This window comes from Gymnodraco acuticeps, unplaced genomic scaffold (assembly GCF_902827175.1).
Source record: "Gymnodraco acuticeps unplaced genomic scaffold, fGymAcu1.1, whole genome shotgun sequence".
NCBI lineage: Eukaryota > Metazoa > Chordata > Actinopteri > Perciformes > Bathydraconidae > Gymnodraco > Gymnodraco acuticeps.
In genome coordinates this window covers 966,259-1,038,347 of record NW_022990021.1, presented here as the reverse complement: position 1 = coordinate 1,038,347, position 72,089 = coordinate 966,259, and the positions used below count along the sequence as shown (strand labels likewise).

The window sequence follows — 72,089 nt, the reverse complement described above, 5'->3', positions numbered from 1 at the left end:
GTACAACTGAGTGAGTCCACTGACGGAGAGGAGGAGAAACCTTTTCTCTACTCGATCTGCCAGCTCGCTGGAGGTGACCAGTGGGAGTGAGGAGCTTGAAGACAGAAAGAGAGTGATCAAATAGACGCTCCGGCTTTCTGAGGAAAACAATACAAGGCAGCCTCCTGCTGTGATTCAGTGCTGTGAGGGAGGAACGCATTTCAATTGACGATCTGAAGTTATTACTCAATTAGCCTAGTATGTTGAATTTATGATTCAATGAATGCTAGAGTCATGATTTGGTGTACTATACTGAATATATTGATGTGAACACAGAACACATCTGCTGACATAGATGATTTCTTTACATTGAAAATGATCAGTCTCTCTTATTGGTGGCCACTGTCCATTATTTGCAAGATTGATAAATGTCATAACTTCAGTCAGAAATATGTAAATAACTACCATTCAATGAGTTCCACTGAGGTGAACCTGATTGAAAGTGATGATAAAGAATATTTATTGATAATCTTTTGAGACTTACTATGTGGATTACTATTTGGTGTAAAAGATCTAATCAAAATGAAGTTAGGAGGACTGTTGACGACTACAGAGCATCACTGCTGTCCTATTTCAGCTAAATCAGTCTTAGCCTGTTGTCAATAAACATTATGAATACATTTAAGCTTTATAGGTTAATACAAATCAAATGTATGTCCACATCATTGTTAAGTGATGAGACAAAAATAAATAAATGTCAGGCAAACTGTGTGGACACAACAAATATTCCATGAAAACCTTTTTAACATAGTTGAAAAAAAATCACATCAAAATGACTTTTTGTCACTACTGAGTCAATGCAGCTGCTGTTTGCATCTCAAATTCAACTAAGAAGTGTTTTGTTTGTTGTGTTTGATAAAACATCATTCAAAATGCAAGCCAGTGTAGCATGTAATAATGTTACACTGAGCTATGCACGCCCTCCTGGTTTAATATGCTTTTGCATAGGCAACTGTTTTTATGACTTTTCAGACAGTGCCAAAACACATTTATCATTCTGCTGTCAGGAGATTTAAATTCAAAGTAAGTGTGTTAGGGAGAGTTGGTGTTCATTAAAGTGTTTTATGTCTGTTGCTGTCACAATTTACTGACTTTTATTGCGGCATCACGAAAAAGTTAAGAGCACAAGCGACAGAGACATCATTTTGAGTATCGCTACTTTGAGTGCTAATGAAATCCTTACAGGATGATGAGAGGGACAGCAGCAGATGTTTTAGGTCTCTGACACCGTGTAAGATACAGCTAACACCTACTTAAACATAACTTTTAATTTATTGCCACCACACAGTGTCAGTCATGCAAATTACTCAATGTTGCCCCATCGCTTTACTGTTGAAAAAACAGACATAAAATAACGTGGCATCCATTGAAAATACATTTAATTACGAATTGTCATTTGGAATGTAAATATCCCACCCTACAATATGTTTTTCTCAGCAGAGCCATCCATCCTCAGTCTTAGGAGGGCCTGATGATTACATTGATTTCACTTGACTCGCTGCAGTATTCCCAATCCAGTTTAGTAATATCCTTCTCGCTAACAAGCCTCCCTTTTTGCAGAGCTCATCATATAACACTTCACTGCACACTCCAGCAGCTCTGAGCAGATAAAGGGAACATAACCAACAATGAAGGCGGTGATTAGCACACTGTGTAAGTCCATATTTAGCAGAGTTTTTTTTAATGCTAGTGAGGAAATCAGGGCTGTTAGCATGTCAGTGGGTGTTGGGCTGGCAGGGGGTCAGAAACACCTCGCTGCAGGCCACACACTTGACATCACAAACATCCAAAACACACTTGACATTACCTCCGTTATCTTGGTGTTAAAATGACATCAAGGGTGACCTTGTGCCAGCTTATCAAAGACAATCACCTCTATGCTGAGAAGCTACACGCACCCGAGAAGAAAACAGATGAGGGAGAAGGATTTGAGCCCCCCAACGGACAATGAGGAACAAGTCCAGGCATGTTTTGCGAGCACCCCACTGCCATCCCATCAGTGGCATGATGTGCAGCATGAATCCACAGACTGTTGAGGGTTTGCACTCTTTCTACAGGCCAGCAGCTGCCTCGTGCAGCTGCCTGGGGATGCAGCTAGTGATAGCTCCAACAGAACTGGTCAAAAAAGCACACCACGAAATCAGAACAGGTGAAAAAGAAAAGGCCACAAAGAGGCTTGCTGCACAAATGCATTCATAGTCCATAACTGGAAGCATGCTGTCCTTCCAAATGACAGTTTCTTGTTAAGCATTCATACATGGATCACTGAATGGGCCTACCGGGGGTCAGAGGGCTCTTAGGTCAGAGCATCTGGGTTTGAATGCTTTTGTTATGCTTTTTTAAATGTTTTTTTTTATTTGTAACCTTTGGATTGACTATTATTGTCTATATTTTATTGGAAAGATAAATCAAATGACCAATAAGGCACACAAAACAACTAGAAAGACCCGTGAAACAAGAATAAAGAAACAAAAATCGACGACAAAACGACTACAGTCACGCAAAATGACAACCAAGAGGCCCAAAATGATCACAAAGGGAAACAAAAAACACAAAGTCCACTAAAAAGTCACAGAACTAAAAACAGAGCATAATAGATTATTAGAAAGCACTCATCTACAAAGACACACAAGTCAAGCTATAAAGTGACCTCAAAGACACAAAAAACGACTTGGTAGCAGTAAAACACAGAAACGCCAATGACTTGAACGATGGCTGTAGTCATTGTGTGTCTCTTTCAGATGGGGGTCGCGCTCCTATAGGACGGGAGGGCGCCTTTAGATTGCTGTGCCCAAGGGCCAATAGTGTCATTATCTGTCAATGACAGGATGGACAATGAAGCCCTTTAATTCATGAGCCTGAACCCTCCTTTGTACAGTACTCAGTAAGTATCAATCAATATAAACTTTAAAATAAAACTTTAACAAGACACACAGGCAAAGGAGCCAGTGTGTCTTAAAACCTTCTCTTATGTACATCTATAGCTTGTAAGTTGGCCTAGTGCCTCAAAATTAAAGAGCTTAGAGAGAAATTCAGCTTCATATAAAAAGTGCTCAGTCCACATAGGCTCCTAAAACGCAGAGGAGCAAGAACAATTCCTTTGATTTCCAATGCATTGAGAGGGTATTGGTCAGAGATAAGTGAGGTGCTTCTGTACAGTTTACAGACTGGTCTGAATATAACAAATAACTGATCAAAAAGGAAGAAGCACAGCTTGATATTCACATGGAGTTCACATAGGCAAAAGCAGATGCTGAAGAGTTATGGTGTGCTCAACAAAAATGTAAACGTGTTGTAATCCTAGTACATCTAAGAGGGATGTCTATGTGATTTGTATCTCTAGGCAAGAAAGTGCAACTATTCCTTTAACAGCTCAAAATGTGTATTTTCAGCAGAATGAGTCATTGCTTGTCTTGAATTGTAAGAAAAAGCCATAACGGTGTTGTTATTTTCATTTGATCTGACACACTGATTTCATTATGTCACACCACATGTGACTCTTGGGTGACAAACATAATGGAGGATTATCTCTTTTGGTGCGAAACAAAATCGTTTTTTCTCAAGAGGGAAAGCAGAGGAGGAAATCAGAAACACATTTCTCCCTGAAAATGAAAAAATCTAAAACGGGTAACTTTTTCCATCCAGTTACCTGTACTGTACGAGGCAAAGATTCCATACAGCTAATGCATATGAATCAGTGTGTGGTTTAAGTGGGAGAAAACTGGAAGTATAGGCACCATGGTTTCTGCTGCAGTGGTTAATGGAGGAACAATGGACTGCATTCTCCACTCTCCTTCTCTCCTTCTTGTCTTTTTATAGACGCCTTTCTTTCTTTTTAATGTCTCCTTGCCTTTCCATTTGACATGGGTTTAAACCGAGCCATATCATTAGGGAGTCAAGAGCATCTCTGTTGTGCCTGTGAGGTTTCCCCTCTCGGTTATATAATGATCTTCCCGTAGGCCTCTCCTGGTGTTGGCGGCGCTCCCTGCCTGCTAACCCGGCCCAGTTTGGCCCGGCTCCAGTCCAAACAGAACACACTTTGTCCTCGACTCTTTTTTTGGTACCAGCTGTTCATGCACGACTCCAGCAGCTGACTCCTTTGTTTTACTTACAGTCGGCTTTTTCTTCTTACATCACTTTCTTTCTTTTTTTTCCGACAGTTTGATCTGCTTTCAGGCCTTGCTGTTCCCTCTCTTTCTGTTTCTCTCTTTTTGTCTCATTTCTATTGACATTTTTTCCAGCTCTAGCCTCAAGCTCCTTTCCCCCCCCCCCCCCCCCACTGTCTGCAGAAGTGGCTGTTAGAGCCTGTGATGTATGAGGGCAGCTGACGCCCACCTGCTTCCCAGCAGTCAGTCTGGAGGGTGTTTCTAAGCTCCACCATTGGCTATTGGCTATTCACTGGCCTCTACGTATGAATCAATACCAACTGTCACACCTGTCGCAGCGTTTGGTAAACACTGGCCATGCTAACTGCAGCTAAACCATTAGTAAAAATGAATAATGATGAAATAATTGTATTTTTCTACCACTGCCAACAATGTGCCGTGATTGGTTATTATTTTCCAACTTCCTGATAGCCTACTAAAGCTTGAGTAAGTCGTATTTTATTGAGAAAAGACAGCTGTGTCATTAGCAATGATTTACAGCCCCAGTAAGTGCTTTGAAACGGTAAAAATCATAAAGGAAGGAAATTGAGAGCCACGGAAAGGCGATTCTGCAATAATCTCTCTCTTTGTCGGCAGGATCTTCCTCCAATGCTATCTCAACTTTTCACAGGTAAAACAAAAGCTGGTGACCTTCTCCTCTTTGGGAATAAATGACTGATGAGTGGTCTTTATAATGCCTCCATTGAAACTATTCTATCATTTACAATGTTTCTGTCTCACATAGACCGCCAATAAAGGGGAAGCCTTTAATCTGGGTTGGTGGAACAGGTGAGAAAGTCGTCGAATATCTGCAAAAAAGAAGAATAGAATCAATTAAACCATTAAGGAGCACTTTTGCAGGGAACAATACAGAATTAGAGTCGGCTTTTTAGTAGCTGTCAGCACTCTTTCCATTTCCAAGAGAGACGGATTCAAAGGAACAGGACAATATCAACACTGCAGTCAGATGTAACCCGGATCATAACTTCTTTATTGCTTCCATACAGGTATCAGGTACTCACAGGGGTAATTGAGCTGAAGGGTATTGATTTGATGTCCAGGCTAAATGTGGGTTGGAGGTGAATAGCTGTGTTACGTGACAGGTTTACGTGCCGCTGATAAATAAAGTGTTGAATTTTATGTAGTACATCTGTCCGATCAGGATGGTTGCTACTATCTCTCTATAACAGCTCAATGTGTTCCATTGATTTGTGCTTAAGGCGTCTCTCCACAGTGTGTTGTACATTTTGATTGAAATGTGCTTCATGCTGGTTTCTTTGCTGGTACTATTTACTCTGAGCCTTTATGAGATTTTACAGATGGTTTTGGTTCAAACATAGCACAATTGTAGGACTCTTAGATGCTCATGAACAAAGCAAACAGTCTGGCAGATTACCATAAAATGTGCTAGTCTGACAACATTGCATGATAAAATGTGAAATTATTCCTTGAAAAAAAGATTTAACTAGGAGGAGTAATTAATCAAATGAATCATTAGCGGAAAGTGTATTTGCATTTTTCATGTTAAACGCCATAAAGTATATGTTCATGTTTCTACTGGCCCATTATTATTATGAATGCATTAGTGGCCTTGTGCATACATTAGTTTAGCATTTGGCTTATATATATGGTGGAGTTGGTTGGATGTAAAAAGTCTTCCCATGTGCATGTTACCAAGATGCTTAACTTGATCTGTGAAATATCAACATGTTCAAGTTGTTATTTTTAGCATGCTAGCATGACAACAACTATTGCAACTATGATTTACATCCACATTAGCGACATGGCTTTTGGTCCGCATCTCTGATACAACATATCGTAACAACTTTGGGATAGATGCCATCAAATTTGTACAGACATTCATGGTCAACAGAGGAACAATTCCACAAAATGTGTTCCCTAAGCTTCAACTAAGCTTCACTTTGGCTTCTGTTTGCTGTACACATGTATTTTAATTTACTACTAGGCTAAACTCATGTCCTTAAAGGATTTATAGTTTTGTGCTTAGAAAAAGAATTAAATAATTGTCTGTGTTTGAGGACGTTGCTATGGGTAATCTGTTTAATATTTGTCTGACTTAAACTTTCTGTTGCTGCATTTGCTTTCGCCTCCTGCCTCTGTTCTAACTGCATCCACATTTCTTGTTGACAACTGTGCTATGCCGGGTTTCCATCACACTGTTCCTGCTGTCACATTATGCAACTTCTTTTGTTTCAGAGCCTGTTAAACAGTTGCTCTATTTGCGCAGGGTACACTGTGAAATGACCAAACACACAAACAACATTACATCTGTGCGGGAGAGATAGATGCCACTTATCAGTAAAAGAGATTAGAGTGAAAAGGAAACTCAAACACTAACACCCTCTGCTTTGTGACTCATTATTACCAACATGTTCCACTAATGGCAACCTCTGGCCTTTGCTGTCTGTTTGAACGAGACGTCTTCGCCCCCCCCCCCCCCCCCCCCTCGTCTCACTCAACGGCACTACTTAGAGAGTGATGAAGAAATGGCTTCTTCCTGATATGCACCTTGACAGGATGAGTGTATAAACATGTGGTTAGAGTGTGTGTGAGTGTGTATTCTACAAAAGTCTATGCTCAGCTGCCTGTGGGGAGAATTTGCTGTGTAATTACAGAGGAGAGAGCGAGAGATAGGAACAAAATAGAAAGCTGAGAGGAATGTGCTGATTAATGGGCGATCGAAGGCAGCGTCCCTAAGCAGCCCGCCTCATTACCGCTCAGTCTGACCCAACGCTGCCTTCATTAGGCCTTAAAACAGCCTGTTAAAATACTGCCTGTGTGAGGTATCCTCATTAAAGCCACAGATGATAACCAAACAAAAGCCACATTCCCTTTTGTCGGTTCAGACCACTGTGCTTCAGCCAAAAAACGCTTTGTGTTTAGAAATGGGGTTGTCTTTCACCACTGTTATTTAATTTCATAACCATTTGGTTGGAACATTCAACATTCAACTTAAAATCAGTTAACTTAGGTGCAGATTTCCCACATTTTCCTTTGGATTTCTGCAACTTAAAAGAAAACCAATCAATATTTGTATATTACCATATGAACGCAAACATAAAAAGGTGACATTTTTTGCTCCCAGCAAGCAGCTTTTTTCTTCAAAAACACTCAAACCACAGTTGCCTGGTCTGCATCAAACAGCAGACAGAAACAGTTATGAGCCAGCACAGACAAGCTGGTGAACATATTGAAGCATTTAATAGCGAGACAGACATTTCCCTCAGAAGTTACTGTATAGCAGGGGTGGGGAACCTCCGGCCCCCGGGCCGTATACGGCCCGCGAGACCATTTGGTACGGCCCTCGAGGTAATTTATAAACACACGCAAAAAAGAAAATCTAGACCGCAAAAAAATTAAACAAGCGAGTGCCTGTTTTTCCTGGCCAAGGTCAGGGTCCTTGAACACATCACGAGCCTAACGTGTCATCACGTGGTATATGTCTCGTCTGACAGGGGTGCAGTTCTGCTGGAGAGCAGCAGAACGCGGCTCCGGCACTTCAGAAATTGCAGTACCCCCATAAGGAGCCGTACACATGCCGCAGTTTCTGCGTGTCTGTGTCTTTAGTTGTAAGCAGTAAGCACAGTGGCGATCTGTTCATCTTTCACACTGATCATACAGTCAATAACTTTGTTGTTATTAGCATCTTGTTAGCTAGCTATGCTAACGAATATAAGAAGCTTTTTCTACAACCAGTGAGGTAAAGGCACATCTTTATATGATCATTATAGTTATAAAAAAATAAGATAATAAAGTAAACAGGTATAAAATACTATATGACAGTAAAAAAACAAGTTGTTATTAATAAACAAGAATACAAAGGGGAGTGATTTGTAACATATCCATAAAGACAAAGACATCTGCTTACAGTTCTGTTTCATCTGGGTGTTGAGAGATGTATCCATAGATCTCCAAATGTTGCTCTCAAAGTGCACCGATTGATGCTTTTAACTTCAACATTTTAAAAACAAATCTCCCGGGGGGAGTATGCCCCCCGGACCCCACTAGAGGAGGTTAGGTCCCCCCCCTGTCCCCCCCCTTGGTCCATGTTCACATGGACCAAGCCCCCAGGAAGTGCGCCGGAGTCTGATGAGAATATTCGTTGTGGCCAAACGGCGGTACTACACTTCCTTTAGGTTGCTGGGCCCGGAAACACTTTTTCCCATTGACTTACATTGGGAAAGAGCGGTCTGTAACTCGTTGGATAATTTTTTTTTAAACTAAATAAACAACCCAGTATGAACACTTGTATAGCCCTTATTAAAAACATTCGTTCCTCAAGTTGTAAAAATGTGCTAATAACGTTATTCTGAGAGTACATTTCCCTCTGCATTATGAACGCGCATCTAACCCACGGGACCGCGCCGCCCGGCACGTTCATGTTACGTGTTCAGTACTACATGAGTTTATCTTTACCCATGGATGCACAATAAGAACGGACCCATATCGCCTTACTGCATGCCTTACTGCCATCCCACGGTGCTGTAATAATGGATATATTGCACATGTTTGCTGTAATTCATCATTTGTAAAATATTATACTACATGGGCTGTATGATTAAATATTGTACCGTAAATGTTGTATTAAATAAAGTTAATATTACCGACGTTAGATTAACGTCCCTGTAGCTTATTATTGCACTAATAAGCATATTGCACTGTGTATATATATATATACGGTGCAATAACTCTTTCATGTTAAATGAAGCTCTGTTGCTTGGATATCACTAGATCCTGTTACAGCGTAATATAAGTACATAACGATTGATGTGTACATTAGCATAATGACTAGCTAGCCGCTAGCTGCTAACTGCCGCCTCGTTAATATCAAATCCATCATAATAACATGCATTACCATGCTGTCATGAACGCACGGTGCTGTTACGTGTACGCAAATTGACGTGCTTGATGTGAACGAGCATTTTGGTTAAAGCTGCGCATGCGCTATGAGCGCACATACGGGTACTTCTCAGGCATGCCGGGTAATCTGTGACGTTTCACTCTCTCAAAAGTTGGGCCATTTTATCATCATGCGCTAATGAGCAACTCTCATAGGAATGAATGAGGCCCCGCCTCCCACGCTGTATCCAGTTCTTATTATACATCCATGACATGGACAGGAAACTAAATACATTTGCACACATCTTGTGTCCATATCTTTCTGTTGTGGTGGTCATGCCACAACCGTGCACGTGCATGCATGCGCGAGTCATGGTAAAATATCTGGATTAAGAGGTTGCTTTTTCTTTGCACAGAATGAAAGAAAGGCCAAATGAATGAGCTGTGATTTTAGTGCTTTTAAGCAGAGGTCAATAATGTGTACGGCCCTCGGAGGATGTTGTAAAAATTGAAATGGCCCTTGAGAGGAAAAAGGTTCCCCACCCCTGCTGTATAGAGACCAAGGACAATCTCCTTGGCTGACAAAAAGCAGTCCAAGTGCCAAAGACTGCAGATCTTCCAATGGCCACTTGAGGCATATTCAAGAGCAAGTCCATCACCACTTCCCCAAAATGGTTCATCTTTCCACCAGAAATAAAGGTGTTTACAGCCTGGTAGAACAGACTCTTTCGCTAATGTTCGCTGTTCATAACTGTACGTGGAGGGATTTGTATATAACTCACATGTTAAAGGAGAAGGCTTACAGTTATGAACCAATACCAATAGATTTATAGGCAGACGTGTAGAGTGATTACACTTTTGAAGAGTTCAATAAGGTGATAAAGGAGCAGAGATCAAAATGACTTTTTTATTGGTGTCTCAGCATTATCATTAGCAATGATTTCACATAGCAGCAGCTACATGCTCTGCTTAGTCATGACTTCCACACCGTCACTTACTGGATATCTGAAAGCAATAATAGTGATTAATGATTGAGGTTCAAGTGTCATTATGGCTGAAGATGATCCTAATTCATCTGTCGTAAATCTCTCCTGGGGTTCATCTGTACATCTTAATGGATCATATTTGCAGTGGTGTGGAAAATGACAACAAGAGAAAACTCCAGTGAGACAATTTAGTGCAAAAATGGGCTGGGTGTGGGGGCTTTCTCAATCAAACTGGGATTGTGTCTATTGCAGTATTATATAATTCATTTAGCTTTTTGCATTTGAAAAGGGTCATTGCCTCTTTAGTTCCTTAAGTGATGATACAGCTACTGGGTTTGAAGCATCGTCACAGAGCCTCTACTTTATTATTCTCTGTTTGAGATCATCATTTAAGTCCCTAAAATGTACAAATCTGTGACTGGGCTGCCGTTTGTGCTGCCGTCAGGTCACATCAACCGTTTGATCAATCGGTGCTGTCTGGAGGATATATCGCCGTGGTAACAGAGTCGGCCATGCTGGACAGTAGAAGGGAAAGACTGACTCATCACGCTCAATAAAACAAAGAGCAAACAACGTGCGTCAGGGACGGATGTGCCGCAGCTATAAATGTCAAAAGCATCATTTCCAAGGGAGCAAGGCGCTGGAATCACAACAGAGCTCTCCAGGTGGGATGTTATGACAGAGAATAAGATACAGCCGTGTGACCTCGGGAGTATTTTCCATACATGAACAAATATGTTTTACATTCACATCAGGTAGATTCAAATTAGTTTGTGAATGCTCAAGGATTTATGTGCTGGAACAACTTCAAAACAAAATGTTGTGATTGAGATTTAGCCCATTCAAGGGGAACTCCCTCAATTTGACACAACAGGTCTTGGGGAGTACTCTATACTTAAAAATGTCTATAAAGTTGACTCTGACACACTGCCTCCAGGTTATGTACCTTGGGTTGGGCTGACATTTGAAAATGAGAGTCAGACCTGGCAGAGGGAGTCAAAAGAAAGCTAACCAGATCCCCAGACCAAGCTACATTAGCTGCCACTAACATGCCCAACAATCATCTAATCAAATAAAGGAAACAACATGGATGGTCAGTGGAGCTGGGGAGCCCGGGTGACGTAGCAGAGCAGACAGATGTCGGCTGGTGACCTGAGACTGCATTCATATGTCCCTTAAAGGTCCCCTATTATACTGTCTTTCATCAATATATTATAGATCTCAGATATATACAAAACATGTCTCTGAAGTGTGTGGCTCGAAATACCAATCAGATCGTGCATTGTAGCATCCCATAATCCCCTCTGTTTCAGCCCTGTTTCAAAAGTGCTGATTCTCTGTCTTTTACTTTAGATGAAAATAAGGAGCCACTCCCCACGCCCCTCTGAGAGATATTTGGTTAAAATGAACACAATGGTGCGCTAGGAGGAGATTCAGGGGGTTACCTTGGTTGGTGATTGGCTAATCGTTACACAGGCAAATAAATCGTTATGACATCATAAAGTGGCCAAAATCTGATCAGCTCATTTTCAGACAGGTTTTTATATAAATGGATCAGGACAAAAAGTGAGCTAATATTTGTTCGTGAAACTTTCAGAATCTCTTAACACAGAGGGGACACATGTTTATTTATAAAAGACATGAAAAAGTGGATTTTTCATAATAGGTGACCTTCAAAGCAGCCACGCACCTAATTTTGCTGAACTTAAAGCCTTGATATAGCCTATTTTTAAAGTTATACAAAAAATCCTCCAAATGGGGCGAAGCCTGCGAGCTAGTTCAGGCAGTCAACTCGAGCACTCATACATAACGCCCCTTGCCACTCTACAACCAACCAAACAGAGTCTGCTTATTATGCCGCTCTATTTAACCTGCCAGATCTCTCTCTATGCATTGCTTGCTGCTGCTATTGCTGCAGCTACTTCCACGTTGCTACTGCTTGTCTGCCCCACCACCACCCCAGCTTCCACCTGTAGGCTCGGGGGGTTAGTTATTCATTGTGCTATGTATATCTGTGGAGTGATGAGGCCTGAGCCTAGTCACCAAACTCAAACTATATGCTGCTTCTAATAAACATGTTAAAGAAACACGTGAGTTTTCTGACTGAAGTACAGTTATCATGAACACAGGATTTAGAGAGACATAAACGGTTCATTTGAGTCAGCATTAACTGGCCATTCAAGGATTTGCAGTTCATATATAAACTTCTATACATGGACTTGTACTTACAGTAATACAATCATTACTATGTTTTGACATGAGTATGTTAAAGCATGACTCAACTGTGCCTTTTTTAAAAATTTCAAATAACTTATTTACTGTAAAGTGGCATTAGAGTTTTGGGAAATTGAAATGTTGACATGTGTTTTTTAACAACATAAGGTCACTCATTTCCCCGCAGTGGCCCACAGTCAACCTCAATCATAGGTTTCTGTATCAGAGACATTTCCAGTATTATAATTAGGTCTTGAAAACAATGAAAGTCTCTTTCTGTGGGAGGTTGCTGCCAGTGGGTGTAAAAAAAGTTCCCTTGTTTGTTTTGAAATAGAAGACATTTCAAGAATCAAATGCTATTGCAGTGGTTCAAAGGTGATATATGAAGGAGCTGCTTGTTTGATAGTCTTTTTACTGTTCGTCTGTTCTGCATAAAAAGTAAGTGACTGCAATACCTTTAAAAACAACACTTGGTTTAACAGCTAGGACTGTAACTCAGGGATAATAACTGTCTAACAACTTTGTAGGGTTATTTTTTGCTGAATAAAATTGCTTTAAAGTGCCCCTATTATATTTAAATCGAAAAATAAAAGTTCTTCTATAACAAAATGTTAACTGCTGTTTATAAAAGTTACACATGTTTGTTTGGGGTGAGGGTGGGAGGGGAGATTATGCTGTTAGGTCTCCCTTGCTATTCAGTAGATAGTGCATATTAACAACAATGATGTTACTGCCTGTCAGTGAATAATATTGTGTTTCAGATAAAAATGATTAAAACACAAGCATCCCTCACAGATGTTGTGTTTCTCTTTTGGTTACGGTAGATAGAGGGAGCTGCTCTCCACGAGTTACTGACTCTAAACTTCTAAATGTGACAGTTGGGTGACATTTCATAAAACGGCTCTTCTTTATGAGGGTCAGTGTTCCAGTCACACAGTTATATGCAGCTTAATCTGTGCTAAACTATCTTTTTTGGAGTACAGCAGAAATGTCACACTGTGTTTGTTTAAGATCAATCCTTTTATCCCGGGTATTACATTAACCTTCTTCCTGTTACATTTTTAATGACAGGAGATTGGAGGGGTCAGACGCAGTTCTTCTACGTCCTTTCCTGTTTCTACATGTATTGGCTTTATTTGATTTGAGAATGGTTCAAATGAATGCTCTGTGCTCCAAATGGCCATCTGCTCTAACCTTGTTTCATCGACCATAAACAGGCCGGCTCCATCAGTGAAAAAAAAAGGTCTTGGCCAAATATTTGCTGCTCTTCGACCCCATTGGGTTTAGTGTGTTCTCTGTTTGCATTTCAATGACCCACGGTCAGTGTCAGAACGATGGCACGTGTGTCCCTGACGGGCTGTCCCCTGATAAGACGCCAGCAAAAGAGAAAGGGACCGAGGGCCTTGTGGGATAAGAGCAGGGTGAAGGATGGAGCAAATGCAGACCGGCTGCTGGTTCACACACACACACACGCACACACACACACACACACACACACACACACACACACACACACACACACACACACACACACACACACACACACACACACACACACACACACACACACACACACACACACACACCACACACACACACACACACACACACACACACACACACACACACACACACACACACACACACACACACACACACACACACACACACACACACACACCGCTCTGGTATCAATCTCCTCACACACATCATACACCCTGCTGAAGTCTTGTGTTTCCCATTTTCGAATAATATCCTCACTGGAGTGTCAAGAAAATGCATCGGGGAGCAATTGTTATTCATTGCTTTATTATCTGAACGGCACTTGTCGATTAAGTAACACCTCCCACTGCACGTCTCCTCCGTGAAGCATGCCTTTAATCCCCAAGCCTCCTAATTATTGCTCATGCAAATCACAGATCAGGGCTTAGCCAAATATTTGAGAGAAAGAGAGGGTGTGAGAGGATACAGGAATGCAGGAGTGTGTGTATAAACTGTAAATGTATAGCACTTTTAAAATCGCAGCAGATTTGGAATTAGCTGAGGAGGACGGGATTGTGCGGATTAGGCGGAGAGATTTTACCAAACGCAGACTCCTATGTGTAATTCATTTTGGCGTCCTTGAAATTGCTACTGTGAGAAACTCAGCAGCTGCAACAGCAGCACTGAGAGTCCTCAAAAAGGCAAAATCCAGCCCCCCTACAACCACCCACACAACCACCACCACGTTTCTGTGAAGCATTATTGCATGAAAGCCGTTGGGGGTGTGAAGGCAATGGTTTGGGTTTTTGTGCATTTTGCAGCTCCTAAAAATATTTGAGCCTTTGTGGGGAATAGATGACATATCGCACAGTGTAATGCCTCTAAATGTGCACCCCCTAATCCTGTGAGTGTGTTAAAGGGTTGGTCCACCCAAATCACAGAAAGACATACGTTCCTACACTGAGTTGTATCCAGACCTATGATCCAGACACATAGACAATGCTTCTGAGATGGCTGCTGCCGCCTCATTTTGATGAAGGAAAAGAAAACTTCCCTTTGTGGCAATCATTGATTCGTGCATCAATCACTCCTCTCTCATTTCCTGTTATCCATCCACTGTTGCTGTCAAATAAAGGATATTTTATTTTCTAGGAACAATATCTTGGTAACCCTCGATCATCCGCAAACTTCACTGGGGACTGTTTTCATCTGGAACCATCATCAACCAAAGGGCCAGTAGATTATCCCAAGTAACCAGGACACTGTTTCTTGAGAAGCTGCAGTAGAGTTCTTATGTTGTCATTACCCAGGGCGGGCAGCACCACAAACTCAATTGAATTCACTTTTATTGCATTTGGGTTTCATAAGAATTCTGAGAAGGCAGGGATCTAAAAACATCAGAAAATAAAGTGAGTAAAAATGAAGCCATGGGAGTTAGCTTAGCCAAGACATATTCCAGCACAAATCTATTAAACCACAACATAGCCAGCTTTTGGCAGTACAAACCTTTTTTGAAGGTTTATTAGTGAGCTTTTGGGTTGCTGATATGGAATTGTATTAACCTTTTATACAAGTTTCTCACTGTCTCCAGTATTTATGCTAAGCTAATCAGCTACTGGCTAAAGCTACTGGCTAAAGCTACACACAACATAGCTTAGCGTGACCAGACGTCCCCGTTTTCCGGGGACAGTCCCCGTTTGTATTGGCCTGTCCCCGGTTGAAACTGTCCCCGGAAATGTCCCCGTTTTTTAATATACGTTAAAAACACATAGCAAGGTGAAATAAAACGTTTCATGTCAGGAAACACTGGGTAAACAGACTGTGGTCAAGCCAGCCCCCACTTCGAAAAACACAGTCAAAAGCACGTTGTATTGCGGTGCGCGAATATCCTATGGATTACGGTAGAGGCCTGTAAAAACTGCCTTCAAAATAAAAGCGTTTACTCGGTCAATAACAAATATACCTAAAAAACACACCAAACATATTCGTATACTGGAGCTTAAATTAAGAAATATGTACTATATAATGTAATCAATAATAATTTAAAACAAACTACGTATAACTACCACATTATAACTGAGTGAATGTAAAATGTAAGTATACAGTTATGAAGACATATCTGACATTTCCACTGGGTGACTAATTTCAATTGATGTTGACACCATCTCACAACACTCCTAAAATAACATTACTTTCTGAAGCACAATTTAAAATGTATGCTGTTTAAAATCTCAAATTAGATCTATTGTCCATCTATATATTGATTATTATTTAATGGAAACCGTCCATAGTCAAAGAGTCATTCGAAGTCAATCAAATACTTATTTCACTTCAGGGTGATAGCAGGACCATCTAGTCAATCAGAGAAAATCAGGACAATCTAATGTAGAGTTTCAAAATAAAATACTTTTGAAATCTCATATATGGGCTATCGTCCTTCTGTTTTTATACAAGAATAAATAAAAAACTGTCAAATGATCAAAGACTTATGTCACTCCAGGGTGATAGCAGGACACCCCATCTAGTCACTCAGAGATAATCTGGACAATCTGATGTACAGTTTCAAAATAAAAGACCTTTGAAGTCTCATATATGAGCTATCTTCCTTCTGTTTGTATCCAACAGTTAACATTTTCGAATTACATTAAACCAGAATTGTCCCCCTTTTTTCTTTAACAGTGAAGACAATTGGATATGTTAATGATATATTGACCGCAAAACTCAAAATGTCCCCGGTTTTCATTTTGAAAATCTGGTCACCTTAACATGGCTATACATTAAGTTCAACCAACTCTTAGCAAGAAAGTTATTGAGAGGTATTTCCAAAAGTGTCAAACTATTCCTTTAAGTAGAATAGCAGATCAACTAACCTTTTAAAGGGCTAATGGACCCCATGCCCTTTGTGTCATTGGAGTGCAAAATGTGGACTTTCTGTATAGCCCACAAGAGAGCCAGAAGCAGCGTCTGAATTATAGAAGACAGCGTCAGTGTCCAACATAAAGGTTAGCAGCACAGGCAGCACTTATACACAGCTCAGGGAGTCAGGTGCTCATGAAACTGTAACATTAACTCATAAAACATCATTGCACAGTTACAAGATAAACACTGTTATGCTCCTCGCCAAGGCCACTTAGTGAAAACAAATTACAGGCATTTTTCCACCATCATTGCCTGGAAAAGCAACAGAGAACGATTCTGCCACAAGTTACATCTTTAAAAACACATATGGATAATAAAGTGCAGCATTTTAGGTATCATCAACAAGGTCTCCACTGCTGCATCTGTGAAGGGGATCATTAAGTTTCCATCTGCTGCCAATAATTAAATAAAAAACACAGCTGAGAAAACCAATCTGTTATGTGTAAATTCAAAGCTACCTGTCCTCTCTACACTGCAGGGCGGTCGAGATGTCTACTCGAATTGACCCAACCCACTACAGCATGCAGCACAGCGTACAGTAAGAGGATTATATCCCCAATCCCCTAATGTCACTGTAAAGCCACAGAGGCCTTAGCTCAGGGTTAAACCCCCCTAAAAGCCCTCCTCACCTCTCAGTCTGAATGGTGACGCTCAACACTCAACGCTCATCAGGATCTGGCAATCAGTTCACAAGTTCAAACCCCCCTCCCCTCCAGGCAGGTGATGACAGGAGCTTCTGCACATGCTCAGATGCTTCCTTCATTCTTTGGCTGTTTGAGTGGCATCACAAATGACACACAGGAAACAAAAGGGCCATATGTTGTGAGCATAGGTGCCATATAAAGCCATTAAGCCATTTGTGCTTTGATGAAGAGGGCTCCTGTTTGGGCTCGGGAGGGAGTTAAAGTAGAAAGCAGTTTGGAAATGGCCATTTTGTCATTGCCACCAACCAGGGGCCAAAGCTGAAACTGGTTCCCAACTGTAGCTTCCCTGACTGTTGTCAACACCATAACACGAGTGGAAAATGCTGCAGTGCTGCAGTCTGACATCAAAGAAAGAATGAGAAAGATGTACACTCTTAACTTAATCCTTCACTTCCTGCACTTCTTAGGATTTACATTTCAGTAAGACTTAGCGTTTCTAACATTGGTTAAGACGTCAACCTATTATTTTGTAGGAAAGTAGAAGAAGCATATCTGTTGAATTGAACTGCTGGATAGTGTGTCCTTGATATCGTTATAAAAATAATCGAAATAAAGCTCTACGAGAAGAAAAATCACTGTTGTGTTTGAACTTGTTACAACTAATAGACATATAAAAAGTCATTCTAGTTGGCTAACCAACGTCCTATAGCTTCCTGTATTGCAGACCAGCTATATTCCCCTACAGTCCACTCAAACACAGATGGCCCTTGAGAATGACGTCTGCCAGGTGATGAAGGTTTGCAACTCAGCGTTTGGTTGAGGTTAAGTGAAGGCTATTGTGCTTTGGGCCCCAGTGCCTGACTCTTACCTTGGATTAAGTCCCTCCATTAGTTAATCGCCCTCTCACTAAACCTCCTAAACCTGGCACTCGAACAATAGCAAACATCTCACACAATCAATCAGCCTTTTACAATGCGATTGTTTGGACAGATCACTGTGCCTGGTGTCGTATTATTCATATGGGCCATAAAATGTGTCATCTCTGCTGTGGCATATGCTGAGTTTTATCTGTTCCATCTTGCAACCACATGGCATACATTTTAATCAAATTACTAAACACATTTCCCCTGCTGGCATGATGTCTTTATTGTCATTAAAAGGCTTTGTTGCTTTGATGTCTGACACTGTATTGCTCAGCAGGCAGTAAATGTCCAAACCTGGCGGGAACACGGTTGCGTAGGCCTAGATAAGAGTTTCTGTTCTTGCTGTAGTACTGCATCATTCAACTACCCATTGTGACATTTCAGTTCAAGCGATGGGTCACTCTGACCAGATCTGGTGGGTACACAAATCAAGGGGAAAGAAGATTATAAAAAAAGACATCAAAACAGTATGAGGTCATCATATTTGGCAACGATTGATTGATTTCCCTTTGAAGCATGTCAGATTTGGTGGTCTACTTGACCCTGGTCCAACCTCTGTCCCACACGTCAATACCTTTGCAGTAAATAGTGAAGATGAAGCAATGATTGAAGAAAGAAATGTATACAACTATAAAAAAAATGCTAATTGACTGCAGCAATTCCTGACAGTATGCTCCGCAGTTAAATTCAACCGAGCACTGTTTCTGCTGTGCAAAGGTGAGAGAGAAAAAAGAAAAAGGCAGGGGAGAGTGTTAACTATCTTCTGTAGAGCCATTCATAGTCGTGCTACCGCTGGAAACGCTGGTGAGGAATTCAGGGAATGCAACTTCTCGGCAAAGATCAAACGGGTTGAACATTAACTGGGCTGAACTCTTCAGCTCTCCAGTGCTGCTCCCAGGGACTGCCTCTTGAGTTCAAGAGTCCCGCAGGAGCGCTGTTGAATGCTCAGTGTCAATAACAGGTACGTCACATGGAGCGCTAACACATGAAGCATCCCCTTTCTCTGGCCCCACACACACAAACCAGTAGGTGATGATACACACCTGCCGCTGCCACTATGAGGCAGGAGTGGGGGTGACTTTCAGAATGATAAACACAAACAAACTAAGTGAGCACATGCACGTTACTTCCGAGGAAAGTCAAATATTTCTGTGAAGGATTTACTTAAGCAGAGCACTAAATATGGAAGCATATCTCCCACTTATCTAAACTTTTGTAATAACTGAGTATGTCTTGTGTAAGAGCAGTTGTCATCTCTTAACCAAGGTGACAACTGCTCTTCAAATGAACACTGCTCTGACACATGCAGAAGTTGAAGCCTGCAGGGGTTTGTCTTTGTGGGAACATTTACATAAACCTTACTAGGTGCAGCAGTAACTAGGAACTGTCAGCGCGGCCTGCAAATAAGTGGGCTTAGATATAAATCACCAAGATAAGGGACCATAAATAAGTGAGCTTTGTACTAAAATGCCCCCAGTCCTTTCAGTGCACTTTCTCAACACTGTTATGTAGCAATCTGATTAGTTGATGAGCAAATTCGATTAAGTCCGGTTACACTCAATCAACTGCAGGCCACATTAGGAAGGAATAAAAGAAAGGGAGCAGTGGATTGATCAGAGAAAAAGATGAACACATCCAGCACGCCTAATACAGCTGAGGAGGGATTAGTGTCAAATGCTACAACTATTGTACATACAGTATCTCTTTGCAGAGGCCTTGGCTGCATTCCCAGGTAGTAAGCAGCTACTACTGAGCAGGGCTTTGGGCGGGTGCCATGTTTTGACAGTGAGGGATGGGGACATCCATGCAGCAGCTGTGGGGCTCTGTCACAGGGCAGGAATAGGAGGTAAGAGGGTTCATGGGCGACGCTGCGGTGGAGGCGCCCTCTCTTATAAGAGACTCATCCCGCTTCCTGCGGGAGGCTCGGACAGATTTATGATCCGGCAAATGAAATTAAAGCAGGATGTTCTGAGAAACAAGGAACTTGGGTGTGGACATATCTGCATGTGTCCGCTACTTTGTCAACACCTCTCTACACAGATTTAAAGCTTAAATCTGGGTGTCCTCGCATTTTTTTCAACTAGCAAGAAGTTATTACATGTTTTGTAAACATTTCACTGTCACTGTTTCACTGCCACACTGTAGCACTACTTCATATCTCTGTGTGTGATCATGCTAATTCTAACGGTTCCCGTCCTACGAGAACTTTAGAGGCAATTTCGACACCATTTTCTTTTGCCCTGTTGGCTTTACTGTTTGTTTGCTTTAGACAAAGTTATGTCATTTATTTGAACAATACTGTATTTGTGTTGCTTATTTAAACTAACTTGAACAAAAACTGCTTTGGTTTCATGTTATCTATTGGCTTTAAAGATATGAAGACACTCCAAACTAAAGCAATTTAGCATATTGACAGCAAATCCAGGTCATTGACACATAATAATGAATGTAGCAAAATGTACAATATCTCAATGTTTCGACCAGCTGAGAAGTATGTAATGAGGGCTAATATAATTTTTGCCAATATACATACATTCACACATACCATTTCAAACACATACACATTAAGAATTTAAAAGTGTGAATTATACCCTTTTTCTTTTTAAACGGGTGGACATTTCTTGTCAATTTTGGAAGCGAGTGTAATTGAACATGACATAATAAATTGGAAGATCTGTTTTTATATCGGTAAAATGTGTATGTATTCAAACATAATCCCATTGGCTGAACAGACAATCAGTCCCTGCTGCTTTACTCTGCACACAGATCAAAGGCTCCGACAACACCTTCAGTGGCACACTGGGACAGCACTCACATGAATATTTGACAACCCATCAAAGACATGCGAACAGAGTGAAATGCAAAAGAGGTTACTCATAATTATCAGGGGCCCTTTTCTTAACCCTCATTTGACAGGCTTTTTATGAACCTTAAAGGGCCCTTTTGCCCTGAGCTCCTGTTAATTACTGACCCTGGTTTTGTGTGTATGTCAATCTTTTTTTATTAATTTCTTAACTTGCAGTTAATCAGTTAACTGCTGATGGTCTCAGAGCGGCTGGTTACATTATGCTGATATGTAAAGGATTTTACTCGCTGTGTACTTTGAACGGTCTCTGTGACTCTGGGGAGGGAAGGGGCCCGTTTGAACGGTCTCTGTGACTCTGGGGAGGGAAGGGGCCCGTTTGAACGGTCTCTGGGGAGGGAAGGGGCCCGTTTGAACGGTCTCTGGGGAGGGAAGGGGCCCGTTTGGAACCTCAGAATGGATAGGACATTTGTAGTGTTGCAGTTGTTTTGCTCCTTTCTAACAATTGTACGTCTTTTTGCTTGTTTTGCGTCCGTTTGTGGACATTGTGGGTCTATTAGTGCTTTATTGTGTTTTTTTGTGGTTGTTTTGTGTCATGTGTAGCCATAAGTCATCTCTTTTCATGTGTTTTGTTTCTTTTGACTTTGCTTCTCTTTTTCGTCATTTTTCAAATAGATCTTTTAATGGGGTTTATTTGTTTCTTTGGGCTATCGTTTTGTTGTCATTTTGCATTTCATTGTATATTTTTCTGGTTGTTTGGATCCGTTTTCATTTTGAGCCTCACTATGGTCGTTTTGAGTATTATTGTTTTCATTTTGAGTCTCTTTTTGGTATTTTGTAGTCTTCTTCAATTTCATTTGGAGTCTCTTTGTGGACGTTTTGAGTCTATTTGTAGTCTCTTTGTAATCGTCTTAAGTCTCTTTGTTATCATTTTAAATGTCTTTGTCGTCGTTTGATGGAAACATTTTTACTGAAATAGTCCCTTAATGAAAAGCCTCTGTTCCGGAGGCCCTAAGCCTGTGCCCATTAGGCAGACACTACACTATTCATGCCAAGAATATGCTAACTGACGTCTACTTACAGAAAAACTGTAACATGAATGATGTTGGAGGGTCAAGTTTGTGGAGAGTGCAGGTCAGGGCTCAGCTGAGTTAACCCTTAGCCCCAAACCATGAGTTGTTGAGTTATTTCAGTCCAAACTTTGTAATGAGATGCATACTTGTGTGCACGGCAGAGACACAGAGGGCCCTTCATGTACACAGCATCGTAGAATCTCATCCTCTGTGAACTAACACAGCCAGCCATTCACTTTCTGTGACACTGCAGCACATGATCCTCACACCCACAGCCGTCCTAATCAGCCTATTTCTGAACGTGGTGGCACATAAAAAAGACATTTCATCTCGCGGCTTTGACTGCGCACAAAGACGATAATTGATTTATTCAGTTTAAATAATATAAGCTTCTTCATGAGGTCAAAGGCGTAATTCCCCCAGAGTCATCACTGTGGACGCAGTCATTTACTGAGTGTTGAATCATCAAATGTTCTCTCTACTTGACCTTTCCCTGCTTCTGCATTCAATCAGTTGATAGTAAACGAAGTGAATTAATTTCAGACACCGTGGGATCGCACTCTGTGACCTCTTCACTTTTTTTTAGGGATGAGCTGTCATTTGTGAATGCACATGATTCTATGCTGCTTCTCGAGGACTATATTCATCCTCAAAAACAGGCGCTATATTAGATGGGAGATGCCTAAATGCCACTGCGCTGAAAATTACAAGCTTTGATCCAATTGTGGTTTCTGTGTGTGAGAGTTTGAGCTGTTTGCCAGCTCGAGCGTCACATGATATCTGCCCATCAGATCACTAACCAACACAGTGGGTGGATGATGGAGCTGCTTTTCTCTATATTTGTTGTCTCCACGATGTCTGAGACTCCACAAGTGAATGCCTTATTGAATAAAATGGATAGATTAATGTGGCTCTACATACTATTAAATCAGGAAGTCCTGTTTTGTAATGCTCCATGAAGAGCACCTCTTATTTGTTATCAACGTTGTCTATCTATAGATTACATGCTGTCTGGATCAGAACGACCTACTCAGACAAGAAGCATCACAGACATTTCTTGAGACGAATCTGCATGTGTGAGCTGGAAACCCCACATGGCCTAGAATATTTTTGCGCTACGGTTTTCCAAATGTCAGAACATAACATGGTAAACTCCTTTTTTTATGCCACAGGAACATTGCCTAATTTTGCATTCTTAAACAGTGGAGTCTAGAGAAAGATTGTTGATAATGAATTTTAACTTCAGTTTTACTGTCCCTCACTTTCATTGTCTTTCTCTACATACATGGACTTTCCCCTCTCCTGAACCCTCCCACATATTATTCTAAATAATCTGCAAATGATAATAAAAGGCATTTAATAAGGCAGGTCTAAACACGTCTGAAAACAGATGTTATTTTAGGTCCTTTTTTAGCTGTATATCATTGCCTTCATCAGCAGATGGATAATAAGGTAATCGAGAAGTATTTATACATAAGTAAATGTAATCATTAAAACGTAATAAATAGAGTTATGAGTATTTTTTTTTTACAATTGCATTACAATCTCACTTATTGACTTGTTGCCCACAATTACCACTGGGTATGAAGGTTTAAACGCAAATAAGTTAACACCATATTTTAGTTTTAAAAAGTGCTAGATAAAGTAGTTATACATTCTTTACACAAAAGAAGTGAACATGCACTTTGCCATCAACTACATTTTACAATAATGTTACAGTTTAAATACTGCTGCCCTAACGAGGTCCACAAAGCAAAATACTTTTCTGTTCGTCTATGAACTCTATCCTCCCCGAGTTAGCTTCAAAAGCTTCAGTCATTAATAATTCTGATTTAGGAACAGGTCTGCTTAATATTTGCAATTCTGATAACCAATGCTTGCAGGAGAGGACATAAGGTGGAAACGGGTAGATGGGGTCTAGGGGGGGGGGGGGTGGAAGGGGTCTGCTTCTGCTGCTTTTCCCAAATTATGTTTCAAAGTGCTGACACCCTCTGGGGCACTGAGGCCACATGGGAGTTAATGAAATACCCCTACAAATAAATTATTCTCGAACAAATTGGTCTGTGTGTTTTGATGATGCATATTTCATGTCCCTCTCTTCATTTATTAGGTTAATCCTGTATATTAATCCCTGGCTCATTATATTAGCCTACATAGAAAATATAGAAGCTTTGTTGAGTCTATAAGAAGTAAACATGCATCTCATGCAAAGAGGAAACTGCAGTTTTAATTTAGATCCAGGCTACAAAGAACATGCTCTACATTCTGTGAATACGTGACACCTATCGTTCCTAGAAGTGTCAGACGGGTGATAAAACATGTAAGGACTGTGGCAAGTCACACACACACACACACAACACAACACACACACACACACACACACACACACACACACACACACACACACACACACACACACACACACACACACACACACACACACCACACACACACACACACACACACACACACACACACACACACACACACACACACACACACACACGATACTCATTTTTAAAGTTGCAAAGAAAAGTGGTTTACCACATTATATTTAGAATATGCACACTGACTTCCTTAAAAAACGTACATGACGCAATTTCCTATGCTGTTGAGCAATTTTAAATGTTAAAGCGTGAGTGTGTAGTATCTTATATAAACAAAGATAAGTGGCAGTTGGTGTGTTTAAGTCTGAATGCTGCTTTTCTGGTTTCAAATGTCTGTTTTCTGCATTTCAAATTCCAATCAGCTGTAAAAGTGGTGTCAAAAAGCACCTCTGAGGGATGTTAGTTTGCTTAACCGACATTCACACACCCTTACCGGCTGATTCATTCCCAAGGAGAGACCCAGGAGGGGGGGGAAGAGAAACAGTGACACCCACTACCACAAACCCAGCAGGTAAACACACAGGCGAGATGTGCCATCCTCTCACAGGCCGTTATGTTAGCCCTTAACAACAACACACTCTACTATAAACACTCAGGAGAACAAAATGATTCAGTGCCAGAAACGTGATCACTCTGTCTCTCCCTGTTCTCATGGCCCTGTCTAAATGTCAGCATCTGTGTAAACGCTAAGGCAATTCACTTGTCAGATCCCTGCTGTGAGCGTGGAAAGAGCAGAAGATGAGTGAATCACTCTTGGTGCAATCTTTTGGATCATCTGCTACTGCCACCTCAGATCTAAGTTAGTGTTACAGATAATAAATGTGTGGGGTTCTGAAGAGATATCTGAATGTACAGTTCTGCTATGGAAACGGCTGCTTAATTTAAAAGAACAGTCTTGAGTCAGACGTGACAAAAAAAAAAAGAAATCTTCCCCCTACAGCGCAGTACACAGGTTCATTGAGGTTAATGGTTTAGAGTGTGAGCACACTTTGCTAAGCAGAAGTGAGAGCCTTGCTGACCCGGGGGGGCCCCATCGCAGACAGTATAATTTCTAAACAGCCCCTTTCGAAAAGCAGTTTTCACTACCAGTAAATATGCATAAAGAGAGTGCCAACTTCCCCTAACAATGACTCAGAGTGAAGGTGTTGAACAAAATAGATTTAGTTAAACTGACATTTTCAATACCTATATGGCTGTACAATTTCCACACACATTGACTGAAGCATATTTTCTCTGGAAGCCAAAAATACCTTGTGGAGTTTGATGTGGCAGCTCTGTGTGACTGTTTGAAGTGACTTTCTTTATGTGCAGGATGTGAAATGAGTTTAATGTACACAGACATCTTGTCAAAATGCAACCAGTTTGATTCATTTTAGAAAAACAACGGCATACATGCAAATGTATCAGAATCAGGGAAATGAAAGAGACATTTATCAGGAAGTCTATGCAGTTGCTTTAAGGTGTTTTATTGATTTACAAAATAATCAAATAACATCTTAAGGGCATGAAGATATTACATATGCAATACAATCCTGTCAACCCTGCATACAAAAGGGTAATCACAACCAGGTAAACACTGCATAGGCTTTAAAGTAAATTAAAGTAAGCACATTTGAGAACAATAAATGGATACATGTGGGGAATTTATAGAAATACAGAGACAAGTAAAAGTGAAACAGGTCCTAGCAAAAATGCTACACATAACTGGAGCTAACATTAGTCACAGAACTCACAGCGCAGGCTAACACACAGTAGCTAACATTGCAAGCTACATTGTCTGTACAGTCATTAAATACACAATAAACACCTTGAAGCAAAACACTTTTTACACCCTTTCTATGTCACAAAACTTTACAGTAGAGATCAAATGATGGCAAAGTAGGGAGGTGCGATGTAAGGAAGGAGCTATACTGACTCCCTCATTGTACGCCCCTGGTCCAAACTAGCGTCACGGCTAGTGTTAGCCCACCCAACATATATCTAAATACTTACCACCATTGAGGGCTTGTTTTCAGCAGATTACCAGTTATTATAGGGCTTTAGATTACTATTTGTAGCTACTTTGTCAGCACTGATATAATCAGATAAAAATGAAGCCAAATCTATTATTTGGGACCCTGCCATGTGTTTCCCTTTAAAGCATGGAAAAACACACATTGCGAACGTCAGGAAAATCTTTATTTAAATGTTTGCTAACAGAGGCACACTGACTGACAGTGTTCTGGAATAAATCCAATCAATACTTTGTCATACATCCACATTAAGATTCAACACAAGTGAACAGCTCAGCAGTCTGTGTATTTCAGCGGCAGGAGTGAGCAGGCCTCACAAATGGAGTCTTTTGATGTATTGCGTTGGAAATGCAGAGCGCTTTAAGTCTATACAATGTGTGACAGCTCTGTATACTGTGGCTTGTTCAGCAGTATAGGGTGCGCTCGCTGCATTAAATTCACTTTCAGTTGTATCATCGTTATTTGTGAGTGCGAGCCAAGCCTTTGATTAAAGACCGCTGTTTAAATTGACGCTGGAGCTTTATAGCCTTTTACTGTGCCTTACAGTACTGAATGTTATTTTAAGAAATCTTTTCAACCCAAACAAAGTGATGGGTTGAAATAAAAATAAAAGTGCCTGGCTGGGTATGGAGATCGGTGGAGCGTAATTCCTGGAGAGTGCTTTCCCATGTGTGGGCGGGCAGATCAGTTGGACAGGAGCAAGTAGCAGCCTGTGCCGGTGTTTGACTTAGGAGAGGGCATACTTTTGAACACACTCATGCCAAGTTACAGGCACTCAGAGACCTCCCACTGCTGGCTCACTTCTTTTTTTCTTCTTCACCAAGCCTGGGAACTCAGGGCTCGTCGCTCACCTGCAGCATGTCGGAACACTTTTTAATCTACAGGCTCTCCGCTCCAGGGAGTTATGGGAAGTAGCGAGATCTGAGCAATATGGAAAAAGAAGATCAATGAGATAATCTGCAGTGAGGGCGGCTGTATAATATTACTTGAAGGGGAGATAAGAAAATGCAGGCACATACAAACATGCACGTGTACATCATAGTGTAGTCGACATGGATCAGATCGTTCAGATAAAGGGATTAAATGACTGGCTGTCTGAGCAGTTACCTAATTGAAGATTTGCTGAAGAAGACTTAGGAATGCTTAGTGGGCCTTTTCTATTTTTATCTCAACACACCCTCACTGACCGATAGTAGTAAACATACTGCAATAGAGTCACAGCGAGTGTATTACTGACATAAATTCCATGAAGTAAGTCTGTTTTACCCTCTAAAATCTATGGAGTCACATGTAGGCCTAATACTGACGCAAAACTTTAAACACATAGCTATTCGCAAGAGAAAATGTCAGTGGTTAAAGAAAATATCTAGCCTATGCATGAGCTGTATTTGCAGTTTTACATACATTCTGCACAGAAAAGGTGAAATAGTTTTGCCTCTGTGTTCATGCATGTGCATTTTACGAGCTGCAAGTTATCCGCGGGCTCAGTGTCAGAGGTGCTGTCATGAGTTCACAGAGTGCACATTTGTGAATGAAGCTCCATTCCATTTATGGTGCTGGTGGGGCTGTCAAGACAAGTGGAACTTAGCGTGTTACTTCTATGGTTTCCTCTCTTCAGTTTCAGCTGTTATCTCTGCTAGTCAATGAATGGTAAAACCGAGCTCACTACAGCACATGTTGGAATGCTGTAATCATGATTCAGCCGCTCTTTGTGATAAAGCAAGCACGTATTTTATTAATGTAAATATTCAGTTATTTGTGCTTCAATTAAATTGTTGCCCTGCAGTCTGGGATATCAATGAGTGAGTGTTCAACATTGTTTGATTTCAACTCTCCTTATCTTTAACAGTTCATGTTAGCGGTGATTCATAAAGCTTTTGTGGACACTTGCGAAACTTTCCTGTTAACAAATAAAACTTTTACTTTTATGACTCTACAGGCTGTTGAAGGGTGCCGCCCTAAAACTGTGATCAGGACCGTTTATCACCATTTCCTGATTCATTTGAAGACTGGAGGCATTATAATCAGTATATGAGTCATGGTTTCAGGTAGCTTGTGTTTCTCATGTTATAATTGTTTTACAGTTGAGTCAGAGGATTGCTTTTCTTTTGTTTAACACATAAAAAACTCTGCAGCTTGTTTGAAAACACTCAGACACTTCCAGATTCCTCAGAGACACTTCTGTCCAACTGGAACAATAAACAATCTCTAGTATCAACAATAAAGACTTTCATTCATCAGACTTTCTATGACTTCTTTAGCCGAAAAAAAGATGACAACTTGCTCATTAATGTAGGCAATCCATATTAATGTTATTTAAATATTCACATGTTCCATACACATTTAAAAACACTGGGTAAAAAAGGAACTGCGCGGTCAACAGCATTATTGTTGCGTTACTGGTTAGAAAAAACAACCCTTTTGTTTGGTGGTTGTCGACTCATGGATAACTTAAACTTACATTGGTGCTACACTAGGTAACTTTAAGTTCAGTGATTTGAATTGTTTAAAACAAGTGATTTTCAATCAGAAGTCCAACTGCTGCACACAAGATGTGTCCTACATCACACTGGAAGTCCATTCTCAGTGTGATGTATGTGACCCAGAAGTTTCAGGTTGCAGGTTGGAACATGATTTGCCATTTGAGACGTCACAAATCATGCTCACGCATACTTGTGTAAAAGTCAGATTAAAGGTGAGCACTGCCTCTTCAGCAGACAAATATACTAAAGTGTAGCATTCAAAATATGATTTGTTCCAGCACTGTAGAAATGATAACTAATCATTTGGACATGAGAAGCACAAACTGGGCTTTTCAGAGGTTGGTGACGACTCTGGAGCCACGCTGGATTTGAATGCAGGTGAGAAGTCACACCTGATCTCTGCAGCCAGGATTGAGGCTGGAGGTGCGAATTAGCCCGCTTGTTTCTCACCTCTTGGTGTAAAACGCAAACAATGCGGCCGCTGCCAAGTGAGAGTGAGGGATTTAGCAAGTGGAAGATTGTTGAATGGGAGCGAGCAGACCGCTGGCGCTGGTGAACAAACAGAACAGCCACATCAAAGGGAGGGGCGTGAACCCAGCCCGGACCCCGACGATGAGGTCAGACGTTGGGACATTTTCCTACACTGAAAAGCTGGGACGATGGTGATTGTAAAGGGAATTATTATAATGCAAGTTATTTCTTTTAATAAATTGTTCCATGGAATATTTATCATTGGCTTGTTGGACTTTATACTGATTTAAAACAGAGGCTTTTTACCCAATTTGTTTGATTTGAATGATTCGACATCGCTTCGCTTCAAAAGGGTCACAAGTCAAAAAAAGGGGTGAAAGTAAATCAAAACAATAACTTTTCTTTTAATGATAATGTCCTTTGTTATTGGCTATCCTTAAACGTTTCAGAGCAAGTGAAAATAGAGAATGTCAAGCAAGGTTAAACTGACATTTAACAGGTTTACTGGGCTGTAAAGAATCACAGCACATTGTGAAGCGACTCCCAAGCCAAATTAAAACCAGAGATAAAACACAGGAAAAATAGACAAATATGGACTTTACTTAAATTAAAAAACAATTCAAACTTTGGCGGAAAATTGTGCATTCATGAAGGACTTATCACTCCAAGTATGTGATGCTGATTGAGGACTTTAAACCACACGTTTTGGGGGATTTCCCTTTTAGTATCACATTTCACATAGTGTGTGATAGATAATCAAAGTTATGATGTGACACTTTACAGAGATGAATGATAAACGTATTGTTTGTGTGTGTTAAATGGTCCTGTATAGGATTTAGTGGCACAGTGGTGGGAAACTCAGTCAGCCTTAACTGATCGGGGAGTAAGGGTTGACATTTTTTCTTTGTTTTCTGGTTGGGCATTACTGGTTCATTTATTACCTGAAGTCATGTAGTAATTCTGCTTGGGATGTGAAGCATGACAGCGCGTTCCTGTACCTATGGAAGTAAAGGGTGTGGGAGTTGACGGAGATTTATTTTAATGAGGTTTGAGTTTGTTTAACCTTCTCACTCTCTTCACATACAACCCTGGCGTCACATGAAAGTGAGCAAAAGAGAAAATCAGACAGCTTGACCTGGCACAGTCAAAAGAGTGATATTATGAGTTTGTGAATGTTAAGGGGGGTTAAAGAGTTTAAAAAGTGACGGTGGCAGAAGGGGATCCAGTCCAGTGAGCATGACTAACCACTTAGCTGACCACATACAAATGTTTCTGTGTGGCTAACAGAAGGGAGAGGGAAGTATGTAAAGTCCAGGACATAAACCAACTGGAAGTGGCACACAGTCACAAGACTATTTGCCCTCGAGCAAGGCACTTGCCTACTTAAGCTGCTGCCAGAATAATGTAGTGTGTGTTTAAAGGAACAGTTTTTGGGATATACTCTTGACAATACTTGAAAAAAAAGAAGACCAACACCACTTTACAGAACATATGAAGCTAGCTGGTAGATGATTAGCTTAGCTTAGCATAGAGACTACAAACAGGTGGAAACAGCTGGCCTGGCACTTTCCAAAGTTAACAAAAGTTTGTTTATCAGCAATTGTAAACCTCATTAATCAACTTTAAGTGTAACCCTAACCCTGGTCTCAAGTGTTAACTTCCTTGAATCTTCGCTGGTTACCTTGGAATAACTCCCACACCAAAAATAGTCCCACATGTAACCCATCATATAAACAGACTATGATGGCCCATTCAAGTTTCTTCAACCTTTTGTCGCTATTCGGCTATGATAACATTCTAATAGCTAAGATTTGGCAACATAGTGACATTTCTAAAATAATCATCCGGTTCTAATGCATCAGACTTATTTTAAATAATGTTGCTGCCTTCCCAGATGCCAGTAATTACTCTGGGATTTTGGTGATTGTTTGTATTGCTAATAATGACATTTTATTCACCAGTTGTAATAAAACATAAGATAGATGTAAGACATTTTAAAATTGGCAATAACTGGAAATTCTGCACCCTATTCATAAAGGCGATACATCTGCTCTGTGTTGGGGTTAGGTTTGAGTAATAAGTGGGGATTTAGTGTCTAGTGTGCGTAATTGACCCTTGTGAGGTGTGAGAAGCTCATGTTCAGATTAAACGCTTTCACTCTCTGCAGCTGTAAGGCAGCCATGCAGAACACCCAGAACCGGCTTTAGTATAAAGCTCGCTTGTTGTTCTCTAAGAATAACACACACACATGTAGTAAACATCTGCTAGCGTAACATTTTATTCAGACAAGTGTGGACATTTTTCAGAACATACAACAGTGTAAAGTGATGGAAAATACATACATTGACTAAGCAACAAATTATGCAGCTTAATAAAGTATTGCAAAACAAATGTATTCCTCTTTTACCTGGTTGTGTTATACTTTAATTAATATGGTACAACATTCCCATGACCCCAGCAACTCAGGTCAAGTTGGAACCATTTGAGTTGTCTAACCCTAACCCATTTTTCAAAGAGTATAAATATGGATAACTTTCAACCTTTATGATACATTAAACACATAATTGTATGCATTTCAAGTGGGCAAACGGCAGTGAAAAGCCTTATTCAACCCCTTAAAGGTAGGGTAGGTAATTTTGGAGAAACCAGGTCGAGTGCGCTAGAATTTGAAAATACACAGCCGGAAAAAATCTGCCACTTCCTTACAGAGCCCCTCCTCCAACACACACGAACGCGCACATGACCAATGAGGGCACGAGATAAGTTTGTGCACAGATGGAAGGCTGACAGGCAGGTAGGCCATCCAGTTATTTTAGCCGGGCCGGCTAAAATGATTGGTCGTGCTTTTTACAGCACCACGGCTTCCACAGATGACATTTTTTAATGGATTTTTCGTCAAAGCACTTAAGATATTCATTGCTATCGGGATGTTAAGAGCATTCCATGGAATATAACAAAAAGTGTATCTCGAGCCGGTTTCTCAAACTTACCTACCCCACCTTTAACTTGTGATCAGCACTGTCTTTTTAAGGAGACCAGTGTGGCAGTTGTAACACTAGGTACTTCCCGACCACAATGCAGATCACCACAGGGGCCCATTCAGGGTGTATCTGTGTCATCTCAAAGAAAGGGGGAAGTAGATATCGTATGCAGTATGTGCGAGTGTGTGTGTACCATACAAAAGGGTGAAACCAAGTCCAACACTGACTGCTTCCACCTTTGCATCCTTCCCATTCAGATCAGTATCTTCATGAGTGCAACAGCTGCAGCAGACCCTGGGACTGCCTGAGGGTCTGCAACACCACCCACCCTGCAAAAGAGAAAAGAGATGTTTAGGTACTGATATGATACCAACTTACGTTTCATTATGCAAGTAAAACTTTCAACTCAAACGCAAATGAGCGGCTCCTTTCTTTATGAGTAGTGGTGCTAGTACATTTGGCGGGAAATTAAGAAGAAGAAAAAATGACAAGCAGCATTCATTTTTTTCTACCTTCACAGTGGTGAAATAAAAACCTTCATCGAGGTTGTGAGGTTCAGTTTTGGCTGAAGCTGTTATAGAGAAGTGTTGGTAACAGTGGTCAGTTAGAGGATGTAGTAGGTGTTGTATTATAATGAGAAGTGTTTCTAGTATACAATGATATCATAGATATACAATTGTGTACCCAAGGAACTATTTGCGGCTTGCTCCAGCTCATAATTGAAGTTGTATTTATATACTCTAACCCAAGACTCTGGGATATATGTCCTGTGTGTCTCTATACATGTCCTGTGTGTCTCTCCCCAAAACACAGCCTGCCATCTTTGGCATCTCCCAGAATTAAGGTTAATGTGGGCTTTGAACCTGGTTCAATCTGTGTTCATTTCAGCCGGCTCCCTGATGGTAAAACCACATGACAGATCACAGCAGCTCCTGGTTGTAAAGCCAAGGGCACCATTTGAAAGAAGTGGCACTCCTGTCGTAATAGACAGCTCTTGGCGACGGCTGGAATTCTCCTCCACTTCCTGTCGCTGCACCTAAGCTGTGTGAGCGAGCATCTGTTGGAGAACGTCACTTTGGAATGCTAGAACGTAAAACACACAAAGCCTTATGCTCAGGTAACAACACCACAGGGTTGGTAGTAAGTGTAATTTATTACATGTCCTGAGGGGAATGTCTGAGCCAAACAAGCTTTTGCATGAAGTGGTTTTTAGTAAAATCCCAAGAAATATGTGACAGACAAGGATGCTCTTTTTCCTGGAAACTGTTCATCCTGTGATTCAGTATTGTAGTCCCAAAATGTTTGGAGTGACAGATCAATACAATTATAAAAATGTAGGCAATAGAGGACAAGATATCCTGACTTTTAGATCCTACATTTCCCTTAATGACAAATGGTGTGCCACTTTCTAGGTATGTTCCAGTGAAAGCCAATACAAACTGAAAACAATCAGCCTTTTACAGTTCATTTAAAAAAGGTCATGCCTTTTTGCTGCTAACAGATGTTGTGCTTGAATCACTCCCATTGTAAGACTATTATATGGTTCACACAGAGATCGACTTCTTGGGCAACTGTGCCACAGTAATAAAAAACAGCAGCGTGTCAAAGAAAATGTATTTTCAGGGGGTAAAAAAAAATTAATGAGAAATGTGGGCGAGGTTGTAACCGACACGATCCTGCCCCACTGCCAGCTCATGTGTTCTCACTCTATTTGTGGACGTTTGGTATCTGAGCGTGGCCCGGCTAAAACCGGCACTGAGCTCAAACCCGCTCAGACACATGAACCTTTACAGTGTGCAGCTCTTATGGACACACACTCCTATCTGCTCTGAACTTGCATTTATGCACCACTGCTATTTATACATGATAAGCAGCACCCAACTTCACTGCTGCCAAAACAATGAGGCATGCAGAGGAGGTTTGTGACATTTCCCAGTGTGACTTTGCCTCGCTGTGGGAAATCCCATTTCATCTGATTAAACCAGGTCATTTGATAACAACGGCGCTCGGAGGGATAGTCTCGACTACAATAGGTCATAAAGGGAACCGGCTGGCTGGCTGGCTGGCTGGCTGGCTGGCTGGCTGGCTGCTGTCCATACACAAATATAATGCCATGACACCAGCAGATTTTGTCAGCAGTAGAAGCAACACATTACACTGGGATCACCAACCGACATCATGTCGAATGTAACTTTATCATCTGAAAGAGGAATATGGTCCCAGAATGTGCAGCAGATACAGAAAGTAAAAGAGGAAGAAAACTGCAGTCATTGTCTCAGGAAGCTTTGTCAACAAGCATAAAGCAATACATTCAAATGTCTTATTCTTCGGCCCACCAGACCACACACACACACACACACACACACACACACACACACACACACACACACACACACACACACACACACACACACACACACACACACACACACACACACACACACACACACACACACACACACACACACACACACACACACACCCACACACACACACACACACACACACACACACACACACACACACACACACACACACACACACACACACACACACACACACACACACACAACTGAAAAATATATACGCTCTGAAGGAAGATGTGGAAAAGCAATGCTCAAGACTGGACAGAGAGCCAAAACAGAGAGAAAGATATGCATTTGGAAATGTAACTGACTAAGCGTGGATGCTAAGTCTCATAAGCCATTTAGTTAAAGTGATCCCACACTCCAATACATGACTGGTTAATAGGTCATGGAGGATATGAGATCTGCAATGAGCTGCTTCAAACTAGTTGAATAAAAGCAACGTCAGCCCCTTGGAGTCACCAGTTACTAAACTTGTCGACGTCCAGCTGCTTCGTATTGCCGCTGTAACGCGACCCATCAGGAATGTTCAGCAGTGCCAACGCTAGCAGCCGCAGCTACGACGGTGATCTGCAACACGTCTTTTATCGACAACAAGCTCATTACTTGAAAACCTCTTGACCGGACTGACAAACAAGAGGGCCACAGACGACAGACACAACCCTGGAGAGCGGTCAAAGGTCTGACCTTGACTGTTCTGGGTTTGAAAGACCACCTGAAGTTAACTGATCTTAACCATGATATTTTAACACCCCAGAAAAACGACTGTTAGTAAATAGCAAGGCTAGACATTAGAGTGACGTTTGGAATATTCAGAAACCTTGTCACATTGCGCTGCTTGATGCTGAGTTCAGGGCCTTCCTCAAAAGCTCAAGCCTAATTAGCACTTTGAATTTCAGAGATGTACCCACTGACACATTCACAGACAGGCAGCTGCTCCAGAGGAAAGCCAGCAGGCAGAAGAGGAGCTGTTCAGTAATGGGGCACTTCCTAAAATCATCCTTTAACAAAGTGGAGATTTCTCCACAAACTGTTCTCCAGTGGAAGTGTGCTACATCTTTCTCTGCCAGAACCAGAAATAAATTGGCACAGACTTCTCAGCTACTCTTTGTAATGAGTCAGCATTGCTAATGTTTCTCTTCACACAGCTGCTAAACTCAATTTTCTTTTGCCAAGGACCACACATATTAAAGACTAGGGGGGCATTTTTACTGTCTCTTCCTGTCTCTCTTTCAGTCACATGAAGAGATACAAATGAGTCCACAAGGAGAAATGAATACACTTTTTTATTCCTTTGAAATCTGTTAAATCGGATAGAAACTAACAGCTGATGGAGTGGCGTGACGAATCAGGCTGCTATCAGGTTCAAGGTGCGTGGAGAGCCCCCCCCCACACTCCATCCTCGATGTCTTTTTACTCTAGGAGCCAGTGAAGTCATCACAGCAGCTGCGGCTCTCCCATAGAGGCCGAGTGAAAGGTCGTCCCTCCAGCTGAGGGTTGTAAATTCAAGACGTAAAACGGGGAAGACGTACGCTCCATTCAACAGGTGCAAATCCAGAATGAATGCTCACACGTCTTTTTTCTTCCTCTAAAGGAGCGAGGACAAAGAGGAGCGAGACAGGAGCATTCAGCCAGGAGAACTTACGACTCTTAAACTGCCTTAATTACAACAATGATAGTCTTTAATGAAACCGCTGCAAATCAAAGAGGGCCGACAGAAACTTGGCCCGTTTCACTCGTTTTGCAGCTATAATTTCTGTGTGAATGCAACACGTGACCAATGTAAACAATCAGACACCTATATCTGACGCACAACATCAACGGGATATCAAGTGAAACCAGAAGAGAGATGTAAACCCTGGCCACGTCCGTTTGCAGAGCGCTGCACTTCTCAACTTCCTCTTAATAAAATATCTGTAACATGAGCGGCAAACTAATGAAAGTGAAATAGTGACCATGGTTGTCGTTTGCCGTCAGACAACAGGAGATGAATAATGAATGAATGTTTATGTTCTAACATTCTGTTTTCGCTGATACACATTTCATTTCCTTACCATTTCACAGCATAATCAGTATTCCAAATGAGTGTACACACCCTGAGGTATTAGTTTGTGCTGTCCTGCAAACATGCTCAAATTATGTTTTATTAAGTGTTTTTCCCAATTGGGAGGCATTTAATTGAAGTGATTCATTATTTAAAAAGCAGAAATGCAGCACAAATGGCCTATTCTATAGTAAATTAGATACTCAAAATCCTTCTTTGGATCATGCTAAACACTTCCATTAATTATCATTCAAATGGACCAGTACTTAATCCTGCTGAATAGTCAAAAAATTAAATTCCTCCTAGGCAATAACGTTTTTTGTTTTGTCCCTGATTAAGCAAAGCATCAGCACTTCCATTAAAACTTCACAAACAATCACATTCCCTAATATTTGAGAAATAAATACTTTCATTTGTATAATCTGCTGTGTCCGTTCTCAATGGGTTCTCTGAAAAACTCACTTCCTATTCTAGATTTGCTATTAGTCTCCCAGACATGACTCTTCTCCAATTAGGTGACTTCCTCAATAAACTTCTGTTCACATGGGATGAAGAGATAAAACGATGGGAAGATGCATGATGTCTGCGTCATGGGAGAACTGGAGAGGGTTGTGTTGTTGCAGAGTTGATCATGTGAGGGTTATAAAATACTGTACATCGACAGTATAGTAGGGTTGACTAATTGATTAGTCAGATGAATTGTTTAAGAAATGTTTTCAATTACATATTTGTTGGTTCCTGCTACAGGAATGTAAGAACTTTCTGCCCTAAAATATAAATATCTATGGATTTTTTACCCTAAGTCAGACATAAAAAGGACTATGAAGACGTTCCTTTAGGTGATTTTCACTAATTACATATACCGACCCAAAGAATCATGATATATTCATTAAGTAAGGGTTTTATTATATTAAAGAAGGGGTTTTAGTTGACTGAAAGAGGCATCTGTATTTCTTCTTTAGCCACTTGTATAATTTAGCTTTAGTTTCCACATTTGTAACTTTGGTCTTTTGATGAACCAAATCGTAAAACGGTAATAACCGAAATTCCCATATTATGAAAACAACATGAACCAATAATAGATAAATTGGCAATAAGTGCAAAGACCAATTCTTCTTAAAGTAACTTTTACTGAAGTCAAACCTAATGAAACTTCTCTTTAGGATTAGAAACATAAAATACATTGAATTGTAAGCATGAGAAATATCCCCATAGGAAACCATTATAGCTCATAAAAAGTCAAGCTAAATACCAGTGGCATCGCCTGGCCTGGCATGTTTTTTCTGTAGCCCCGGACAATTCTCCCTCAATAATATAATACATTAACCGTGCTTTACCTGAACCTCATCATGACACTAGAGAGGATGGCAGGATTGTAATTTCCCGTGTTCAGTGAATGCAACAGAGGCAAGACACCAGAGAGAGAGAGAGAGCACCAGTGCCAGCAGGGGCCGTGTTGTTAGCATCTGGTGCTAGCTGCACTAACGGAAATAAGGAGCTGTTTCCACAACAAGCTGGAGGAGAGTCCTTTCCTGACAGACTGAGAGACTCAGGTGAGCTAAAGGACTCTCTGAGTGTTTAGATAGTTAACTTTAGTCTAAGTTATCTCAGTGGGTCTCAAAGGGTTTGGTCACGAATTATGTAAAAGATTATTTCCGAGGCACACCTTCATATCATTATATTTATAAAAAAACAAGAGAATAAATGAAAAACAGTTATGAAATACTATCTGACAGTAAAATAAGAATACAGTTTAAAAGGAGAGTGATTTGTAAAATATCCATAAAGAAATAGAAAATCTGTTTACAGTTCTGCTTCATTTTGCTCTCAAAGTGCATTTAACTTCAATATTTAAAAATATATCTTCACGGGGAGCATGCCCCCGGACCCCCCTAGAGGAGGTGAGGACCCCCCTAGAGCAGTGGTTCTCAAAATGTGTTCAATAATGTACCCCCTTTGAAAAAAAATGCAGCCAAGTACCCCCTGATCAGCGCAAAAACAAATTGTTAGGGAAAAAATGACAATATAAAGAGGTACAGTACTGCGCTGCAGCATCGGTGTCTGATTTATTAAAACTACAACCTTGTAACTGAGTAACACTTAAACATTTCAAATGTTTACAATCACTAAATTCATGGAAAACCAATTTTAACATCATGCAATAACACTAAGACGACATTAGTTGCATTGAACTGATCTTTTTAATAAGTTGTAATTACACTTTAGTGAGAAACATGGGCTTGTGCTTCACTGAGGATTGTCATTCTGACAGGGAAGAAAACTGCAGTTATTACACTTCGCATTTTGAAATATGACGGAGAACACGCAGCTCTTCCAGATCACAGCTCCCCCGCTGTGACGGACCGTTCAGCGGAGCAAAATACACTAAGAGTTATACCTAACACACTTGGCTAGTTTGTACTCCGGAACTAGCTAAACTATTTATACATATATTTATTCTTTACTGTCGGGTCACTTATTACAGGTTCAGCGAGCTGCACGAGACTGACCGGCTGTCAGGAGAGGGAGAGGAAAGGAGAGCACCCCGTATATTTTTCCCATTTATTATCCAGAATTAATGTAAACTTTTGAATAAAGTAGTTAATCTACTATTAGTAGTTTGTTTAAATGCATTACTTATGTTTTTTTTCCTTTTCATTAACATAAAATACCCCGTACCCCCTGCAGTACTCCAACGTACCCCTAGGGGTCCGCGTATCTCCATTTGAGAACCACTGCCCAGTGCCCTAGAGCAGGGATTCCCAACCTTTTTTTCCAAGAGCCCCCCCAAATGACTCCTGTTGGAGCAACAGCGGTAATTAAAGTTTAAAAGTCTCAAAAATGCAACAACTACTGTCACAAACTGGATGAATGTGAAGTATTTTGTTAAAGGAGGATGAAAGCGTAATTAAGGAGCACTATTGGAGTGACTTTGATGGTTATTGGACTCAGGATTAATTCATTTGGATTCCCGCTGAATGAAGAAATTAAAGGACGGCACAAGTGGAAACAATTCACAAAGGGATTAAACTGTTTAAAACACATGCTCAAAGTAAATCGGATTTTGCCGATGTGTTTATGTGGATTCAAAAGTCGTAAATAATCTACAAAATGGAGGAGACCGATCTGATCGGAGCAACTGTGACAAATAATCCAACTGAAACCGGCATGGACAATGACATGTTTTAAAAATGCGCTTATCCAGACAAGCCCGGTTTGGACACTTTACGGGCAGAAGAAACATTTTAAAGAAAGAATGATACACTTCTGTCTTTTTATGCCTATAATAGCTACTTATTTTAATTTGTATTCAAATGAATTAATCAATTATTTTTTATATTTTATTGTAATGTAGAGAAAAGGCTTTTAGTGACAATCAGCGCGCCCCCCAGGTTGGGAACCACTGCCCTAGAGCAGTGGTTCTCAAACTTTTTTCAATAATGTACCCCCTTTGAAAAAAAAAATCAGCCAAGTACCCCCTGATCAGCGCAAAAAATGCCTATATAAAGAGGTACAGCGCTGCACCATCAGTGTCTGATTTATTAAAACAATAACCTTGTAACTGAGAAACACTTAAATGCTACATTTCAAATGTTTACAATCCATCACTAAATTCATGGCAAACCAATTTTAACATCATGCAATAACACTGAGACGACATTAGTTGCATTGAACTGATCTTTTTAATAATTTGTACAACGTAGTGAGAAACATGGGCTTGTGCTTCACTGAGGATCTTTGTTATTCTGACAGGGAGGCAACTGCAGTTATTACACTTGAAATATGTGTAACTGTTAATATAAAACCCACACTGCTCAAACTTCCTTACTTTTCCTAAAATTAGTATATTTATTTATTTAGGGGCGTGGGGAATGAAGAGAAAACAATATATGAGCATTTTATGAGCATGGGATTTTGACCCCTCATATAAACATATGCATAATGCTGCGCTATACTTTGCGGCCACACGCCGTTGACAAGCAACGCTTATTGTTTAGGTCCTTTGACACGCAGGCAGTCATATAATTAACTAGAACTAGCTAGATCTGATGGATTTGAACATAAACGCGAGTGAAGTATAACCGGACGCGAGAGAGAGATCAGATCAGCTGCTGCTGACGGAGAACACGCAGCTCTGCATGATCACAGCTCCCCCGCTGTGACGGACCGTTGAGCGGAGCAAAATTAAATACACTAAGAGTTAGACCTAACACACTTAGCTAGTTGATCTACTCTGGAACTAGCTAAACTAGTTATACATATATTTATTCTTTACTGTCAGGTCACTCATTACAGGTTCAGCGGGCTGCACGAGACTGACGGGCTGTGAGGAGAGGGAGAGGAAAAGAGAGCACCCTGTTTATTGTTCCTATTTTATTATCCAGAGTTTCTGTAAACCTTTGAAGAAAGTAGTTAATCTACTATTAGTAGTTTGTTTAAATGCGTTAATTACGTTTTTTTTTTCATTAACATAAAATAAATCTCACGTACCCCCTGCAGTACTCCAACGTACCCCTAGGGGTCCGCGTACCCCCATTTGAGAACCACTGCCCTAGAGGATGTTAGGTCCGCCCCCCACTTGTAAAAAAATAGCACTTTACCCTAGGGCTGTGCGATTATGGCAAAAATCATAATCACGATTATTTGGGTCAATAATTGATATCACGATTATTTTGACGATTATTCATTGACCATTTATTGAACTTTAAAACAAATAATATTTTACCAATAAACAAGATCAATAAATATGTTGGAGCACACTTCCAAAACCATACTAAACATATATTATTAATATGATAAATAAAAATAAATTAGACCAAAATAAATTAAATCAAATATGATGCAGTGCACTGTCACAACCTACTGAAAACTCCTTAACATATAGCCAACATATTGGTAAAACATATTCATTATTCCACTCAGTTAAACGTTGAAGGCTGGCCAACCGTCATGGTCCAGAAGTAACAGGAAATAAATGTTGAACTACAATTTAAGACCAAATAAAAATGTTTAGGCCACCATGGCAAATGCTGGTAGGACTGCTCATGTCATCTCTTAAAGATTTTTTGCAAGAAACAACAGCCTGTTTACATGGTCTGGTTTCAGAGATGAGCGCAGGCAGGTGACAATATTGCCACCTGTACTGAAGACCCTCAGCCACGCCCCGACACATGGGGTGACGCCGGCCAATCACAAAGCTTTGATGCGTTCAAGTGCATTATTCTGGCACAGGAAGATTATGTTACAGGACAGTAACGATAAAACAGAATATTGTTGTTCTATTTTTAGACACATCTCGCGATCGATTGGTTGGGCACCGCTGGGCTAGACCATAGGTCTGTTGTGGTAGCAAAGTAGTCAGCTGAAGCCACATCTCTCTCAACTTCCCCACGGCATTTGTCATATAGTGCAGGCAGCGCAGACCTGCTGAAATAATACCGAGACGGCATCGCGTAACGCTTGTCCAACGTGTTGACAAGTTGCTTAAAGCCCTGGTTGCTAACAGTGCTAACTGGGCACATATCTTTAGCGATGTGGAATGTAATGGCAAAGTACTTGCAAATAGTGGAAATAGTTTTACCCTTCTTTTTAACGAGTTGCTGCTCTTGTTCTGACATCTTCGCTCGCGCTGAACACTCACAACATATGTCACTCCCACGTGGCCGAGTGGGCTTTTAGGGAGGGGCGAAAGCGCACCCAGCAAAATAATCGTATTTTGTCAATTATGCTGTTTTCATAATCGTCGCAAGCCATAATCGTAATCGCGATTAAAATACGATTGATTGCACAGCCCTACTTTACCCCTGCTTACACCTATATGCCGTGAGCTGATTATCGAGCCTTCATTGTAACAGTCGCGGGTGTACTGTGTATGTGTGTGTGGGGAGTGTTGCAGTAGAAAATTCAACTGTAGCGCCCGATACCTTAATGGGAAACCCTACATGTTTGAGCACCCTCTATGAAACATCAAGCTACCCCACAGCACCCCCAAAAGTAAATCTCTGGTGCCGCCACTGTGGGCTAAGCCCCTAATGTTTCCAGGTCCAAGAAACGCCCCTGCTAAATAGAGTAGTCATTCGGCTAAGACTTACAATTTTTAAGCCAAAAGATACATTTTCGGAGACACTACCAGGTCAGACTAGGTCACAAACTAACTGGATAGAGCACATTGTCCTCAGTGTACTGTTGTCCTGACTTCCTCTCAACATAAGTACATTTGTGTGAAATGGTATACTGCACAGAAATAAACGAGTCATATGATTCCTATAGACAGAATGTCCTGCTCGTCACGCTGATATAAGCCCTACTGTTCTCCCTGAGTTCATGGAATTCACCCTTCTTTCATCCTAACTTCCACTCATTGAAAAACATCCCAAACAAATCCAATAACTGAACAACCAGGCCTTACATTAGCATTCTGATGGCTGAGTGTTTATTTCCTGCTGTAATAATGACACTATTATCATCTCAGAACATTAGGAAATACATTTAATGTGGGTATTTCCACTTTCTCAGCTCCTAATTTGCTGTACAGCTGAAGTAAAGTCAAAATTAAGATGTGTTTTAAGGTCAAATGCAGAGTAGTGAAATGTAACAAAACACATGTACTCACAAACTGTACCTAAGTACCATTTAAGACTTTATTTGAGAATTTACATGTTATATTACTTTATAAATCTACCCCACGTTATGAAGGTAAATATTTTCGCTTAAGTTCATTTTCAGATTCAAAGTATAAATAAAATAAACAGAAGATAATCAACTCATCAATGAAGATGACTAGGTGAAGCTACACAGAAGAATATACATTAATTAAAATCATCTTTACCAGCTGCAACACAAGTGTTTAACACATTTAGTAATCAATAATTATATTCCAGTTATATAAAACACATAATTGGGTAGTCGGCCATTGCAATTGCATAATGAATACTTTTATTTGTGTGTTACGTTGGGTAACATTTGATGCTAATTGTTTACATAGTTTGCAGGACTTGTAGTAATTGTTATATATTGCTTTTTTAATTAACGAAAAGCTCTGAACACGTCTTCCACCACAGTCCTCAAACTTCAACGGAAATATTTTTCATTAAATATATTATTTGTTGCTCTTTCAAGTCTTTGACAGGTTTGACATTATCCATGAGATCAGTTGACCTAACCGTGAACCATCGAATGCTTTTGGGCACAGAGGGCAGCGGCTGATGCTCTGCGAAATTGAACGGGAAACAGAAAGAGTCCAGGCTTGAACTTGAAAGATACCAAAGTGACACAAAGCAAATTAACTCACAAGATCATAAACGGTCTATCATATATCAAGAGCTGGGGATAATTACAACTCAGCATACCTCGGCGGTCAATAAATATGTTCTTAACATGTCACATGGGAGTTTACATTTCTGAATAAGTCAAAATAAGGAAGTGTAATTTCATCACTTTAACTGTTGCTATCCCACACTTTTAAAAAGGGGTGGTGACCTTTCTGGCCAGTCTAGACTAGGGATGGGAATTTGAAAGCAAATGTATATTCGAATATTCGACCCCCAAAAAAACGGTTAACCGATTAACCGAAATGTACATATCCTATAAATAAATAAAAAATTTGAGACATTTTTTTGTTTTAATTTTGAAAAATAAATAAATACATGTTCAAATAAGTATGGTAACCAAGTCGAATTTGTCAAATATATTGAACTGGTGATCACAGTTTGAACAGTTGATATAGCTATAGGCCAACAGCTTTCATGCTTAAAACATAACTTGGTTTTTAAACTAACTAACACATTTAGCTATGGCACTGTCGTATACATCGAATTATTCCATTTGATAATATGTAATCAATTTAGGCACTAGGGCTGCAACAAACGACTAATTTGATAATCTATTAATCTATCGATTAATGAAACGATTAATCGACTATTCGGACTATTACGTATGCCTTGCACAATTTCTCAAACGTTCTTATTTAGCCATCAACTTTTAGATTTAGCTTGAGGTTGTTTTAGGCATGTGGAAACTAACAATGAAGACAATAAAGATGAATACTTGATTCAAAAATACAAAAATTATTAAATTAACTTAACACATTTTGAACAAAATTAACATAGCTTTTAATTTAAATTAAATAAATAATATTTCACATCAAAAGAAACAACAGTGTTTTAACAAATCGTATTAAATAATCTGATGACAGAACTGTAAACAGAATAGCTGAAACTTTAACAAGATAAATAACTCAGTTAGCTCTAATCATTAACCCATGTTTGTATAATTGAGTTAACTCCGTGTGTTGCTGCTAGCATACATAACACCTGACGTGGAAAAGTTACTCGTGGATGGGGCTACAGAGCTACTAGAAAGACAGTGGAACCCGGTGCATTCCTCCGTCTGAATGTGGTGCACTTTTGCTAAATGTTTAGTCAAATTGCTCGTGTTACCGCCCTTACATGCTAAACTCTTATTGCACTTTTGGCAACAAGCATTCTCCACATCGAGACCATAGACTGTATATATAAGGATCGAGACGGGTAAAGTTTAACCACACCTCGGAGCCATGGATGTATAATAAGAACTCGGAGCTCGGCTCGGAGCGCGTTCTCTCCGCCATCTCCGCAGTGTGTTGCTGCATGTAGCAGCTGCGTGTGTGTAAACTGCCCCGCCCCCTCGCACACAGACGGGGGAGAGAGATCTCGTCTGATCGAAAATACATCATAGACGCATTTGTTTGTCTTTTTGCATATTAGAAACGAGTTGGCGACACTAAGACTGCGATATAATGTTTTTGTAGCAATAATACATGACATATATTTTTTTAATGTCTCCAGTACCGATAAAAAGACCAATAACGTTGGAGTTTAACGGCGCGTAAAACACATGTGATGACGTCACCAACGAATCGACGACTGAATTAGTTGGCAACTAATTTGGTAATCGAATAACCGAATAATTTCGAATATTCGATTAATCGTTCCCATCCCTAGTCTTGACCCAAGTCTGATTCTAACATGGACCAAGCTCGTGCCTTAAATGACCCCTCAGGCCACAACCTTTCACCCTGCATCCCGACTCGTAACCCTTATTCTTACACATCCTATGGCTGTCATTTTGAAGAATAACCAATAGCTAACCCGGCTTTACAGGACGGTGGAGTTTAGATCCGAGGATCATTAATCACCAACTGCCGGTGGGAAACTCGAGGGACAAACTGGAAGCGTTGGTGTCCTACATTAAAGACGGGTTTGTGATTTATTACTACCCTTTCACAATGAAAATGTAGATATAGCTGTGAAGTTTCTTTATGGACATTTAATTCAGCTTCTTTTATCTGGGTTGAAGAACTTGGAGCTCCATTCATTTCTTCCGCCGCCTTTGAACTCGTTCAAACATGGAAGGCTAAATATTTACATGTCGGCCCTTGCTTGTTTAATGTTAAAGGCACACTCACACAGCAGAGTAAATGAATGAAAAAGCTTTAGACAAAACACCTCCAGCGGCTGATGAGTACCAGGCCACTTTTGCAGCCCGGGTCCCACGGGTTCAACCTCCTTTTCAGGGCATGGGAGGCAGGGACCCAGGGGTCTGCATGGGGGCTCAGCGGAGAAGCAAAGCCCTGCTGACACTGCTGTCTCTGTAAAAAGAGGCGATCTGTGCATTTAGAGTTGGCTCAGGCCCAAAGAGATTAAACTGAGGTGAGCCGGAATACCATGTGAGGGTATTACAGACAATGAGCCATCTGATCAGCTGCGAGCCAACCATTCATCACAAAAGAAGGTGTACAAAGGCATGAACTCGTTTTTTTTACTTGAATGCAAACAGTGACTTTTTATACATAGCTTAACAATTCGTTCTAGGTGTTGCCAAGCTTTATATTTCTCTGAATGCCTGAAGGAGTGGTATCTTTTTTTATGGCTGTTTAAAAACCAAAAACAACAGAGCCAAAGTGTAAAGAAATAGTTAAACAGCTTATCTGTCTGCTCCGTTAGCAGAATCTGTTAGCATGTTCGGCATATTTGCTAACTATCCACAAATACATAACTGTCAGTTCAAATTCATTTTATCGAAATAATGATAACAACAAAAAGTTAGATTTACAATACCACGCAATGCTAGAGTTTCGGCTAACATTAGCAACTGACAAGTGCATTCTGTAAACTTATGCTCTTCCTTGGTCAGTATTTTGCACATTGTGTTGCAAACGTCCCAGCGTTATTGATCGTTAGGCCTGTCGCGATAAGCAATTAATTGACTTATCGTACGATAAATAAAAATGAACTCGATAGCTTTTCTGACCTCGATAAATTGCCGTTTACAAGCGCGTTTGTTTAGAAAGATGTGACCGGCCACTCTACCGGCCCGGAGTGTTGTGTCTGCTGGCCAAGCGCGCTGAGAGGGGCGGAGCCAGGTCAGGACACTCCGCGTGCAACAGCGTAGCAGCCAAATGAATAATATAGAGACAAGCAGGACAACGTGTGACTTTGAAGTTAAATGGAATTGTTTGCAAAACCTAATTCCACATCTCCGGTGTGGGAATATTTTTGGATTTAAGCCAAATCAACGAAGCAAACCTAGGGACTTGAATGCGCTGGTATGTCGCATTTCTTTTAATAAGGTAGCAACAAAAGCTAGCAATACGACCAACCTTAAACTGCACCTGAAACACAACCACCCCATTCCATTTTCCCAGCTGGGAGCAAACACGGCAGCTGGAGTTTACAATCAAAGATGCATTTGTCCGACAATGCAAACATGTTGGTGTTCCTTGCTCGAACAGATTTGGATATGGCCTGTTGAGGCATCTGGGTCTTTGTATGGACAGTGTACTGTACACTTGACTGTTGTTTTAAAAAGGAGGTTTTTTTTGCTTGTGAGACAATGTGTGCTCATATTATATATATATAGAAAGAAAGAGAGAGAGAGAGAGAGAGAGAGAGAGAGAGAGAGAGAGAGAGAGAGAGAGAGAGAGAGAGCGCTCTGTTTTCCAGCCTATTTAATTTATTGGTTTGGTTGTGTGATTTAATAAAGTTTTTAGAATTTAATGTATTTGTTTATTTATTATATATCATTTATATATTTGAATATTATTTCACATTTCATTTGCAATGTTGAATTTTCAATAAAAAGTTCTGTTTGAATGGATGTACTTACATTATTATTATATATTATCATTATGTCAGTGGTCTAAGATGGTCTTAAAACGGTGCCGACAATATTATCGTTTATTATCGCAATAATTTCCGTGGAAATGTATCGTCCAACAAAATTAATTATCGTGACATTGGTCGTTAATATATGATTGCCAACACTTTTGCAGTACTTGATATATGATTGCCAACATTTTTGCAGTACTTGATATCGTCTCATGCAGCTCACTGATCCAGTAATGAGTAACCCGACAGTGAAGAATAAACATATTTATAACTAGTTTAGCTTGTTCCGGAGGTAGATAAAATAGCTAAGTGTGTTAGGTCTAACTCTTAGTGTGTGTTTTGCTCCGCTCACCGGTCCGTCACAACGGGCGGAGCTGCAGGATTTCTGCTTCACACACGTTGCATACCGCTATTTTATTGTCTTTTTCGGACACCTTAAAATACTGAGTGTCATGTATTTTACGTCATGTGATCGGCTCTCCCGATCGGCCTTTATAGAGAGCACCGATCGATCGGCAGAGAGTGGATATTGGCAGAGAGTGAATATCGGCCGATAACGATCGGCGGCCGAACGATCGATCGGAGCATCCCTACAGGAGATAAAGTGTTTTCACTATTCATGGAGGTAGCATTAGGTTGATACGATAGCTCTGCTAGCAAGCCTAGTGGTTACAGAGCCATAGCAACAATTAACCCTGTCAGCTGTATTAGGTAAATGCTAATGAGGTGGAGGTGTGAAAATCTGATGGGCTTTAGGCTCTAAGCCGTTTCCTTCTGTAGAGCAAAATAAACTGACCATTTTTATTTTCAGCCAATATGAAGCCTTACTGAGCCAAATGGGCTAGGAAGACAGTTTTTCCAAATTAAATTTTGCTGCATGAAAACGAATGGCCAAGTGAGCAGTTAAGGAAAGAACTGTGAGAGACGGTTTGACTCCACTCGCTTACTCTTAATCCTTATACACTTTACATGGAGATCTAGCTAATTCTCACTAATCAAGCATCTGTTTTACTCCGCACTAAGTAGATGAAGTGTTCAACTTCCAGAGAAAGCAACCAGAGGAAGGAAACTATTACTAAATCTGTCACAAAGCTTTGGACACAGCCATGAATCAATGTGAGGACGCGTTTTAAGACATAAAAGAGTAGTTTCTATATATTACACCCACGTAGGATGCATTATAATCCATAATATAAGTACTTCATGTAATGTTACAAAGCAAAACCAAGCAATCTCATGGTTGGGGACCAAAATCTAATCTGTGGTGAATCAGCATCAACTGAAAAAGTCCCGTCCTGCTTCTCCCCGATAGTGAAAAGAAACAGCCATCAGCAGGAAGTGGGAAACAATGCTCAATGTCACCACAGAGGAGAAGGGAGGATAAGACACGTTCAATTTTCTAAAATCTGATGCTAAAACAAAGGATTCCTTCATTTGTAACAATTAACAGGGAGTTTCAAAATGGTCTTCCCCATCCAAGATGTAGAATTAATCGTGAGTCTGAGACAAACAAAGACAATCTGCTGTGTGAATGAAAGGCTCAGGAGACATGGCGGAGCACAGACGCTTCTGGGACCAAAGCATTTCTGCAGTCTGGTACGGCATTTGTCTAATTTGGCAGATGCTGATGATCAGATTTACAAGTACAAGTACATAGTGTCATTCTGACAAGAAGAAAAAACATTCTGGCACAAAAACACTGAAACCAGAAAATGGTTAATTGGCTGTTTTACTTCTACTTTTACAGCTTTTGGATTAAGCACATGCTCCTTATTTCACACATATCTCGAGCCTCAGATATTACTATCTGAAACATAATCCCCTCAGTCAATAGTTTAGATGCTATATACATATGGTGGAGAGGGCTGGAAGGATATTATAGCAGAACTGCAGACGTTTTGCTTATCAATTTATCGTCTTAGTAATTTCCTTTCAAATAGAAATGTGATTAAAATTCTAATTTAAACTTCTTAGATATACGTCCATATGCCTTAGACTTCTGTCTTCAGTGATATTCAGGATTTGGACAAAACAAGATATATCTCTTTCAGCTTTGGTACATTTTATTTTGTATTTTGATGTTTCATAAACCAAACAATGAATCGACCCATTGAGAAAATGTCATGAAATAATTCTTAGTTTGATCACGTATTTCCCTCATCAATTCATATAAGAAGAACTAGGCTAAAGCAGCATAAATAGAACTTCTGGACTCACATACATCATCAGCTGAAGGTATGAGTAACAATGTCCCCACTCTGCCAGTGTCTTGCAGAGTGGGGACAAAAAGGGAAAAGAGAAAATCTACCCGACAACGCCGGGGTATGGGTCATTGTTTTTTTAGAGTAACTTTTTGAAGGTTGACAAGTCACAGAGGTCACCTGTAGGTCAGGTGGCTCCTGCTCAGGAACATGTTCACTGATTAAGATGAAGGATGCGGAGTGCATGAGGTGCAAATGAGCGGCGGGCCCCAGGGGGCCCATCTGTTGTGGGCAAATAAACGGGGGCTCTGTGAATGGGAGAGGAGCCCCGCTCTTCCCCTGCGAGGCCCTGCAGACAGCTCCATTAATCAGGAGCAGGATGAGCCTGCTGGGTCGCAGTGACAAGTCAGCAGCAGCGGCACAAACTCTCCTCCCCTGCTCCTCCTCCCCCTCCATCTCCATCAGAGGCTGGAGGTGTCAGCCGGCTGCAGCCTCAGTTCCTCTGTGTCAATATCTATGTTTTCACAACTGTCCTCCAAGAAAAACTCAAGAAAGTGACACGGGCTTGGCAATAAATCACCATTAATCACCTCAATAAAAAACATTTGTTTTAGCGGCTACAGAGTGGCCGAAAGATTTGACAAACTTGGATGTTTTTCTTGTTCTAATAACAAAATAAGATGCCTGAACTGGTTGCAACCAGACAGAGGGTTTACTAGTATACAATGCTTTATTTTATTATTATAAACTGTCAGAAGCCTGGAAAAGTTGTTCAACCAAACTGAAATTATTTTCGTTGGCTGAAATTTTTTTCAGCCGATTGACTAATATAGAAGGCGACTAAATGTTCCTTACAGTACAGGTACAGAACAAATACCAGATAAATGGACACATCTATGTAATATCCCAATATGAATTAGATATTGACTGGAGGAGAGATGTACAGTTCTGTCTAACTCCAACTCTTCGTGGGGTATGGCCTCTTATAGGAATAAAAAAGCATTGCTATATTACTAAAAATAGACTGACTTTGTAATTCATCTTCTCACCACTGCCTTTTTGTAATTCAGCGGTCTATTTTCGATGTGAACGCGGCCTTAGCTCCCATTGGCAGACACGTCTCCTGCATCTCTAGCAGTAAGACAAGATGTGTGTGGGGGGGGGGGTGTTAGATGGGAGAGAGGGGTGAGAAGGAGCGGGTAGAGACAGTGGAGAGGAAGATGGAGGGGCACTTTAATAGTATGATTCAGCAGAGGTATCAATTCCCACAGATGGCAAGCTGGCTCCTATTGACTTACATAGGAGGGGAGTAAAGAGGCAATCAAAACCACCCCGGGGACAGACAGTCAGCACATCAAAAGGGAGCGGGATCAGTGTGTTTGAGGCGGAGAGGGAACTGAGCTCTGTGAAGTGTGAATGTACTTTAAAACGCCTTGCAATCGAATACATCTTCATTTTAATGCTCAAAACCTTTAAATGCCACTGTTAACACAAACCTTGCCTTGTCGTGATGCAAAGCTGACTGTGACTGTTATCTCGCAGGCCCCCCCAACTCTTTACCGCCTGCTCCCGAATTCACCCAGACAACTGGGGCTCCTGAGTGGCAACCTCAGGCTGTCTGGAGGAGCTGTGTGTGCACCAGGTGTAGGAGGACGTCCTATGACAAGCGAACACACCGTACAACAGACGTGCCTGCTGCTGGTTCCTTCTGCAGATCAGCAGCTTTCACACTTGTTTACCAGCCGCTTATGGCGCATTTCCATTGCAGGGCCTCGCTTGGCTTAGTACGGTATAGTTAGGCCTTGTTAGGCCAGGCTCACTTTATGCTGCGTTTCCATTACAGTTTAGTAGCTGGGGCAGTAACTATAACGCAGTGTAGGCGGAGCCGTGACGTCATCTTCAATGCGAACCACAGAAAAACAACATCACTCAAGCTCACAGCTCCTCATATTTGTTCAGAAACTAGACAAAAGTTAAACAAGTACAAACCGCAGACTGTCTGTGTCATGGCTAGGGATGGGTATAGAGTGGCGAAGTCCCTCCCCTTCCGGTGGATTTCCATGGGACCTTATTTCGAAAAAATGATGTATTGAAGTCAATGGAGAGAGAAAGATTATCTTTCGATCCCGTTTGAATTGTGCCACGAATTACACATATGATGTTTGTCAATTTAAAAGCAAATTTTGCAGGTCAAAAAAAAAAAAATGGGTCGTAAAACTGTGAAGTAACACATTTGTTTGTGTGAAACGCTCAATGAACTACATCTCTGGTCTCGCAGAACAACACACGTCACCAAGATGGCCGTCACTACTGTCTTGTCAACAAAACGATTGACTACCCTCACTATCACCACAATGAAACACGTCCAGAAGAATGTCATGCAAAGCTGCCTGCCTGCCTTCCTTTGATTCTCTCTGAACTGCCTGGTCTTTTTAATGTTTAATGTCAACCATTTGTGCAGATAGCATGAAGTAGAAAAGATCGGCGATCGCCGATGCTAGCATTAGCATTTCTCCCCCGGGCTTAAATTGTGTATTATAGAATGATCACACCGGTGACAGTACTCTTCAAAGGGTTCACGAAATATGACTACTACTCTTACTGTTTAACATTTTTGGTTACTTAATATTACTTAATATTAACGCTAAAAAAAATGACAAGGCTGTAATGCTAACTAACGTGCTAGCTACTAGCTAACTTGATCCAGCCACTCCTTTCATCAGGCGGGAAGCGAAAGAACGAGCAAGACCCATTGCTGGTATGATAACAACCTACTAAGCACACAGGCATCTTGTTAAAGTTATCTTATCTTAGCCAGCGCCATATAGATGGATTATATCTATATGGCGCTGATCTTAGCTATCTCTTAGTGGAGGAAAACAATTGTGACATCACTTACGCGACTCTGGGATTTGTAGTCTTTCTAGTTGCGTATTTTTCATAGTCTTATATTTCAACAGTTTAACAACAAACTGTGACTTTTTTGACATGGAAATTATTTTTTAAGATTGACAAACATCATATGTGTAATTCATGGCACAATTCAAACTGACTTCAATACATTATTTTTCCGAAATAAGGTCCCATGGACCGGAAGTAGATGGGCGTGACTTCGAGAACCGGTACTAAGTCAATACCGGTACCTGATTGGACGGTATCGGTATACCGTTAAGCCGCAGCGCCAGTCTATATGGCGCTGCGCTGGACAAACGGTGCTGCTATCGGTATATGTGTTACGTCTACTTCCTTAGTTTAATTTTAAACCATTCTGGTTGGTTGGGAACCCTCATCCCGTGTGATGTATCCAGTTTGAGACCCCTCTGATTGGCCACTGTAAATGCCACTCGTCATCTCTCTCAACAGCGCTCTTATTATTGTTGTGAGACTCCTGCAGGCATGGCGGACAGAGCGAAGCGATCGAAGGTCTGGGTGCACTTTTAAAAAATGTAGTGGCGATAGTGCAAAGTGCAATCTATGTACTCAATTAGTTGCTTGTAAAGGACAAGCAACTTAATGAAGCATTTGCAAACGAGACACTCATTGAATCTAAAACGGTGCAGCGTATTTGACAGCCTACACAATGTGTCTGCTAGCGATACTGCTAGTGCTAATAGTGCTAGCAGTAGCACGCTAACAACGTCCTACTCAGTGCAACCTGATACGATTTGCGGGACAAATGTAACAGTATTTTAAAAATACTAAACTGTAGTGATGTGTCGGTCACGTTTAAGTGAACGACGGGAGCCGGCTCGCGCCCGCGAACAAGCCGTTTTTGTTGTTGTTGTTGTTAAGTAATACAAGACAGAATGATATGATGATCTCCGCGTTCCAGCTGCTCAGTGCATGCATGCAGTGACATGTAATATCCAAGGATTAGATACTGTTGGATGCTGCTGTTTTGAGCATTGCAATACATTTATTTGTATTATGTTATTTATTTATGATTATCCTTAGGCTCAGCAAAGATTTGATGTCAGCTGTTGCTGTCTTTTTTTCTATAGTTAATAGTTACTGAAATAGAGCCCTGCTGTTTTGTCAGGGCCTTTTCTTTAAATATAATTTTAAAATGTCGATAGGGCCTACTGTAGCCCCTTTTTAAAAATGTATATGCTTAAGTTTTTATAGGTGTTGTTGCTATCTGCTTTGTGTAGCGTGGTTCTACAAGCAAGTCAGTGCATTCATTGCGTGGTATCAGAGAGTTACAAGGGTCTGTAAATGCAATGAAAACAATTGGCCACAGCAAATCATTGATATTAAACATGTAATGTTTACTTTTGAATACTTCAGTAAAGGATGTATTGAATAATTTAAGTGATATATGTGTACGTATAAATCCTTAGTCAAAACAGGGCTACATTTGATTGAATTATAAAAGGCATAATATGTGGTAAACTGAAGAGCCGGTTGGGAGCCGAAAGAGCCGGCTCTTCTTGGTGAGCCGAGCCAAATGAATTCCCATCACTACTAAACTGTCGGCAACTATAGATGCCGTTTTCGCGGGCTTCAGTCGCGCCGTGTGAAAAAGTGACCTGAGCGAAGGCTCGCAGGCAGGTTAGCTGCTGCGCACGGGTAATATGTTTTGTTTACCTGAGTGAAGTCTTGCAGGCACTTCGCCTTGTCTTTTTTTAGTTTATTAACACTGACAGTGTATTAATGTGAGCTCCTACGCCTATAATAATTTGGCCTTTCCTTGAATGCTTTATAATCCAGTTTATACAGATGTATACATCTTACAGATGTCATTGTGAATTGGAAAACTGCATTTAAATTGACATAGGAATTGACATATGTTAAGCTCAAATACTTTGTTCTATGTTCAAACCTTCAGAAGTTTAGACACATTTTGACGTGTTTCAGTTTAGCACATCATTTATTTTGTGATGATTTAAAAGTACAATCCAGAATAATATACGTACTCGCCTTTATCTTTTTGCCATTTTAGCCTTTTTACCAATTTCTTCATATAGTTTTGCATGATGTCACTGTAGGACAATGTTTTAAGGATCTCTTGTCGAGCTAGGTTGTCAGTTTGAAATGTGTGGATGAAGATGTAATTGATTTACAAATATTACAAAAAAATGCCTCTTTTCATCCTCTGTCTGAGGGAAAACCCCAAAAAGCATGATAGGGCGAGCCAGGCCCCTTTAAGTTATTTTATTTATTTTTGTCTGCTTCTGAGAAGCTACTGTATAAGTTATACAGTTATTTCTGCAAGACAATTACAATACAATGACTGTTTAATCTTTACATCTTGTATTCAATTTTGAGCACCAAATTATTGAAAAGTATCGATAAGAGTATAGAAAAATACCGATACCGATAAGCATACCGGTATCGGTATCGATAAAATCCTAACGATACGACCCATCCCTAGTCATGGCGAATACAGTCGCTGGTTTATTTATGTCTGTATAGGCCGTTGTTGTGAGTGTGGACGGTCGGAGCATATACTGCGTTAGCTTAGCCGATCTCCATTTAGAAAACACGCATTTAAAAAAGGTTTTTTGCCTGCCGTCTGTCTGCAGACTTGTCAAAGCATTCATTCATGGTTTTTACTAACCGGTATCAGTATGTTGTTACTTCGGCATCATTTTGAAACGTGTAGTACAATTAAATCACGGTCAAATATGTTCATTTCGTTGTAGTTGTAGCCCCCTTGCCAGCGATTCTCTCTCTCTAGTTTAGCATACTCAGCCTGGTTGTTGGCCCGCTAAGAACCTCGATTTTATGGGGCCAGAAAAACTGTGAAATAGTACCCGCTAGCCGGTACTACGACTAGTGGAAACACAACCAAAAACGGGCTTAAACCGCGCTGTAGTGGAAATGCGCCAATAGAATAACACAACAAAAGGAGGACAGAGAGAAGGTGAGAAACGCCTGTAACCCGAGGATCTCACCTCCACACATTCCTCATTTGGCCAAAATGACCACGGCTGCAGGATTGAAAGTACATTAACCTTTAGCTGGGACTTTTAATCAGTCTGAAGAATTCTCCCAGCAGCCTGACCTCCAACCCCTGATGAGTGATGGAGAGAGTTGGCACAGACAAGACACTATTAATATTTCATTAACGGTGCTTTAATGATCATTAAACTGCATTGTGTGCTCCGCTGGTAACATGTGATCCTGTGTTGCACTGTCTGCTTCTCTTTAAAATCAATGAATAAATAAACAAGGGGGAGCGGTGCTCGGACAACACCCATCTTCAAACACAGCCTACATATTGGTATTTAAGTTGTTGTAAATTTGTCCCGTATTGGATCAGTCTATCAAAATGTGTTTTCTGCCATATCTTCCTCATGCTGCATGTGGCAAATAAAGGAAATTACAACATTCTGTTCCATATACCAACTGTTTATTTTATACATATAATGGTTTAACTTTAGGCAACAGAATGTGAGTCACAACTCTTTTTTGTCAATGCTTGGATGGGTTTGAAGGGTGAGTTAATAATTATCAGACTGAACCACCACTTCGTTTCACTTCATTTATTAAACCCAGTTTAGTATTGCCCTAAAAAACAGTCAAATGTCTCTCTCAATGCCTTGAAACATGAAAGGTACAAAAGTAGTTTAAATGTTTCCTCTGGATAGAAAAATGTACAAATCTAAGAGATTTCTCAAAGTTGACAACTGAGCAAATCTCTTTGTTTGTTGCCATTTTCTGCGGCAATTAACCTGTTAAGCCCCAAGGTCCCCGCCGGCGGGTAGGCCTACCTATTTTGTGTTATACCAGATTAACGGGAATAATCTCAGCTAACTGATGATACAAACCATTTTTACCAAAACAAAACACAAGTCTCATAAGAAGCATCTAAATGACCCCTGAGCGAAAAATGCTAACGCACTTTGGCACAGAACTCAAGATAAAAGATACCCTTATTACTTATCGTAGCTGCACATACAAGATATCCGATTAAAGCTGAGGTTCCACAAATTATTTAGGTATATATATCATCACTGAGTGATCCGAACTCTTGACAGGGGAAGCAAACACAGACATCACAACACGTACCTTTACGGAGATCATCTCACCGTAGCTGTCAATCTGATCAAAAGACTGGTTCAATGGCATTAAAACGAGAAAAAACGCGGCTGAATCGGTTAATCCATAGGTTGATAATGTTTCTGGGTAATAATTTTTTTTATTTATAATCCATAATTCAATTTTTATGTAAAAATCGGAGTAAAAGTTAGCTGCTAGTGCTAATGGTAGCCACCAGAGTTATCGCAGCTTCCGGTCTTGGCTATGCGGCAGTCTCACACACACACATTACCAAATAAGGAGTATGTGGGAGTTCCCCTCGATTCCATTGGCTCCGACGGTTAGAAAGAGATGTCAATCAGCAAAATCGGCCAAGGGGGGCCAGAGATATGGAAAATCCACCCAAATGACCCCAGAAGTGTGTTTTTGTTGCTAAACCTCTCTAAAAAGGTAACATCTCACTTGTTTTGCATCAATCTTGATACAGGGTACTTATTATATGTTGTCGTTTGGATTCCTAAAGCGTTTAGTCTACCATCCCATCATTCAAGGGTGGTTTTCACTATAAGTATTTTTTTTTTTTTTGGACGGACACAATAATTTACATTTTTTTACTGTGTTCAATCTGAATTTACTTTAAAATAAAAACATCTATATTGATTCTGACACTTCTACATCCAACTCACAGGTGTAACCTTGCTTTGAGAAAAAATATTATTAATGTAACCCTTTTAGAAGGGAAGATATGGTCATTTGTTCTGGGAATGTCATTTTCGAGCCTGAGACCTGAAAAACAGGCTCGGGGCTTTAAATATACAGCATTTTTTGGGCTCTAGCACAGGAAGACAACGTCTTAATTTCCCAATTGAGGTACGAATATACACAACTTTGATGTTTGACAATGGGACTACATCAAAACACGCAACTCCGACATTAATTAGGGGTGCAAAGGTCTCTCTCTCTTTCATTCAGGCAAAGCACCCTCCATACCAACAACACAGGATCTATTTGAAAATATTGCAAAAACGTTGGCGGCAACTCAGAGGTGATATTTCGACTAATACATGATATTAGTGGGGAAATGTGTTAAATGACATCTGTGCGGTGGGTAGATACTGAGAAGCAGGACTAAAGAGTCCCTGATGTCTTTGAAGGTTATGTATTAATCCACAGCCTTCAACTGAAAAGCATATTTCTAAATTAAATCAATGGTGCAGCCCATGAGGCGACTATGTAGGATTTTCCTCTTCCTTTACATCAGTGTTTTCCAACTCACTGGTGTTTCCACCAACGCCAATTTTTGGACATCAAGTTGAGCAGTTCAATTCAGGTCTCAGACTTCATTTACATTTTCTATAGAGGAAGGGAGACTATTCTTTTGTATGCTTATAGGCCTGTTGTTTATTTCTTATATATCCTGCCATTCACTCCACTCACACATAATTTCCTTGCTGTCATTGTCTTGGGCTGTCAATCACGTTATCAGCTGTTATCATGAACTGGTCACATCTATCCACTAGCCCCTCAAGACTTTATGATCACATCAAATATATATTTAAGAAGAAAAAAAGTAGGTTTTGTGTAGCAAAATGTCGTTCTTTGATGATTTTTTTCCCTCGTAACCATGAGCCTTCAGATATTCCAAGGTTTGAAACCACTAAATAGCCATTGCATGCCAAATAAAAAGGGGTTTATATGGTAATTCTGGTAACATGTCAGATTATGCATCATATTTTCATATAGAGTTGGCAGGCACCAGCATCAATGTGGGCTTTACCTTTCACTCTCCTTTTTGTGCCTCTCCTCTGCCCTATCAGCTCAACAATGATTATTAAATGCGTGGGCATGTTCCCTTTCAAACTCAAAGTCTTTCCAGCAGCAGGACACATAAACACAGAATCTAGGTCAGTCAAACAGTTGTGTCGGTTCTCCCCTCTCTTCCCACGTCTGAGGTAAACTGACAGTGAAATCAAACACATTGTTTGCAGAATGACTCATCTCACCCGGAGAACCTGGGAAGTGGAGCAGGGTTTGAATGATTGGGGCAAACCAACTAAGCATCCACCTGTCTGTCTGTCAGCAGCTGAGAATCACGTTCCCTTTCGTGCGATTGATGGTCATCTCCGACCTCCGGTGTGTTTTTAGCACTGGGTAAATTGGGGGCATAAACTGTGCCGCGCCACGTCCGGTGAGCAAGAGAGACGAAAAAGAGAGAGGTAATGCGCTGGAATCTATTCCATCCATTCAGTCAAATACACGGATAAAATACAGAGCATATCCAATTTTCCATATAATGGTCCAGCCATAAAAAGTACATTTGATCTAAGTGTGACAAAGCACATATGGAACAAGCAGGAACAGAATGGGGACATACACATTTATCTATCGTAATGGAAACTAAGGGTAATCAAGCCTACTAAAGAAGTTCAAGATTAAGACTTGACCTACAACTCTCCCCAAAAGAGTTTTTGTCCAATGTGTAGTGCCGCAGCTTAGGGCTGAACGATTAATCGATTTTAAATCGAAATCGCGATTTTAAATGATGCAATTATCAAAATTGCAAAGCCTGCGATTCTTTTTAACTTTTTGTTTGTTTTGTTCTTCTTTTGTGTCAGTCATCCACATCAATCAGAAGTGCTGTGCTCCATATGTACCAGCCATTGTTAACCAATCAGAAGTGGCCCATGATAGAAGGTGATAGACAGATTGATCCAATCACCTGCCAAGTATTTTTGAAATTGCCTGCCCTTTTCCAAATGGCTTCCAATGGAGCTTTCCTAGATGGTTTGGTGAAACAAACCATCTGAGTCAGGTTAGTAATGCTCCATCACATGTTTTACATCTATTACAGGGTGAATTTTTAACTGAAGCTTGACTTTAAAGCAACCCAACGGAAGTTTCATGTAAGTTTAGTTCTTTCACTCGTAGCTCGGGCTGCGGGGGTGCTAGAGACGGGAGCACGTTGACACAACCTTCCTAGCCGGAGATATAGCCGCATTTTACAATTAACTTCCGTTGGGTCGCTAAAAAAAACAAATATCGCATCGAATCGCAATATCTGTCAGAAAAATCGCAATTCGATTATTTCCCCAAATCGTGCAGCCCTACTGAAGCTAAGTATTCTTTATTTTGTATTGATTAACAAGATTGTCAAAGAAGAGTTAAAAAAGACCCATCGAAATATTCCCAGAGCACAATGGGGCTGCTCAAAATGGGAACAGCGGTCTACAACCAACGGTTTTTCTTTATACAATGATAATAAAAAAGAGAAACCCAGAAAATCCTCAAATATATGAATCAGAAAACTATTTTTCCAAATGGTTGGTGATTCATTTTCTGTCAATTGACTAATTAATTTGATCAAAGTGTGAATATAGACTTTAGATGCACAAAGCTAATATTAGGAACTCACAATTCCACTTGCTTGACATAGATGAACATTTGAACTCCCTTTAATATACAAGTGTATCTGCTTTTAAACTGCAGCATTCCTCTCCTACACCAGGACTTTTCTTTAGAAAGCAGCCCCCCCCCCCCCTTGGCCTCCTGTGTGGAGTTCTGCAGAAACCACTCAGATGAGGGAACTCCAGTGGGAGAATTATATGTAATCCAGCTGGAGCGCCCTGCTTTGATGAGGATCGGCGGTACACTATTGCACATGACACTGCAATCTGCTATGCACTGACGTCTTCTGCATGCAAATAGAAAGAAGGGCTGACCAGCAAGAGTATTCAGGAGCTCTTTTACCTCATCAGCGCTACATCTGAAAGTTGATATGCCACAAAAAAAGGCTTGTCAGAGAATCTTTCTAGGAGTTAATGATGGAGGAGGGTGAACGCTACACCATTCAGAAGTAATGTAATATGAGGTGGTGTGCTGGCAATCTGGAAGACCACATCAAGCCAAATAAAGAGAAGTTTTAAATGAGAGTTGAGCTTAGAATATAAGCGAGATTTGTTTTACAAATTGTAGTTTCTTTCCTTTCTTTATTCTTTATTTAAATGCTTTATGTTAAAAGCATATAAGGTGAGCCAATGACATCATTCGCCATAGGGACCAATAGAGTTACATAACAGCCAGATCCTGTATGTCTGTGAGCGACTGCAGCTCCAAATGGTCTCTTTCTGAGGCTCCATACAGTATGAAGGCCTACTTACTATTTCAATCTGAGAAATTAAAGCCAGTTATGGCAAGAGTTCAGTGTTTCCCACATAATTTGATTCTATTTGTGGGGGCCCCTCCCCCCGGGCAAGAAAAGACAAAGGCCCCTTAACCTATTCGTGTGGCCCCTTAACCTATTCGTGTGGCCCACGCATTCACCCCCCCTCCCTCCAATAACAACATACATACAAGTTCATGGCTACTGTAGCAGACAACGTTCTTGTTGCTCTGTGTTGTGTTGTTAATGAGTGAGACACACCGGAGTTGAGGATCTGTGGGGTTTATTCTCCCAAAAATATAATTTACAATTTAGGCATTTAGCAGACGCCTTATTCCAAAGCGACTTACAATGACCAATTACAGGGACATTCTCCCCGGAGTAACTGAGGGCTAAGTGCCTTACTCAAGGGCACACTAGTGGTGGTGTTCCAGGCGGGATTTGAACTCGCAACCCTCCGATCATCAGCCCTATTTTTTATTTATGAGATCTATTTGTGGCGGACGATATTTAATTGTGGCGGCCTTTATTTTCTAAGTACGTACAAGGACACTTGGTTGCATTATGTTGGAGGAAATGTGGAAAAATAGGGGTCCACACATCTTTTGGGATTGCCCAGTAATAGAAGGATTTTGGAAATCTGTTAAGGAGGAAATTAAAAACATATTGGAAGTGACTGTCCAACTAGAGCCTATGTTGTTCTTGCTCGGAGCTATACAGAAAAAAGAAATCTGAGGAATTAAGTCTGTTTAACTGATCAAGTTACTATAAGTGAAGTTATGTAAAATATAGTATAACTAGTTAGGTTAAAGATACAAATAAACCTACCCTAACATTTTGAATATTTGGACTGAGAACCTTTTTCCAAGTCAAACTTAAATAAAATAAAGAGACCATGATGGGATCCAACCAGAAGCAATGCCAAAATCGGGCCAGGGGCGCAGAATTTGGCGGGGGCCCAGCCCACTTCCTAACCTCCTAATTATGGCCCCCTTGCTCGGACCAAAGCCATTTCAAAACGCAGCTTTGATCTGAAATATGCTCATGTATTTCTATCCCAAATATTGTAAAAAGGACACACAGCTTAAAACTGTTTCCATGGGTAACGCCCACCCTGAGGTTTAAAGCTCCAAAAAAGGCTTCAAAAAAGGAAAATGTATGCACAACTCCTCCAGGCTCATAGTTTATATGTCTTGATACAAAAAACCAAGACCCTTTAAACTTCAGTTCCACTTGAAGTATGTGTTTTAAGAGCACACGTGTCACATTCCTCAGCAACATACTCCTGTACTCTCACGTGGTGAAATGAAAACAGTGTGCAGGCAACGTGCTGGAAGCCAAACACACAGGTCGACGCCGCCAATGAAAACACACTGACAGCTCAGAGACAGACACTGAGCATGTAAATGAGGCAGCATATTCCCAAAGAGGCAAGTGATGTCATGTGATAATAATGATGCTGTAAAATGAGACGCAGCCAGAGAGAAAACTCTAGCTGGAGAGCGGCTACAGTCCTGACTTCAGGAGGTGCTTTAATCTATTCCAGCTCTGGAAAATACAGATTACATAACAGCAGACCTCCATGTATTCCTGGGCCTCTAAAGTATCTGAAAAGTATGTGTGCAGTCGTTGTGGTCAGGCAGGACAGTTTGGCTCTGTGTAAGAAGGACTGGAAAACTCACATATTTTAAGATAGACTGTAATACAACCCTTACTGCAAAACTGCTCCAGTATGAGGAGTATCACACAAGTATGCTGATGTCATCATTACAACGCAGAAAATATAAATGAACTTCCTTACTGGAGGAAAGGTGGATATCTTTGGATGCAAGTACACTATATTCAACAGTATTTATCTCAAGAGACTTCTGTCAGTCAAGAAGATTTATTTTACTTAAAGGGGACCTATCATGCAAAATGCACTTTTTGATGTCTTTTATACATAAATATGTGTCCCCGGTGTGTCGGGGAAGTCAGAAAATAAAACCCTCTCTCTTTTCCTCCGTACCCAAATCTCTAAAACGGGGCTACAACGGAGCTGATTCAGATTTGCGTCCGATACGACGTAATATCGGAAATGTAGGCTGGCTTTACACCCACGCAGTGTTTCCGCCAGACCAGGGCAGAGAGGGCGTCCACCCTGAATGAATTGAGCCGTCCCTTATAGATACTATCTCTTTGCGTTAGTGATCCGGAATCCCGGATCATTTGGCTCGGCTCACTAAGAAAAGCCGGCTCTTTCGGCTCCCAAACGGCTCTTCATGTTACCACAGTTTACCACAGAGCCTCAGTTTTGCCGCTGCGAGGCTCCGGCGCTCGCAGTTCACGCGCATGCTCCACTAGCACCCCCAGTCAAGGCTCGCGGGCAGTACACTTTCCGTCACAGGAACACGCTTTGCTGGCGGCGAAAATAATCCCACCAGACTCCTTTGCCCCTCCAACAGATGGATGTCCTTGTCCTTTTTCCTTTTCGTCATTTCAAGAGATAAAAACTCTCGATCTTCTCTCTAATTATTTATTTTTGTGGACGCCCTCGGCTCGAGTTCAGGGCGTTCCGAGCTGAATAAGGGCGTCAAATGATGGCAAGATGCCCCCCTGGCGGAAACGCTGCACCCACGGCCCTATCAGAAACGTTGCTATCAGAAACAATGCCCGACTGTTTTGGACGTAATATGGTCGGTGCATGTTTACATTAGCATCGCTAACACTCAGAGCTAACCTGTACTGCACAGAGCATGTGTGTGAAGAAGCAGGAAATAAAAAGGAACTGACCTTGTGGTATAACCGGCAAGAGAGAAAGCCTTTGAGCTCCATACTGTTTCAGAAATAATCCTTGATAATCCATGATATGGCGTTTCATCACGGCAGAATCTTCCGGTAGAATCTCCCGCATGAGCTCAGACCCCTCCTTTTTTTTAAGCTTTAACATAATACAAAATGGTTTTTTTATTTTATTACCTGCATCAGTAGCAAAAGTGCTATACCTTGCTTTATTGATGACATTTACCATCAGCAATGGTCTTATGGAAAATAAAGTAGGAGAACATGTTGCTGTTAGGTAAAAGGACTGTAAAAATACTCTGTTATCAGTACAATTCCTGCATTTAAAATGTAACCTATTGAGGGGAAATTAAACTAAATCGATATAATTCTTTTTTTCTCTCCAATTAATCAACTTATTGTCTCAACTTAAACTTATTGATAGTTACATTTTTTGACAAAACATCCCATTTTAGAGGCTCTTCTGTGTTTTGTAAGTAACTGCAGTGAAGTAAAAAGCACACCTTTTCCCCTTTAGAATGTAATGAGGTAAGGCAAATTGTGTCATATAAACAAAATATTCTCGTAAAGTACAAGTATGTAAATGTTTTACTATATATTATTGGTAAAGTTCAATCAATGTACTGGATGCACAAACTGGGACTAGTTTCACCCCAGCGCATGTCTAAATCAGGATAATTACACTGTATTTCTACCTGATGCCGAGCCCGTTTGGACATGAATAGAATACTTGATAGATATCATAGGAACAGTAGGAGATAGATCACCTATGAAAGATGGAATACTGGTCTTTAAAGATATTTAGATGTTGCAATAACTGCGGTGAACTACAGTGTGTAGCGGTGAAAAGCAGTCACAGAAATGCGGTTGGAATCAGAGGCTTTTTGTAACCAAGACACGTACAAAACTTTTACTTTTCACCCTTTTTTCAACTCTTTTTTTAGCCAAAGTTACATCACCTCCACACAGGGTTTCAGTGTTTCCCTGGACAAAAACTGGAGGAGGTTGGGTGCATGTTGTCATGGAGGCACAGCACACAGCACACTTTCCCTGCTCACAATACACCGTCCTGCCCACCCAGAAAGCCCAAACAATGAAGCCACACTAACCCCATCTTTTGTGGTCCTCCCATGTCTCAGTATGGCTGCACCTCATACACCATCTCTGCTCTGCTCTGCTCATTCAAAAAATACATCTTCTTTAGTTGCAAACAAACAACATTTACATAAACTGACATATACATTTAGAATAAGCAGTGAGCACTTCCTGATGTTATCACAGCCTTTTCTCATCTTTTGTTATGATCTATCACTGACGGGGATAAAACAATGCAAAACAGATATACTTAGTGCTCCATGGAGAATAAAGGAGAGTAACGACAGGGAAAGTATACAGTAAAAAAACATAAAGCAGACATCAACAATAGCCTAACAGAACAGGCATACAAACAACTCCAGCAGCATTAACAGGAGTTAGACAGACAACAGAGAAGCCAGACGAAAATAATACTTCTCCTGAGAACAATAGTTTCAGACAGGTTTTATATTCACATCACATTAAACCTCTGCAAAGCCGTTCACATGCCCCATAGCGACTATTGCTCCTCTAAATTAAGTTTTCATCAGACACATTGAAGATAACGAGCCTTTGCTTGATAATATCATCAGGTCTTATCAGTGCTAACTAAACAATGACTTTAAAAATAAAGAATGCAATCGATAGAGGACACATAGAAAAGCTCTTACCGCTTTAACTTCAGTATTTGTGGCCGCTTTATCGCTTTTATATTCCTTTTTTCTGATGATCAGTCTCGCGTCTCACTGACACAAATCTCGACCTCACTTCCATGTGCTCGCGACCAGGACCACGCGCTCAGGGGAGCGCTCTGGATATGGCGCGTGACGTCACGGCGAGACTGGAAAGCTGATCGAGAAATCCGTGCAATATCAACAATAATACAAGGAGGCATGCTATAAACAAGCCTATAACACATTATCGTATAGACTTTACCATGTGTGGTTCTTCACTTGGAGGTTATCAAGAGTTTTTGTCGCTATTATTGATACATTTACTTTGAGATTCCCTCCAAGACATATTTGGCTACTATATTATAGCAATGATATAGTATTGTCAAGAAACACACACATCTAGACAGTTTAGTCTGAACAATCCTACATCTGTGTTTGCAACTGTAAAGCAAAATGCTTTGAATGCACTCCGACTAAAATATGATCTGAGATATATCTATATCTGAGTAAGTAATTTTAAGATTTCAGTTTCATTGCCAAAGTAGGCCTATTTTAAACATAAAATAAATATTAATAAGCTTTCAATGTACTTACACTTTGTTCCAAGAAGATGTTCAGGAAAAAAAACATGTAGGAAATCTGTGTGCATCAATCTAGTGCATATTGAAAGCAAAACAGTTCTAATTGATTTTACAAAATATATGTGTAATGGTACTAATTAGTCATATGTCTATATATATATATATATATATATATATATGTGTGTGTGTATATATAAATTATTGGATTGTCTTCAACAAGCTTTTTCTTAAATTCAAATTGTGCCATAGTAACAGATTACATATTTTCATGCAGAGACCATGGTTTTAGCTTACCTTGGCTGTATTCTTTATGACCATTCACAAGGCCATTGTAACTTGTATCAAGGGAAGATATTTGTCTTTTTAGCCCCAAAGGTAGTTGATTTTTTAATTAAAAGTAGGAAGAGTGACTGTCTATGCATCATTACACCCAAACATGAGCATCTGGTCCAAGTCTGACACTTCATTTAAATCATGCATTTGTTTATTTGGCTTCTCTCCTTCTGAATAACCCACACTACAACATGTACCCCTAGCCCCAGAACATATTAATGTGACGAAATGTGTGATGTGTGTTTGCATTGCTTTGCAAGAACAAGGACACAAATTCAAGAAGAAACATCTTTTTATATTTCAAAAAGAATCTAGGAACATAATGAAAAACCAAACACTGGGTCTGAACATCCAGACAATTGAGATCCAAAAATACATTTTCTTAGGAAATATTAATTATATACAAAACATAAAAATGCATATTTTAGTTTGGGCTCTCAACAGAGAAGCCCGATTTTTTTTTATATTTTATTAATAAAAATAAACTTTTAAATATGTATTCCACCCATAACTTCAATTGAGGCAGTTTGAACATTGAAATCAAACAAGATTTCAAAACAACTTAATCCGCTTTGCATTTGCATGCAACAACAACTGTACACCCCAAGTCTTGAACTTGCATAAAAAACAAAAAAAAGGCCAAAAAGTCTATGATGATTTCAACTTTAAGTGCGAGAGCTCTGCAGCTGTGAGAGTCTCTGCTTTAGAAGTTCACTTTTCCTCCTCAGCTGTTCTTTTACTGAGAGGAGTCTCTGTTCGTCTGACTGCATGCTGTAGATGCACTCTGTAGCTTTCTTCAGGATCACCACTTTGGCAGCCTTTTCGTTGTTCGCCACCTCAGGGATCTCGTCCCTCAGGGCAAAGAAGCTCAACTTGAGCTCGTTCCTCCTCTGACGCTCCAAAACATTATGAGTCCTTCTCTTGTCATAGTCCTCCGTGTCAGACGTCCGCGGGCTTGAACACTTGCGGTTGCTGCTGATCTGTTTGAGGACCCTGCTGTGGCCGCCCCCCCCACCTCCACCGCTGTTACTGCTGCCGCTGGTGTTCTCCAGCTTCAGCCTCTTGACAGCCGGCTGCTCGTGCCTCATGGATGGATGGGCGGCGTAATTATGCTGGTGGGTGGAGACGTGGCACCTCTTCAGCACGAGCGGACTGGGATGCCTGGACTCTGTGGGGCTGGGGTCGCACCGCTTCACCGCGTGCCTCTTCTCCACTGTCACCACATCGATCTCCTCCTCTTCCTCCTGGTCCTCCTCTTCCTCTTCTTCCTCTTCCTCCTCCTCCTCTTCATCATCATCCTCATCATCATCTTCTGCAACAATAAAACAAATCAAAACAATCACAATCTGAATTCATGCTAGTGTGGAAATGGAGGGAGTAACCCTTCTCTAATCTTACAACAGACAACATCATGTGTGGAACAGGCAGCATGTCCACCTCCTGCATGTATCACATTAATAAACACAAGCATCCTTTATATCAAACTACAATCTTTGCACACAGAGGGAATTCCTAATTGCACAGAGGGGTGTGACAGCATGATGTGTTCAAAGCTTACCTGAGTCACTACAACTGCTGCTGCTGCTGCTGCTGCTGCTGCCACTGTTAGGCGGGGTGTCCAGTCCCAGATCCTTACTAGGGAGCGTCCCTGCACTCTGCTTGGGCGTCTCTGCTATCGGGTACGGGAACACCACAGACGGATCAATGCACTCTGACGCGGCTGTGTTGAGGTCTTGCAAGTAGCTGCTATTTAGCCTCCATGCTCCGGTGGGCTCCGGGCAGTCCCCGGACACGGACTCCTTCCGGGCGGCGTGCAGGGAGGCTAGCCGCTCGGAGACCACCTTCTCCAGCTTGGCTGCGGCGGAGAAGCCGCTCCACATGCAGTCCTGGATGATGATAGATTTAAGGAAGGTCTGGGAGTAGTCCGCGTCGCAGATGATGCTCTGGTTGACCACGTCGTCGCCCAGAAACTCGGTCACCATTTCCAGCTGATCCGCCGTGGAGGGGAAGAGGCTTGACAGGGACGGCCGGCGGCTCGGGGAGAGGGGAGGGGTCGGCAGCAGTTCAAATTTCTTCCAGATGTCCTCGCTCGGTGCCGGAGGCTGGAGCTGCTGAGGGTAGAAATCCTCCTCCTCGTTGTCATAGTAGAAATACGGTTGAAGAGAATCGTAGTCGTAGTCATAGTTTTTACTCGCCAAACTTGAATTCAGCGGCATTTTGAATGTGTTGTCTTTTTCCTTATCGTGAAGCTGATTGAAAGAAATAGAAATAAAGGTTGATTAGATGTTGATTCTTAAAAGGTCTGCAGGTTCAATGCAGCTGCTTGGCACTGATCCTGCTCTGCAACATTAAGTGCAACAACATCACATGGTCACTCCAAAACATGGACCCTCTTGCAGTCGCCACTGCAGCAGCAGGTGCTCAACTGGGAAACTGATAGTAAATTAAGTGCAAGAGGGGGAGCCCCACCTTCAGTTAACTGCTACTGATGATAAACTAGTACATTTTTGACTAAACTGGTGTGAGAAGTTAACGTGCAATCTCCAGAAACCCAGTCAGCACCTTACCTTTTAGATTGTAAACTCTCGGCGGAAAAAGACGAGGCGAAGTCGACCCAAAGGGCGCAAAAAAGGGCAGGAAAGTTATTCCAATTCGAAAGTAACATTAAGTCCTTCCACGTAGGTGTTGCTGGTGGTTTCTGTGAGGCTGTCTGAAGCATGCATGGGAAATTGAAAGGCTGCACCAGCGACCTGGTGAGGACGACGCACTGTCTGTCATCAGCAGCGTGAGAATCACAGCTGAGAGCTTCGCGGCCTGCAATAAAACGACCCGACCACTCCCCCTACTAACTCCCTCTACTCATCCGCTGTATCCCTCCGCTCGTTTTCCCGCGAAACACTCGCCGGCATTGAAAATATCACACAACCTCAAAATAATTTCATGCTTTTATCCCGAAAATTATTCACACACCAAATAAAGATGTATTTAAACTCGAAACACGTGATTTCATTGGTAAAGTTCGTTGCTAAATGACATATTTTCTTTTCACAACGGCTCTATTTCGGCCAAGATTAAGTGGGAGGGGTCATAGTAGAGTAGAGCTTCCATTGACGGGAGACATGCAAAAAATACTAATGCAAGTAGTAGTAGTAGCAGCAGCAGCAGCAGTAGTAGTAGTAGTAGTAGTAGTAGTAGTAGTAGTAGTAGTAGTAGTAGTAGTAGTAGTAGACCGCCTTCAATATTAACACACCTCTTAAACTGTTTCTTTAAATCTGTTGCAAATGTTGCTCCCATTGTAGTTATGTAAACTGATTTATAGTAAATGAATTTGCATGCTTTTGCACAAAGCATAACTTTGTTTTTCCAATCCTAATTGTAAGTGACTACCTGCAAAGATTCAATACATTGCAGATGTTGACAGCTGTTTGTACAATTTGTGCATGCAAAGCTCACAGGTGCAGGGGCTTATCTAGATCTGTCTGCAGGCTTTTCCACTGACAGCTCTGAATTGGCTGAAACAGGCAAGTTTGTGGGGTAATGTATAAATGAACCAATTAGAAATAGGGTGTATGGGGTTCTGACAATGTATTGTAGCTCGGGGTTTTTAGGCTGGACAGATTGGCAGCAATTAACTACAGGAAGGAAGCAATTAAAGGGATCAGAACGGTACTGCAATTGGGTGGTAGTGCCCTCCTCTGATGTGATAGGGGTGGAGGGTTGGGCGGGCTGCGAGCGCCCTCTGCTGGGCAAATTAATATTGGACTGCAACCAGGTAGGTGCAGGGTCAAACCTTGGAGGTGAACATAAAGTCCACAAACCATCCTTAAAGTGGGAGATTATTGACTAAAAGCAGATTAAAGAGAGATTGTTACGTGTAACACCAACACTACATGTGGTTTATTAACTAATAGTGTTGTGCAGTGGGTTAGTAGAGATTTAAATTGGGGTTACTGGGTCACTTCATTAAAAATATAATGAGTTCTGGAAACGACAAGAGCATTTTGATAAAGTAGCGCTATAAATAAATATACTTTATAAAATCTACATCAACATGTTTGAAATGATAAGCCTATTCACACTTGGCGTGTCGTTGACTTTAATTAAATGTATTATTTTCAACAGATTTCACATAACTTCAAATAAGCGTCTTTGGGTTCAAGAAAAGCGCTATAGAAATCAAATGTATTATTATTATTATTATTATTATAACTGTATCAAGCAATAATATTACATTTGAAACAAATTATTAGGTTCAACTTAATATTATTGCTTTCAACTAACCTACTGCAGTTATGTGAAATCTGTTGACATACCACATTTAATTAAAGTCAATGTTTCAGCTTTTCAGCGTAAATGCAACTTGTAATTGCTTTATTGAAGGTTTGTTTTTTTGTTTAGACCTTTTTTCAATGATTTAACAATGGTAAAGATAAACACAGGGAGTTTATACGTGTCTACAAGTTAACTATTGACCAATACTGACTAACCTTGACTTATTGATGAGAACTCTTTTTGGTGTTTTTAGGTTTTAATCTCAACCAACAAGGATTAACTAACAACATTTTTTTCTTAGCTTTCAAATGAAATGGTATATCCTTACAGGATAGAAAAGGAGAGAAGAGAGATTTCTGATCAAATCCAGAGGACGTGGAAAAGAACACCCAAACTATAATTACACCCTTCTCATGTCCTCTGTACTCATTCCTTCATCCTTTCCCTCCCTTCTCTCCTTTCCTCACTCTGGGATGCTGTGAGGAGGATAGCGATCACAACCGAGTCATGTGTTGTGGTCATTATGTTTATCGGCTCCGGATGTTTCTTGTGTTACTGTGTTTTCAGAGCGTCCGGAGACACAGAGGGAAGCTTTGAGACTGGCTGGCATCATTTCCTCCGATAAGTGGAGACTGAAGGTGCTTGGGAGAAATGTGATTGTGGGTTTTTTCTTTCAGTAAAACTGGTTCTTCCGCTTTTGATTGACACAATCTTTAGACAGTATAGTGCAAAGGGTGTTTTAACAACAACATTTAATGTTGATTATTTGGCAAAGGATTATCAATTTACTGTACAGGGAAAAAAAGTTGCATAACATCATCGTAGATTAATTTAATATAAGTGCCTTATCTGCTATAGGATACAAGTAAGCTATTTACCTTTATTTGTTTAAAGAACATTTATTGTCACGTGTGCCATATGATAAATGTTAATAGTCTTTGGGGATTAGACCCTGATATCATATATCTAAAGGGGGGAGTGCAGCCATGAGTATAATAGGAACCCCCCGGGGTCTAGATACTGGTGGTAATGTTGAAGATCTGGATTTGAT

At 40.7% G+C, this 72,089-nt stretch overlaps 1 protein-coding gene and 1 long non-coding RNA gene across 2 annotated transcripts; both read right to left on the bottom strand.

The window, feature by feature from the left end:
• Nucleotides 1-31,695: 31,695 nt before the first annotated feature.
• LOC117544672 lies at nucleotides 31,696-65,978 on the bottom strand. The gene is made up of 3 exons (XR_004568718.1): nucleotides 65,850-65,978; nucleotides 65,214-65,278; nucleotides 31,696-32,751 (listed from the first exon to the last, which is right to left on the bottom strand). It is a non-coding gene; the product is annotated as an uncharacterized LOC117544672 (long non-coding RNA).
• A 1,062-nt stretch (nucleotides 65,979-67,040) lies between these two features.
• On the bottom strand, nucleotides 67,041-69,576 carry myca (MYC proto-oncogene, bHLH transcription factor a). Its single transcript, XM_034213923.1, has 3 exons — nucleotides 69,334-69,576; nucleotides 68,325-69,015; nucleotides 67,041-68,078 (listed from the first exon to the last, which is right to left on the bottom strand). The coding sequence occupies exons 2-3, from the start codon at nucleotides 68,980-68,982 to the stop codon at nucleotides 67,432-67,434; spliced, it is 1,305 nt and encodes a 434-aa protein (XP_034069814.1). The 5' UTR covers nucleotides 68,983-69,015; nucleotides 69,334-69,576; the 3' UTR covers nucleotides 67,041-67,431.
• Nucleotides 69,577-72,089: the final 2,513 nt, after the last annotated feature.

Coding starts and splice junctions, on each gene's coding strand:
- myca (XM_034213923.1), bottom strand. CDS start 68,982: ATGCCGCTGAATTCAAGTTTGGCGAGTAAAAACTATGACTACGACTAC. Junction 68,079..68,324: donor CAGCAGTTGTAGTGACTCAG/GTAAGCTTTGAA, acceptor TTATTGTTGCAG/AAGATGATGATGAGGATGAT.